Genomic DNA, 72,089 nt, shown 5'->3' on the forward strand with positions numbered 1-72,089 from the left:
ATAATGCCGCTTGGATAATTTTTCATTCGCAACCTCTGGAATTTTATAGCATAGTCTTCCATTCAGTATTGGACTCGCCAGACAAAACATCGTATCGATGTAGCCACAAAAGCTGAAATCACATGTTATCAAACTACAACAGTATCCTTCATTTGTCTCAAAAAAAAAAAGAAAAAAAAAACAGTTTCCCTGATCACCGACGCCTCTAGGCTGGGTAAAGAAGGTTTCCAGTTTGCAGGTTGCGACAGCCGGTAGCAAAAAATTGCAAATTTCACAACCCTAGATCAGATCTTTTCAAAACCTTTGAACTCACAATGAGAATCCCTCAAACTTGGCATCAACTCACACTAAATGGCAGCAGTACTAGCATCTTTTCAGAGATAAACCTCTGGAGTAGTAGTGCAAATTATTCAATATAACAGATTATGAAGCTACAACATCCGCCTGTCTTTATTGGTAAACACTTCAGGGAATGAAGATTGAACCACTCCAAGAAATCACGCGTTTAGCCGTACGATGTTATATAGGACTAACCCCTCGCTGAACAGTACGGGAGGATAAAGGCCTCGCCAAAGCATTATCAAGGTCTAATCTTAAAATTCGATCAAGTTGCTGACTTGTGCTCAGGTATTCAGGTCTACTCCCTTTCATGTCCACTCCGATCATGGTGTTCAACGATAACAGTTCTCTCAACAACATTCCGATTTTTTTTTCTCATGGCATAAATACCGGAAGGAAAGGAATATTTCACTATTCAGAAATCAATCCATGCTAGATATCTGTGAGATCTTTAATTCCTGGCCGAAACATATCATTAAAAGCATCCGAAAGCAAGAACCAAAAGAGAAAAGAAGATACCTTTTAAATACAAATCTATCTATACTAACAGAAACATCTATTAGTCACTCGTACTTGAAAGAACCCATTATATTCGATACGACTTGTAGAGTAATCTTTGCAAGTTCTATACGGATAAAACAGTTGAACATTCACAACAAAGCGAACGTGGCCTCAGGAGATACTTCAGCAGCAAAGTTAAAAGCCCTTCGCCGACTTGGGGGAATGCGTCATCTCACAACTACAACGAAACAAAACACAATCACCCAGAAGTCGAGATAATACTCGTGGCAAAAGAGAGAATATAAATTTACATACACTATCACAACATCATAACACTTCTAGAAAGATGAACCCTAACCAGATGCAGCATCTCTTATCTCCATCCAAGGAAATCATAAGGTAAGGGCATGTATGATTAAATAAATCAAGGCAAAGCAAAGCGACAACTACACGGCATGAACCCAACAAGCTACATAGGGCATAGCTCCCAATGAGAAGCTATCCATTATATAGCCGACAGCGTTCTCCTTGATGCTGATACTCAAGTACAAAATATTCAAACAAGAAAATGCATATAATGATGCTTCTAGACATGAATGGAACTACGATTCAAAGGGTCTTTATGCTTTTGAAGTCTAACTATCTTGATAGACTAAATGGGATAGAGGAGAAGGAACAGATCTAGTTCCTCTACCTTTCTAAGGATGATTCATTGGTTGGAGGATAATTACCCCACTTCCTTCATTCAAGCTTGCTCATTAATCGGATTGATATTTTAACTTGTTCTTCATTCCTTTCAAATATGTAGATAAAGTCTCTGAAACATACACATGCAGCGGTCTTCATTAGAATAACTTGCTAAAGCTCTTCGAATTAAACGACACTGTATAACCATGCCACCTTAGCCAATCAACGAAGAATAGGCGAAGAAAAAAAAAACATACATATACATGAAAGGCAAAATTTTGGATTGCATTACTATGAAAAAATGATGGAAGAAAACTAATGAAGGAAACAAAGAAATGAAAGAAAATACAAATCATCTATTTCATATCGTTCCATCCTATGAAGCCCTATCCCATCCCATTTCAACCCCAAACCTTCTAACTTAAATACCTACTTACCCTTATCCCATCAGAATGTGTAATCCTCTTCTTCCTCCCCACTAACTTTTACCTCCCCCCCCTGCCTTCTCTCCAAATCCAAACTCTTCAATTGCCTTTCAAACCCCTCCCAAAGACCGTCATCAACCAGCCTCCACCATTTTCTAACTATCTCATAATTCTCGAAAGTGATGTCTTTCATCCTCTGACTAATGAGATCATTCACTTCTTGGATTTGAAGGGGATTGAGTTTTTGTTGTTGTTGTGCTTGGTGAATCGGATTAGTGTGGTGAATTTTAAGGCTAGGATGCTGATGTTGTTGTTGTTGATGGGTAAAATGAGGTTGTGTTGGTGTAGTTCTGGGTGTGATATCTTTGTCTGAATTCCCTACATCCGAAGCTACCCAACCGTCTTCCACCGTAGGCGGCTTGTAGTTTTGGTATTGATGTTGAATTTCAGATTGAGATTGTAACCCTGGATGTTGTGATTGATTGTGGAAACGTCCTTGTTTTTCAACTCTTGATCTTGGGATTGCTTGGGAGATTGTTGTCTGATACTCTTGTCCCTGATTTATTCGTTGGTCTTGTGTCTTTGGTTGCATTGTTTCTTGCAATGCTCGACCTTGAGTCTCCTGGAATTCTTGACCCCGACTTTGATGAGACTGCTCATCTTTGGGTTGATGATTATTGGGTATGCTTTGTGTATTATTTCTCTTCAGCGCCTCCCCCAGTCTACTTCGAAGCTGATTCCATTTTTGCTGAGTTTCCTCCGGGAATCCCCGACTTTGGATATCCTGGGATTTTTGATTCCGAGTTTGGCTCACTCGTAGTTGAGGTTGAGTTATTTCTTGTAAGTCCTGACCTCGTGTCTGATGGGATTGCTGATCTCGAGTTCCCTGGGATAGTTCATTCCGAGTCCCATCCATTTGTTGCTAAGGTTCAGTATATTAGTATAATTGACCTTGAATTCATGTTCCCAGCCCGATAACACTATGCGAACAACAATAGGATTCCATGGTGATGACGTTCCGCTAGGAATTTCGAGCGCAGCGAACTATAGGGGTTTGGGAGCTTGACTCTGAAAATTGACAGCCATGGAACTTTCCTCCACTCTTCTTTTCATCGCCTCCCCATTCCGCCCAAGCTTGCCCCGATGAATAAAATCTTTGAAAAACAGGAACGAAAAAAAAAGGCTACTCACGTGATTCTGCTCTTGCGCTCGAATTCCAACAGCGATTGAACGATTTTCTCTCTCCCTCTCTACCACTTGTAGCGCTTTCTGTACTCGAACTTTAAAACCAAGATCACGAGCTCTCTTTCCCATAGCCCTCTCCTTCTCCGCTTCCTTCTCTCGATTTCTTCCCTGTTGCAAAACCCGTTGACTGTTCTCTATTAATTCCGCAATCTTTTCTGCGTCTATCTCCTCCTCCCTCTCCCTCTCCTCTTCCCTCTCCCTCTCCTTCTCTTTCTCCTTCTTCCTCTCCTTCTCCTTCCTCTCCTTTTGCTTTCTCTCCTTTTCCTTTCTCTCCTTTTCCTTCCTTATCTCCCTCTCATGTCTCCTCAAATTCCCCTTCGATAATGCACTTCTACTCGAAATCACACTTCCGTCTCTATCCTCACCTGATCTTTGAGAAGTTCCAGTCTCAAACTCACTTCCAGTGCTAGTATTAGTGTAACTCTCACTTCTACTACTGTCAGGACTCGTAAGATCTAACCCCAAAACTTCACCAAATTTTTGAAAGTAACCTTTTTCTTTTGTTGGGCAGGAGGAAACCAAAGGTTCGGATTTTGGCCTTGAGCCGCGTTTACCCTCTGAGTTTCTGGAAATGCGGTCGTGGTTCGATTTGGATTTCGACTGGGACGTGGACTCTTTTGTTGGAGAATGAGACGGTGAGATGGGAGGTGGTAAAGATCTTGGGCGGTGAGTGGACGAAGAATTTGTTGAATGGTGAGTATGTGAAGAAATAGACGGAGAAGCAGATCCGGACTGGTTGTTGATATGGAAATGAATACTTGGTAAGGACGATGGTGGCTGTGATTGCGCTTTAGAATCAGTCTTGACACTGTCTCCATTTCCCTTTCCACCTCCTCCCAACCTATCAGACCTTCTAAGTCCCCCCCCTTCCCCGACCCCCTTCTCAAACTTCATCTTTTCTTTAAGATGATTAATCTTACTTTTGACTTTCGTAGCCACAATTTCCATAACATCTTCACCTTTTTCAGTCAACATCCCATGATAAATGGAGAAACCAAGTTGACGAAGAAGAATTTCGTGAAGTGGCTGTTCTTGAGATGTAGAATCATATTGTCTGATGAAAAAGTCGAAGATTTGGATCTCGGGTGGTGTCCATTTGAAGACATTAGAAGAGGTTAGAGTTGAGAGTGGGTGGGTAGAAATGATGTTGGGGTCACGGATGGGTATTGGTGGTTCTGGTGGTTCTGGTGGCATTTTCACGTATTTTTTGAGCGAAGTATCGCGACTAAAGTTGAAGTAGTGAAGATGTTTATTGAAGTAAGTACAAAGGTATTGCCATTGGTAAGGTGGGAGGTGCCAGTGTTAATGTCCAGACAGTACTTGTTGATGTTGAAACCAGATGTCTTAAATGATGAAAGGGAAGACTTAATTGGAAAGTGAGTAAAAGTATAAAAGAGTAAGCGGAAGAATTCTCCAACTCAATCTATTTGATAGTCAACAGTTACAATCATTACAATCATTGTAAAAATTCATTCATTGTCGTCGTCGCATCCAATTTCGTTGTTATCGCATCAAATGTTATGGCGCCAACATCAAGACCAACGCTCATCTTCACCTATCCCATCTCAACCCTAACTGCTGGCGCCCGCTTCAACTGGACCCCAATCCATACCTCCGTTTTCGAAAAATTCATTCACGATCACGACCTACAATCTGCGCAATGTTCAGAACGTTCGAAGTACCCGATCGATGAGTTGGTAGTTGAGTTGGGACTGAAAAAGTATGAAGATTGTGTGAATCGAAAGGGTGAAGAGATCATGAGTATTATCATGGGGAAGATTAGAAATAAGTTGCACAGGGTTCAAAGAGACCTTCGGGTAAGAAGAGTGATGGCAGAAGAAGAGGTGGCGAGGGAAGAGAGAGACGAAGGATCAGGCGAGGGAGAGGGAGAGGGAGAGGCAAGCGAAAAGCTTGGGGGAGGCGAAGGCGGAGGGAACAAATTTGGGTATAATATTATTTTCAATAATTATACAACCAACAATAACAGCAAACACAGTCGAACTCCTGCTACCGGGTAAGTTTCTACCTTCTTCCTTCTTCCTTCTTCCTTCTACTCCCTTTTATTATTTACTTATCACCCGTCGGCATATGGTTGTGGGCAGATGCACGCTCATAGGGATGGCAAAATCATTGTGTTCGGACAGCGGCGAAAAAAGTCCAGAACCCAAACTTTTTTTGAGTTTGCTGCGCTCGGAAAAGGTTTCGCAAGTTCGCAGGTTCGCGTGTTCGTGTGTTCGTGTGTTTTGCATGTTTACATATTCGCATGTTCGCATGTTCGCAGTCTTGGCACATCTTCAAATTCTCAGATCTTCTCTCTAAAACCTCCAGGGCAATAGCTCCCGGAGACCCTTCCTGATTGAGTTTGTCGAGTTTATTGATTTTGCTTCCCTCCATTCTTTTGTGTTTTGGTTGGTGGGGTGAAACGAGGCTGTGAGATTCAAAAGGCGGGAAGGCTGAATGAAAAACTACAAGGCTAGCATTTACCATCTCCATCTATCTCTTCCCCGCAGTCCTCATGATTTTAATGTTACATCTCATTTCACTATCGCATTTGCCTGTACATTACAGTAGTGGGATTGATGTCGAGTTGTCGCATTCATTCTCACTGCCACCACACATTTACTTTACTGCCGCGTTTTCGCCCTTTCGCATTTATTTCAAACATCGCAATTTTTCCCTCTCACATCAAACCCTCATCCAAAGTCGAACATCTTCCTTCCTCCAAAGCCCTCCAACATATTGAAAGTCCTACCCATCGAAATACAAATGCTCCTTTTCTTCCTTAGTTCTTCAAGAGCTACTGCCATAGTAGCAGAGAAATAGAGTATCACCATTACTATGCCGAGACGATTGGAAAGGTGACGGCGGATGAAGTTCTATGACTATCTGCTAGGCCATTGCCGTGGAGGCCTTCTTCGTTTCGCTCTAGGATTCAATACTCTTCATCAGATGGGGTTCTTTCTCCCTCTGTTCTAGAGCGAAACGTAAAAGGCCTCCGGAGAACCAGCAGAGCGTCATGTAAGTATAGATGCATTCGTTCAGGTGTCGCACTGCCGCATTGCCGCATTGTCATTTTACTGTCGCATTTATTTCATTATCTCATTATCGCATTGTCGCCGCTATCATTTCACTATCGCATTGTTTCCTGCTGTTTATCAAAAGTACTAACGAAATATCGCGAATCAATTAGACCGAGTACGCTCTCATCTAAATCAAGAACCACTACACCCTCATTTAAAGCACAAACTACTACGCCCAATTCTACTATATTTGGCAGCAGTAACAACAGTGATGATGGGGAGGAAGATGATGGGTCCAGTAGTGATCAAGGAACAGTTGTTATTGAAACTGCTAAATGGGCTAAAGAGCAAAGGAAGAGGGTATCGTCAAGGCAGAATAGGAAGGATAGTACTAGTCCAACGGCAATGAGGTAATTTTCCCCCTTCTTTCCTTCTTCTCACATCTCCTCTTTCCTTCGCAACCCACCAGAGATCCAACTTCATAAGACTAATAATTTTCTTTCCAGTATCGATCTACATCCCTCTGCTCCATCATCCAGAAGATCAAGCCGGTATTCTTCTTCCAGACAATCGTCATCATCAACAAATTACAGGGAGGAAAATAAGTCGGATATGGATATGGATATCGATAATGATTATGAACAGTTGAATCGTCGTCATTATGGTCATTCATCATCACAACCACAACCACAATCACAAACACAACATGAAAATCAACCAAGTCCACCACACACTCCCTATGTCACACAAAATCCATCCTTCTCCTCCCCTTCCTTCTTCTCAAATTCAGATGAAGTTCGTGGACCGTCACAAGAACAGGCGCAACAAAATGTCCAAATGAGTTTGTATGCATATCTGAGGGGAGTGCATCCGAGGGCTAGTGAGGATGAGGTTAAGGAGTTGGTGATCAGGTACATAGATAGTATGGGGATTTTTAGGTAGAATGGAAGTGTAGGTGGGAAGAGGAGGGAAGGGCGAGTGTTTGAGGGAGAGCATGATTATACGCTATGAGCAAGCTAGTTCGGGGAAGTCATAGTAAGCGGGGAAGCCCACGCGGAGGATATGGTGGGCTTGATCGTGGGTCAGGATGGTGGAGAAGGTTATGCATGAGGGAAGGGAGACTCGTGAAAGGCTAGTGATGTATGCCGGGTGGGAAGATCAATTGATTTGGTGGGGGTGATAGAGGGGATTTTGTTGCAGTTTTTGTTGCAGGCTTTCTTATGTACAAGGGAGGGAAAAGAGGGGAGGAGATGGGTGGAGGGATAAATTAGAGGAGTTTAGATTTCATGATTAAATTGGATTAGATTAGATTTGATGGGATATTGAAATTGCATTTCTAGGGCAACGAATGAATGAATGAATTTTATTATACTCATATATCTCACCATCTCACCATTTCACATCATATCATGAACAAAAGCACATACCCACCCTATTCCATCCCACCTATTTTCTATCTCATCCCACTATACACAAAATATAATATATCTCCACCTCCTCCCATTTCGCTTTTAGAGTCGGACCCTAGACGGATGATAGTTAGGATACATAATCCACAATAATAAGAGTCAGCAACACAGATTGAGGGATGACGTAGTTAGGTAGAAATCGAAATTTGTATAGAAAAGACAGAAAATAAAAGATCGGAATCAAAACCTCAACAACTTTACATAGAAAATGGTGAAGCCCAATACCTTCAACATTAATTCAGATTTATATAATAAATCGAGCGATAAGGCGATCGATGCCACTAGAAAGGCAGGCAAACATTCTATTGCCGGAGGCCGAAGCTAGAGATTCGACATCTCTCCGGGGATCTTTAGCGACGCGGAGGTTGGGGGTTCTTTGCAAAAGTGGGGACAGAAACATTAGAGCCTACCGTATACTCAAGATCGATTGAGGAAGAAAGATGTGAAAAACTCATGTCCACCGGTTTGTGTCTGACTCGTTCAATCGGATTGAATTCTTTTCACGGCAATAATCTCACACAGCGACATTTGATATGGTAGATTGTATGTGAAACTCCGAATGTGTTGTAATGTATTTATTTCGGGAGCAAATTTCAGATGAGGGAATGAGAGATGATGATGTGGAACAAATAGTCGACTTGTTGTTGCTAAAATTGGAATTTTCAGATTGGCTAACGCTGTATTGCAAGGTTTTCGAGTATCTGCCGGAGAAAAGAGACTGAAGATACTTTCTGCGGGGTATAAAAGAAAATGAACGCATCCTGGACTACCATCACTGAGGGCAGCAAGCCGTCCACATTTTGCCGGTGGGGTTCAGATTGGAGAGGCAATGGATTTCTGAAAGATTTGAATGCTAATGATATTGTTATCACAGGAAAGAAATGCAAGCAGAAAAATGAATTCTTATCTGGTGTCATATGTGGCGCTCGGCAGAAATTGAGGACCTTTACCGAAGCATAGGATAGTGTTGCAGTAACCCTCAAGATTGTCTGCCTTGCCTTGTGGAATAATATAGATGTAAAAGGAAATGAATATGATAGATTAAATTAATGAGATAAAACTGATTAAATGAAATGAGATGATTTACATAGGATGAATTAGACGGGGTGAACTAGACAGGGTGAATTAGGCGGAGTACGAGTTTGAGGGACACAAATTTGGAGAGGACCAAAGTGACAGATGCTAAGCATTTAGCATCACCAGAATGTAATTATGGAAAGAGCAGAAAACTTTAGAGGAAAGATGTAAATGTAGATGCAGAAAGTCACCGCGAGGAAAATGATGTAAATTTAATAGAGGCTGTAATTTTACTTGCTATTTCTAACCTGATGCCAAAAATAGCCTCTAAAAAATAACCTATCTAGAGTTTTAAGCTGAGAGACCCGAACGATAGCCGCGAAATCCCTGAAACTTCGCCAGCTACTTCCCATATCAATGTAAATTAGAAGTAGAAAATTAGCAATTCGTTTTCATAAGCACGTGACCAACCACACCCCCCCTTTAAATTCGGCAAAATTCGTCTGATATCCAAGACGCATGGGCCCTGAGACTCGGCTAGTGCTCTGGTATTTTTATCTAGGAGAAATGCACCCCAATTGAATCCGATGCTAACAAGATATTGAGAGTATACCAAACGACGACTTTCGTGAAGGAGTTTTTCTACGGCAATTGAGTTCCTTTCAAAATGATGAGTCTTAGGATTCTTGATCTATTGGAGCTCTCTAACGCAATACGTCACAGGCTCACTAGCGTAATTAGTCGTGAATGCTTAGTTATCAGTGCTATTGTATGGCAAACTTATCTTCTACTCTTTGTAGAATCTCGCACAACCTATCCCTTGCGCTGTGATACAATCAGTTCCAGTTTGCCTCTTACAGCACCTTTTCTGCCGTCTCCAAGCCTAAAAATTAATCTGGCTTTGTGATCGACAAGACAATTGACGATCTCTGGAGTGGAAGTCATAAAACGTTTACGAATAGACATCTCGAGTTTTTCTCTCAAAAGGTTACATTCAATTGGAGTTGATACATTGTTGATAGGATCTCAATATGATGGCTCAAAATATATGATTGTTTGCCATTCATTGGTTAAAGGATAATCACCCCACTTCCTTCAAGGTTGTTCATAGGATAGATTAGATTTCTTAACTCACTCTTTATTCTTTTCAAATTTATAAACAGAGCCTCTCGAGTGAGTGCGTGTGGTGATTGATATCAGAATAGCTAGGAAATTGTAGTTAATTCGGGCCTGAATCCTAATAATTTCTCGCCCGAATTCATTCAGACAGCACAGGCATTAGGCTTTATAGCTGAAGTTCTTTGAATTAAACTATATTGCATACCCAAACCACCTTAGCTAATTGATGTAGAATGAGTGAGGAGGGGAACTAGGGAGTATCGAGCGAAGTGAATTAAAGCGCAGAGTTTCAATGCGGCAAGAAATGACAAGAATGAAAAGTAGGATTGTAGAAAGGCGAACTAGAAGCCAATATTTTCATCAAATATGTCCTTGATATTTGATCCTTGGTATTGAGAAGATCACTTGAGGTTGTTTTCTCAATCCAAGCAGTGTTGATTCCATGCTTCATAGAAAGAAGAACTGGAGTTTGAAGGAGTTTGAAGGAGTCCACGAGAGTTCATGTATTTGATATGTCATTGTATTAGCAGATCAGAGGGGCGGTTAGTGATCAAGTACTCATATATATTGGGACTGGGAGGAGGAGTAAATCGATTGTACCGCTGCATCATGCGGTGATACAGACCGTGGTATTTTCGATAGCGCATCTTGATTCAATGTTTTTTTGATTGTCACACGATTCCTTGCCTTACTATTGTGACATGGACCCAATATATTTTGTAACCATATATGATAATTTCGGAGAAAGATGTCGGGGGGTATGATAGCTTGAAGTTCCAGCAATGGCTGTGAGAAATCAAATCAGTCATTTCTATATTGTTATTGAACACTATGCCCCCCCCCCCCAAAAAAAAGAATCCCAGAATAACTTTAGTAAAAAAAGCCGTTATCTTTACAGTGTTTGTCGGTATTAAGTAAGGTCTATAAATGTGGCTCAATAATTGATGTTTGGTTGATTAATAGACGACCAAATGGTTACTGGCCTTGACCTTATTGAGCAAGAGATGCCAGCTCAGCATTTCTTCCATATTGCTACAATGGCTTAGAAGTCCGAAGTCTTAATAGGAAATTAGAGGATTGGAAATGCTCATCGATCCCTGGAGATATAAAGAACAACACAAATGTCGGGATATAGATCATGTAATCATAATCATACAGAGGGAGCTTTATTGACTAGCGCAGGCGCTAGCTTCTAACCTATCTATAAATGTACATAGCTTTACATAGTAAATGGAGAAGAACAATTACACCACTATAGACTAAAGTACTTTACATTTATCAATCAAGTAGATACCAACAATAAACCTAAGATGTAATTAAACCCCCACTTCAAAATTCTTGTACAAACAGAGGGCAGAACTTCAACAGGCTGATTGAGGACTAATGATCGCCTACGATTCTTTGATAAACAGCGGGAAAAGGGTGTTAGACCTCGGAACAGAAACCGAGCTACTGGAGCAAAAGTTCTAACGCTAATGAAACAGAAACTACGGTATGCAAATAGATCCTCTGTCAAGACAACAGAGATCAGGAGTCAGGAGGGTCGCGGCAGTTCTGGAAGTTTGGCATCTTCAGTCATTGTCATCAGCGAGAGTCAAGAATGTAGCGGGGTGATCAGCACCAAGCTTTTATTGTGTGAGACATAGAGACAATGCAGCAAGTATTGAAAGAGTTGAATCGTGAGTATATTTTGTCAGGCAGGTTTGAAATTAGATTGTATGCAAAATAAACTTTTTCATCATTCTTATATAGCGGCTTAAGAGAAAAGAAAACCCGCATTTGCTATTATGTACGCGATTTAAATTGAATAATCTCTGTCCTCGCTGCTACTATTCCTGATTTCGATTAAAGGAGATCCTGAAAGTACCTAGATAAGTCTCGCATGGTACGTCTTGAGTCGAGCGAGCTATAATCACTTAATATGAAGTGTACAATACTTGTAAATTTCCCTGGCCCACCTTTTCCTCAATTTCAAAGAAAATTCCCATTGACAACCAACACCCTAGGTGATATCCTACCGCCTCCAATTTTTCTTTTGAAAAAAGTTGAAGATCCACTTGCCAGCATCTGCAGACCCTCACCCCCGTCCAATACTGAAAAGAGATGGTGTTTGACCAATATAGACACTGAAAAAGTTGGACGAGCCCCCGAACTTAGACGGAAGTCATTGTTGATAATTATTCTTAGTAAAGTTATTGAACAAGAGAAGATTGAAAGCAGTCGAATCCATGTTGGATTTGCTTCTAAGAGTCTATTTATAGCAGACCGTTGCCAACTGCTCGTAATTTCCGAGGTTCTGTTATGTTGCCGAACTGTCTTGCCCATGATGTTTCCAGGAGAAGCGGAGTCACAACGACACTGTAATTTACAGAGGTCAGACTTCAAGAAGCGAAACGGAAGTCCCCTGAATATCACTGATCCATTGTAATAAGCTCTGTAGAAATCTTGGATAAGTGAAAGCGAGGTGCTAAGATGATGGATGCCGTTTTGAGGTGTGGTCGTCGATCTCGATAAGGCAAGCAATGAAGCAGTTTGAAGATTTTAACGGGCTTGGCAGATGTTATGGCTTGAGAATCAGATGTAAAAAGCAATGCATAGAGTAGAGTTCTGATTTGAATGAAAGGAAAGTGGGATTCATGCGTTGAATTGAACGAGACTTGCGTCTTTGCTAGTCATATCCTTGAACGTCTTGTACATTTGAATCTGATATCCTTTTCTTCGCCCTCAAATGATTGTCGCTTGCGTCTACGTCATATCATATCACCCTAATGTCTCAACATTTTTGTAATTCTCTAGGACAGCTTGATAATGTGTTTTCATATCTTATCCCTAATTATATAAGCTTTATTTACAAATCATTTTCATAATTGTACATATGAACCTCTAAAAATCAGTTTACAAAATCACTTAGTAAGATTTCACTAATAAATAACATTATATTATATTCATCTAATATATACAGAGTATTATTTCACGTTGAATTTTTTATTATAGAATTATAAAAGAATAGAATGAAATGAAATGAAATGAAATGAAATGAAATAAAATTCCATAGAAAATTAGATCTAGTTAATTGAGTTTTCTTTCGATTATATAAATCAACTTTATAAGATTGAACTTAAGTTAGTCTCGTTTATTAGTCTAGATCTTATCAAATCTCCATTATGAATTATATAAATCTAGAATTTTACATGAAGAAAAACAAAAAAAAAAGTAAACAAATTTGATTTAAATTGACTTATCTTTATAGTTAGATTTTAATATCATCATTATTTTATATATTCAAATAATCTCTGAGTCTGATGTGACTAAGTCTTCTACTATTATCATATTATTAGTAAGAATTTTCCGATTCCAGAATAAGAATCACATGTATCTCTGTGAAGAATTGAGGTGGGTTCACAACTAGAAACGCCCACCTGGACGTATTTTAGGTCAGACGAAGCCCGTATGTAGAAAAGACCTATTGCTTGTCATTCGGGACCATCCTAACATGACCCTTTGACAACCAGTGCTCGCAACGGCTGGAGAATTGTACATTCTTGCAGATATACGCCCCAAACTGTCTAATACGAGATGAAAACTTCGATCCCCAGTAGCTATCCTCTTGAAAACTCCAAATACCCCACCATTCGCCACAGATTCCTGTAATGAATCGTTAAAAAGCTGGGGCCTAAGATTCCAACCTCAATTTCCATTTTGAGAATTTTAGGCTTGAGATTACCCCTATTTTTGGTACCAGATAGCAGGCTTACGTGATGAAGTAGAATTAGCCCGCTTTATAAGCTTCCTACGCACGCGGGAAGCAGTAGACCGCTTGAAAACCCGACTATTAAGCCTAGTCTTTAATAAATCGTACGAACTTTCAACTGAATGAAATACTGTATCACTGAAAGGCATCTTTTCTGTACCACCAGCAGAATCACTATTCAATAATCTTTCACTCACTATCCCTACATTAGTTTTCGAGTAATCATCAACTTAAATTGACTAATCATAGTGAATTCTTTTTCAGTTCCCACTCAAAATTGTACTAAAGGTAATCATCACCATCCGCTACCTTCACACTAGCTGTCACTAGCCTCACAATTGCTAATATAATAATAATAATAATAATAATTATTATTATTATTTATTATAATATAAGTTCCAACCTCCAATAATATTCTTTTGATATAATGAGTAATATAGAATATATATTAATTTATAAAATTATCGAATAGAATAAACATTATTAATTATAAATCAAAATAGATTATATTTTAATAATTAAACTTAAAAGAGAGTGAATTAAGATTAAAAAGATAGAATCGAAAATTCGAAATATTCTATGAAAAAACTAGTGATTTATTTTAACTTGAAGAGAAAGAAAATCTAAATTTTAAAAGCCTTATGGTTCCTACTAGTAAATGTATAAAAATGTAGTTTATAAGTTGTGAAATTGAGCTTCCTTATTAGGTTTAGACTTAAATTAGTTGACGTCATTTCTATCGCTCCTATATAGATAAGCCAAAGGCGTGATTGCATATGAAGCAGATTGAATCAATCAGATTCGCTAATTACTTCACATCGATGTATTAAGCCAATCGGTATATGGATTTACAAACCTCCGTCTTGCATCTCTTATCTTATCAGTAACCACCAATGCCCTGTAGTAACAAAGTTAATACTTTCGATGAAAAGAAATTCAATATAAATTCTTATATAAATTTTCATATATATTTTACAATAATAATATATTCATTTTGTTATTAACAATATAATCAATTCATTAATAATAAATAAAATCAATACAATTTGAGATTTGTTTAGTATTGATTTTTAATAGAAAAAAAGAAAATGAGAATTCTAAAGGGCCTTAAAGATTTCAGAATTCAATGAATATTAGAATTGTAGAAAAGGTGAATAGAAAGGGAATGAATATAAGAGTTAGAAGGAGAAGGGGAGCGAATATAAAAGTTATAAAGTGTTACGAAACGTTGATGTAGAACCAACATCGGACCAATCATTTATTTGATATAAAGTTTTCATATTATATATAATTTTATTTTAAAAAGGATTGAAAAAAGTAATAAAAAATCTTATATTCTTTTGAATCTTATTATATATTAATTGTTATTTTGTATTGATTCTAATAATTCTTTTTATTCAATTTTTTTAAAATAAATTGTTGATTAATTTTTGGGAATAGTTTTAAAAAACTTTGAAAGTTTTAAAACTTTTTTAGGCTACAATATATTTATAATATATTATTGATATATAAGCAATGATATTTAAATTATTGAAATATCTTTTATTTTTATAAAATTGAATTGAAAGAATATTAAAAAAGAAAGTTTTTATAAATCGAATTTTTTAAAAATACTTATAAAGTACTTTTATAATATATCTTCAATATTCTTTCGAAATGAAATAGAATAATTGAATAAAAGTTAGGAAAGGAGGGGAAATATTGAAGAAAAGAATCTCTCTTTTGGAAAGCAAACCTTATCTTAAACAATACTTATAAAATGTTAACAGTGTATTTAAATTCTATTATTAAAATAATAATACCTTTATATAATACCTAAGGCTTTTTATATAAAAAAAAGTTTAGTTAATTATTATATAATTAGTTAGAATTTATTAGTGGAAATCAATTGCAAATGGCTAATATCACATCAAATAGTTTGTATTTAGTAAAAGATAAAACAATATTTATACTAGAATCATTTATTTGGGAATACAAATAGATCATTTTATAGAATTCCAGGCCTCTCAAGCATTCTCCGTATTTTATAGGATTTCATACATTTTACAGGATTCCAGGCCTCTCAAGCATTCTCCGCATTTTACAGGATTTTACAGGATTTCAGGATTTCTTTTAGGTTTCGAGGACTCAGCGGAAAGCCAGTGGAGCTCCGCATTTTACAGGATTTTACAGGATTTTACAGGATTCTCTGCATTTTACAGGATTTTATACGATTTCATACATTTTATAGGATTCTATATGTTTTATAAGATTTTACAAGATTTTCGGGATTTCTGTGTTTGGTTAGCTCAATACTAATGGGACGCCATCGATTCCTAATTTCTTAGATTTTCGAACTTTTAGAACTTTCGAGTCTTCAGATTTTCGAATTTTCAGATTTTTGAATTTTCAGATTTTCAAGCTTTTATAACTTTCGAGGGCGAAAACTGAAAAGGGGGAGGCAGCCTTATCAAATATAAATCATTATTTTATTGAAAACGAAACAATACTAATAAAATAAAGGAAAGGAAATAACTATTTTTCGAATTTTCGAATTTTGAAGATTTTAAAGGTTTTAAAAGATTCAATTTAGTTTTTAATACTCTTATACTACAATATAATTTTTAGAATTATAAAAAAGCTGAATTTTATAAAATAAGAATATAAATATTATAATAAACTTATTATTATAAAATTTAATAAGATTTCAAAAATACATCAATATAATAAAAGAAATTTATTAAATAAACTTTAAAACTTTCGAATTTTTTATAATATTTATAATTTTCAAAAACAAAAGCTTTGAAAAAAAAAACTCTATTACAAAATATCAATATAAAATCAATATCGAACCAATCATTTATCCGATATAAAATTTTCATATTATATATAACTTTATTTTAAAAAGGATTGAAAAAAGCAATGAAAAGTCTTATATTCTTTTGGATCCTATTATACACTAGTTGTCACCTTGTATTGACTCTAACATAAAGTAAATAAAAGATATTAATTGAAAACTTAAAGAGAAAGGGGAAAAGGAATAAAAAACAAATTATTTATATTATTTTCAATTTATTCTTTAATCAAAAGTTTTATTATTATACTATACTATATACTATATATATATATTTCCTATTTAGCTTTCAATTTATATATTTATATTCAATTCAATTACTAATCAAATTCAATAGAAATAAAGTATTAATTATTTTAAACTAAAATTCTAAAAAATTATTAAATCCCTTTAGAATAAAAATTTCTAATTATTTATTAAAAAATTATTCACTTAATCAATAATTGAAAAACGCTTTTTTTAATATATTATAAAAATATTGAATATTTTTTTAGGATAATAAAGCGGCCATTTCATCAATCGCGGATTCTGCCACCACAGGGATGTTCCCTCTTTGACTATCAGTTATGAGATCTTGTCTTCGCACCCTGAGTACTTGGGCTGCATTTATTAGAACTAAAATATCATTACCCTCGTCGTCGTAGCCTTCATTGTCCTTCTCGACATTATCTGCATTCTCTTCAGCTTCGTCGAAATAATCCGGATCATTATCATAGGCCCCAATGCTATCCATCATAACTGGTGAATCTAAAGGAGCATCAATATCTTCTCCAGCAGACCTATCAGTAACATCTATTTCCAACAAATCATCATCTATATCATATTTCTTATTCAAAATATATGATTTGGCCTTATTGATATCGTAGGAAACGATGGCCCCAATATCTTTTAGGTAAACATTCGGTCGTACAATTGTCTGCGTTGCAGGCTCTTGACGATCCATGATTTTGTCGTGGCGTATCGTATCTGCTATACCCAGAACCTCCCTTTCCATTGAGGGGTAATAATGACGGCCTTTGATATCAATCTCTTTGTCACTCAAATGACAATTCAAGAAAGCCATTTTACAGTCGTACAAGGGTCCGGCTGCTAATGCCGTCCACTTTTTAAGTTGCTGAATTTGAAAGGAGCCGCCTTTCTCTCGATATGCTGTTTTGATAATGCGAACCTCCTGCTCACAGGCTGCATCCACTGTCATAAACCATCCAAGTTTTGCTTTCATAAGAGCCCATCTATCATGTTGTCGTATTGGTCCGGAGTACAATCATAGATACTATCTCCCTTGTATACTTATGACTACTAGTTCCGGCCATCCACGGAAGAAGAATCTCAAGTATAGGACCAACCTTTCCTACACGACCATGTTTTCCTGTCTCTTTGAGTTCGTTCAAGGTAAATTCCGATGAAGGCTAACAACTCTCCGGTTTGATCTCGTTGAGAGAGTGGTGTACCATTATCATCTATAGCACTATCTGGATTCCTTTCACACCTCACACTACTACTGAACAGATCATTATATAATGGATCGATAATAGTCTGTCGAACCTTGTCTTTACCCGTCTTCATCAGTTCCTTCGCTGCGTAGTTTATTCGTTCTTCTTGATCGGCTAGTGGATCAGGGTGAGGCAATCTCTCACGTACCCACTCCAAGATATGAGCACGTCGTGTCGTGATCAATAGATCCTCTAGCTTCCGGAAATTAATAATTTTGTCGTCGCCGAACCCCTTCAGATTCAGATATTGAATACCTGCATCTAAATGTGCGAAATCTTTGCATCTTTTTTGTCGGTAGAGTTCCAGGATAATTATATTAGCCTAACAAATATCAATGGTTCGGTTATCTATATTCTTTATTCCTTCCAATCTCTTTGAGCTTTTCGGATTGCGCTCTAGCTAATGCCTCGGTGATTTCTGTCGATGCAACAGTACCAATGCATATACCTAGTCGTTGTAGGGTTTCTTGAACAATTTGTGGTACACTATATGATTGTAAAGCCATACCAACATGGGTTTGCGTCAACCGGAGAGTCTGATTGTATGTATATGATAGTATATTTATAGCCATACTAATGGGAAGAGCTTCAGTCTGAAGTCGAGTTGCACGCTTTACTTCTTCCAATTTCGAAGTACTCTCCCAGTTTTTGCGTACATTGTTTGCAACAAGACTAGTCAAGAACTTCCATGTAGTTGGTAAGTGGACTTGGAATATCTTCCCAGTATTTTCAATAAAATTGTCCGCAATTGCCTCCGGAACAACATTTGCAGTTTTGAGTGCTGGGAAAGAAAGAACATACTCACCAGAAACAATGGATTAAGTTAGCTTATTACCAGTGGGGGGGATCTCTTGGTCGATTGTCTGATCTTTATTGAAGCTATCGAACTCCGTTTTAGATATACGTATAAAAGCATCAGTAAGAGCCTCTCTATATGCCCTAGTTTGGACTATCCACTTGTCGATTTCACGTTTCTTTTTTGCATAAGATTCAACATTCTTTAACAAATTGGGAAGCCCGCGATTCCATTCATAATAATTTGCCATAGCACATTCTTTTGAAGTATTATCATCTATCTTCCGTGGTGTAGAGTTAGTCGTTAATATAGCACACAAGAAATCCGTAGTACACTCGAAACCAGCATTTTTCAGACATTGTAATCCGAATTTGACTTTTGAGCTAGAGTATACTGTGCCATATCGATCAGTGGTATATTGCTTGCCGATGTAGTGAATTGAGGTGCATCTTTTGAGGGGGATGAATATACACCAGATCTCATCAACTGTCTGTCAATATGGTTATTTTGGCTAATGGTCCCATGATATAGTGATTGGGATGGTAATTCATGCGTTTGCGGTATATATGGCGGCGAACTTGGGGGATCCAAAAAGATTACTAGGTAAGTCTGTACAGCGATGGGGTGTAGTTGGCGACAGAGGTGGTGTATTGTTCAATCAGACAATAGGAAGAATAAACGAACTTGGTTTAGCAGAATGGAGAGCAGTAGTACTAGAAATACTAGTTAGATGATATCCAAGTGGTTTTGGAGAAGTTGATGATGGAGAAATTAATGAAGCAATGGTTAATGGGGAAATGAATGACAATATAGAAGGAAAAAAAGGAGTAGCTGTAGGTAATCAATTTATAAATATAAGTGGTGTTGTATTATTTATTAAATATACAAATATATATTTAAAGTAGCTTCATTGAGCGCGAGATCCCTATTGACGACCCTTCAGCTTTGATCATGGAGTTGTCTCTGGGTCTGGGTACAGAATTATGTTTCACATTACGAATTTGGCTATTTAATAAGAGGAGATGTTTATCTTCGTAATATCTATGTGAATGAAATTCTACATAAGCAACTCGTACTCACGAACCAGAATCTGTCTATGGAGATGCTAGATAGGTTTCTGTTCTGTGACTCTATGTTGGTAGATATACAGTAGCTCAAGCGTACAGCCGAAAACAAGATGGTTGCACTCAAGGTTCACGCCAGGTACTTTGCCCTACACAACGTATACCAAGCTGTGAAAGCGGGCATTCTAAATACATTGTGCTAGACAATGGCGCGCAGACTTATTTGGAGAGCTTAAAACACAGATGTCACTACAAAAAAGTTATGATTCTCACCTTACACGTAAACGGACATCAAGCTGACTACTGAAGGATTTCTAGAAAACGAAAGAGTAAAGGTGTGCAATGTAGAAGTTGAGCATTCGGAGATGGGACCCGTTCGTGCTATCTTATCCTGCGTCCTAGATTTAGATCTAGAGGGTGAGCCTCTCAGTGTGTTTATTGGATTTGGTTGCTTGCACTATTACCTGAGTGAGTGGAGATAAGAAAATCTCTCTACGGTTTCCAAGACTTGCGACGTTCTGGTTAGGATTTACAGAGCAAAGTTTGAGTTGAGGCCTTGTGAGCACAAGTACCGGGAGCTGGAGACGATTTCTTATACATGTGAGAGTGCAGAGATAATTGGAGTTACGTCCAAAGATCTCCCTCCACCATCTAGTCCTTCTTCCCTCGTGGGCATAATAAACGTGGACTGCCCCACAGAGATGCTTTGTACATGTGTAGATACCTACACTCTATCATACGATGTAGTGCTAAGAGAGAGGGTAGAAGGTACGAGTAGGTTTGTACCCCTCAACATTTTGGAGGGATACCTATTTTACAGAGTTAGACCCATAGAACTACAAAAGTTTGTAGTTGATGTAACAGGTATCTTAGTCACCATCAAAATCCGAGCGGAGCACAATGCAAGGAATAAGCGCTACGATGTGCTGAGGGCTGATAGCATTAAATTAGCGTCTTTCAAGAGAGAGTAGCTTAAAACACCCTCGGTACAAGTAACGGGGTTACTTTCTTCGACAAGTAGATATGATGGTCTCCGCGCCTTCCATTAACGAAGTGGTATTTGCAGACCCAGACATATAATTTGGGCCCAGGTACGAATCTGTCTCATAATTTGGTAGATTTAAGCGCGACATAGAGAATCCCTTTGATGATGGGGAGGAGACTGAGTATATCTTAGTTGGGGCGATAGAGGGCGCTGTGATATGCGGACTCATTCCTCTGAATAATGTAAATTCAGGTGAAAGACAAAGAGAGCCCCCCCAAAGCTCTTCTTAGAATGGCCATATACTGTTAACAAGATATAAATGTGCCATAGGGTCTATATACTGAAAGATATGCAACCAGTATAGAGACACAGCCCCCTAAATCAGGCCAGGGTGAGCAATGAGACTTCTCTGCTCACCAAGCAGCACGATGGAGTACACTAGCGAATACGAGGACTCAGTCTATATAGTATACGTTAGTAAAAACATGGAGCACAGCCCCAGCAAAGAATGAGTATATGACAATAGGTCTTCAGGTGGAGAAAGACAGAAATTTATACATGAAAGTGAAGACAGCAAAAGGCCCTATCTTCTACGGACCTATGATATTGAGCAATAGGACACTCTGTGGTATGAGAGTTATTTCTATTCTCGAGCTTCTAGTATACCGAGAGTTTACAAAGTAAAGGATACCAAGAGGTACCAGGGCGATAGTTTTGGATATCTATGCGTCTATCTATTAAAGCAAGAAAAGTCTAAAATTCTCACTCCGTAGCATGCCACAGTGTTACTCAGTTAACTACAAATATAACTTTCTCAAGCCCCATACGGATGAGAATTGTACCCATTTCTTTGTTCTCCTACTTCCGCCCTGAGCATGGGAATAGGCACCATAGAGTGACAGTTGAGTTCTGTAACATCCCCAGAAGTATAGACGACAAGGTAGAGGAATTAGAAATAGATATAACGCAAGGTGCCATATTCTACGATCCTACTCAGATGGCTAACAAACAACTGAAAACCACACTCCTGATCAGACCAGCAGAGGCTCTCATAATAGGAAGCGAGACACGTGGAGTGTTCTCCTATAGTGAGGTTTATATTTTGAATGTACGAGAAATTTCACTCTAACTCTCTCAGAAGCTTAAAACACACATCTTAAAACAAATTTGCCACACACAGTGTAACAAACATTAGAGTCTAACCCAAGTACGAGCATGTTACCTCTCCAAAAAGTTCTACATTCAGAACCTGCTTCTTAAATGAAGTCTCATTTTTAACTCTTGAACTGATATCTAGAAAAAAGGCAGAGAAATAGGGACTCTATCTTTCTTTGTTTTTTTGATTGAGTTTCACCCATTTGATTTAATTCCCATCCTGTTCTTCTCCGTCCCATCTTATTTCATCTTTTCCATCTTTCCCATCCTAGTTTATATCATTCTATCTTCCCATATTCCATCCCATCCCACCTCTTCAAATGTCAACGGCCACCACAGCCACCACAGCCTGGACCGAACGAACCTCAAACAGCCTCTTCGAAAACGAGCTTCGTAGCCGCTTTCTCCCCGTCTATGGCACAAAAATCGAATCATTAGGACGTCTCGCTGTTTCCGATCTCAAATTACACGATTTGGTTGCCTCATCCTCATCATCCTCATCAATAGATGAACAATTCATTCAACGCGTAGAATTACGCGCGAGTGAATTATAGTGTTTCACTAAAAAATAATTGCGAGATATTTTATGGAAGACAGTAGTGGGAGGTAGATATTGTACTGGAGGTGTGGGTAAGAAGATGCTTGTGATAGAAATTGTTAGAGGAGGGGAAATTAGAGAAATTGTATGTAATGTGTGTGTGTGTGTGTGTGTGTGTGTGAGAGAGAGAGAGAGAGAGAGAGAGAGAAAGAGAAGACAAAAGAGGGCGGAATAAATGGAGGGGGAAGTATATACTTTTAGGATTAGAGAAGAAAATGCCCCAGTACTTATTCATTTTATTCGATTCAATTTCATATCAATCATTTCGTCTTCATGCATATAAATTATTTATCTATAGAATCCAATCCCTACGGTATTTCCAGTCGATTAAAATCTCAATGGAAATGTACATGCGAATATGCAGCGACAACAACAGCGACAACAAGCTCTAATACTTCCAGTCGGTCAAAAATTAGATAGGAGTGAATATGGGAATGCCAATGCACAACAATAGCAACATTCAAATCCACATCTGTAACCCTCAAGACAACTTTTCGAAAGAATAAATATAGTAGGCATCAATAAGAGACAACAACAACAAGATCATCAGGGAGCTAGAGGTTTTCCTTCAGATCCTATCATTGAAGAAGATTTGGTTCATTTGGGTCCCTTTATTCAACAACAAGAGCATGTTGCAGCCGCAAGAATATCCATCTGTTCAACACTCTAGTCTTCCTGTTCAAAATACACCACCATCACTACCACGGAAGCCTTTACCTTTTCAATCCTCTATTCCTCCTATTCAAAATTCACTACGGCTACAAGATCCTTTACTCTTTCAAAAACAGAATGGGCTATTGTCGTATGAGCCTATGCCCATCCCCGGATCTCCTACCCAGATATCAAAGAATCCACAAGTCCTTGCTACCGCAATTTAAAAACTCGATCTGATATTTAAAAATAGTGATAAGGAGATGAAAATTCGATTGAACTTTTGATGGCAGATGTGGGGAGTGGTACAAGGAGGAGGGTAGAGAGTTCCTTGAGGTATTATGAGGTACGATAGGGTATGATAGGGATGAATGGGATGAATGAGATGAATGAGATGAATGAGATGAATGAGATGAATGAGATGAATGAGATGAATGAGATGAATGAGATGAATGAGATGAATGAAATATTTGTTAAAGCTTGGTTAGTGATATAGGTCAAGATTTTTATTTCGAGGTATTTATTAGACAGATACATACATACAAATAAATAGATAGAGCGGGTAAAACAAGCTCTGCAAGTGGTCTGAGGCCTTGCCTTGATATCATATCCTTACAGGACAAGTTTGGCAGTCGCTGTTTGGAAGGTATATCCATGGATTTATGCATCAACTGCCACTTCAATATTTGTTAAAGTCCCATTACTTTCTCTCACTCCTCAATCTATATCCTCTTCACTTTTTGTATTCAAGGCATGTTAAAAAGAAGAACATGGCGCTCATATCAATGGTGATTAAGATGAGGCGTCGAAGACCCCAAAATTGAGCCTTAAAAGAAGATCTATGGGTGGATGCATTTTTGGCGGTGGGTGAGAATGAGTGGGAATGGGAAGTGGCATTTCTTTCCCCTTTTCCCTTCCCTTCCCATGTTCTACTTAATCATGAGTGTAAGCCCTCGAACCTAGGTGAGTGGGGAAAGATGGAGATGATATCTTCTATCTAATATTAAAACCAATATCGAATCAATATTTGTTCCATGACAGTCTCCAACATCCTCTCAATTCAAATTACTGACTTGTTTTAATATAATTAATAGCAGAGTATTTCCATATTTTTGGAAACAAAATGGAAAGCAGGTACCTATTGAGATGACCAACTAGCCATTTCTATGTAGTCCTAAAAACAACGGGCTTTCCAATGATTTGAATATCATGAAACGAGGAATATCGCTGTTGCCGTCGCTTAAAACCCAGATCTAAGCACTCAAATCCAAGGTTCAATACTTTAGATTATATCCGGACGGGGAAGTTGCCCCTATATTCATTGTTGAATAGGAACTTTATGTACGTCAGATCCTCAGTAATATAGTATCGGCGAGAATAATATTGATGACAGGACTAGTGACTCTTTATATGGAGCTTAGACCAGTTATCAAGAATCTAGTAGCTTTTCTTGCTCGCCATCATACCTAGATTAGCATTAATACTACGCGTTGTACTATTCGTTTTGTATATTACACCGCCAGCACCTTCATCCTGAAGACTTTTGTTGCTTCTGACTTTTAATATCAACTCTCAGAGAAAGTGAGCAACTGACCAGCAAAAGATTACCCAAGAAAAACAGCTTCTGTCTTGTGAATCCGATAATCATCGCGATTATTAGAACACTCGTAACGAATGTGATAGCTGTTGACTGAAGATTCAGGGTTCATTATACAAATTAGTTTGAATTGAACTATTGTACCTTTCTATTGATGTCCAAAGTAGGAAGTCACTACTTCGCACTTTCACATCAAACTCGGAACTAGATTGAATAGCAACCCTAAAATTCCATTGATATTAAAAGTGATATTGATGAACCCAGGACTGATGCGGGAGTATATCAGTTGGCTAAGCCTATTAAATCCGCTAGTGTTTTGGGGTTTTAAGACTGTGAGAATTGTGTCTCCTATGTATATTCCCAAATTTTTTCAAATTGCCAAGTTTTTTCCTGACAAGCTCTTCAAGTAGCAAAGTCTCTCGCTTGACCACACTTTCTTTAACTAAGAACCGACTTTTCCAGGCCCGTTATCTACAGCAGTTGCCAAGCGGTACTTCCTAAGACTAATTAAATTCTCTTGGGAATAGGAACCAGCGGAAAGGACTTCTACAAATTCCTTGATATTTGGTAAAAACCTGGGGTCCGCGGCCATAATTGTTGACATGTCATCATTAAGAGTTGGTTATACATGATTAAAGTTCCTTATTTTTTTGCTGATAGGATTCTTAATATCTGCAACACAGAGACGTAGATAGATATCCTTGTCGTCTCATGCTCCTCTTTGACCTCTCTATCCCCCCCCCCCCTTATAGATCTTCTCTTTTTTAAATCCTACCAAAAATACCCTCCCAAACTTTCATATTTACTTCCATCCCATCACCACACTACTTCCACCCCCCTCTCCACCTCAAAACTCAAGAACCTCTCTTTTAGATCCTTTTACTTCCTCCCTAACAACTTCGAGTTTTACGCTCTTTCTCTCAACCACCTGACCGCACTCTTTAATCTTTATCTTCAATTGCTCAATTAAACCACTCGACCATTTCGAAAAAATGTATTTTTTTGTTGAGAGGGGAGACAGCGTATTGTTCCACTGTGCATCATCCTCCCCCAAGTAAGTAAGTATTACATTCTCAGTGGAAGTACATACAGAGATGTTGATAATCTCACTATCAGCATTGCCAGGAGTATATCGAGTTCATATCAATGAGTATAGATTTAGATATTCAAGAATGATGAACGAGTGTATGATTGGAAGGACATGTGTCGAGTACTCTACTCTCTATTATAAGAGTATGTTAGTTGAATCCCCCCTCACTGTCGATATTCCCTCTAGTGTTGTATTAAGGAGTATGAGATTCATTGATGCCAATGTCTATGAGTCTGTTGTTAGTAAGGTACTCTCGGATATTGATGATGGTATTACGAAAACTATGATTGCTCACATGAGGATTGTCAGTTGCAACCAGTGAAGTGGCGAATCTTGTAGCAGGTAGTGATCTCATAACTACGTCAATACACTTTTAAATCACTGACCTAGTATATATGAAAGTCTAGTTTCCATGATATTGGAGACCCCTGTCTCATTAACCCTCTTATCGACTATTTCATTAACTCTATCAAATTGATCTAGTATATAACTCAAAACATATTGATTGAAATATGAAGATCGAGTTTGAATAGGAGTTTTATTATACCCATCTCTATTACTATCCATTACTTCATCTCTCTCTCTCTCTCTCTCTCTCTCTCTCTCTTTCTACTTCCTTATTCCTCTTCTCTCTCTTTCTCCCATTTCATTTCGTTTCCAATTTTCAGTTGATAATGAATTATCTGATCTCTCTATACCATCTTCTATTTCCATTATGTTATTAATATTCGAACTCTTACTTCTTATATCTTCTTCAGTTACAATATCAAAGATATATCAGAATTTTTTTTCAAACCAACTCGACGAGCCTTGATGAATGATGTAAAGATGCCGGTTTGTTCTTTGTCCCAGTGAAAACGGTCGCTGGATGGAAAGGTATTGAGATTGTGGCCCATAATTTGGGTGGGGCGAGGTGCCATTTTGATGAATGGATATCGTGATATTTTTGGGGGCAGTGATAATGAAATGAAGAATAATAGAGTGTAAGAAAAAGAGAGAAAAAGAAAAAAAATAAGGAGAGAAATGAAGAAGTATGGGAGTGAACAGGATGAAGGGATAAAAGTTTTCAAGTATGTAGAATTATTGCTTCAGATACAAGAACAGGAAAATGAGGACATGAGAAAGTAGGAAAAAGAAAGTAGAAGAAGAATGCGGAGGGCGGAAGAGTAAATGGATCAAGTAACAAAATTGTTAAATATCTATATACATCGAAAGACTTACGTCTCTTGAAACTCATTTGAATCGATGAAGCTTCTACCTACCTACTTTATCTTGCTCTGAAGCGCAAACTGATGAATCTCTTCAATCTTACTGCCCGGGACAAACCATTCCCCACGCTTTAGGAGAATCAAAGTAGCATTCCACTCCTATGTCATCTCATAGCGTTTCCCGGATGTCTTTACATCCGAGAATCAATCATGATAACAACTACGGCAAAGACAGCATTCTGCTCCTTTTGCTGTTTCTTCGATGTCTTTATCTCCCAAAAACTATGGATGATGGCAAACTACTCCATTCAAACCAAACTTGCACGCACATCACGCATGGCTTTCTTGTGTACGAGGATCCTAGAAATTTGTGGACGTGCAATTTCCTTGGTTTTAAAACACCAAATCTCCATCCATGTATTGTGCGTTGCGGTATTTGAGAAAGCAAGCAAGTGTTGGTAGGGAGGAATGTTTGTCCATCGCGTGTGGGTTGGATATAGTGGTGGTGGTGTATTCTTGGTGCAATGAATTAGGACAGTGTGAGGTGGAGTTGTAATAATACGACTCGTACAGCCGCATGCGCCGATATAGCTATCTTCTTCTCACAAAAGAATTCTCATTTCCCGCACCCACCCACTCGAAGAGAAGGGAGACAAGTTTTAACCCCCGTCCCCACCTCCCCCCCCTACCCATCTTGCAGTGGAAAGAAAGTCGTTCTCGTAGAAAAGATGGTCTGGGTATAGGTCTGCATGAAAGTTATTTGCATGAAGTTAAGATTAAGAAGATTGTATTAAATGGGTACTTGTGATGAGTGGATGCTAGTACATAGTCTGGCGCGAGGTGACAGAAATAAGGAGGGAGAACAATCCACAAAACATTCGGCTTTCTTCTTCAATACCCTTCAAATGCAGACGCGTCTGAAAAGAATTAAAGAGTGAGCAAGAGCCACCATTGATGTTGTGGATGGGTGGATGGATGGATAGATGTCGTTTTGCTGGACTCCGACGGCCAGTGGTGCTGGCAGACTAGGGATGAATGGATTTGGGAGCTCAATGAACAAAGATGAAGATAATGTTTATAGAATAGAGTTGAGCTTAGTGAATTGAAGCAATTGTTGGATTGAGTATCGTGATTATGGATGTATGAAGGATATGTGTATGTATGTAACTGATTGCTACGACGATGTTGTGTCCTGGTATATAAGGCCGCCATAAGAGCCTACCTCAAGCCAAAAACCTTTCCACCACATGCAAGTTAAGACCCCTTCATCCCTATTATTCCAGCCACCATCACATCATGATCCTCTCGCTCGGACGCGAATACCATACAACCCAAATCAACCTTTCAGATAATCCCAGCATGATATATTCAACCAGGAATGCATAATCTCCACTCTACTAGAATTGTTATACGATGGCTTGCTCTCGCATGCAAAAGCGATGCATCTGTGTCGTCGTCGCTCTGCGGTAGAAGTTTCTCGAAATGTCGCGATTCTTTTTGTCCTGAATGAATGCTGAAGCTGATAGATGCAAATGTCACTCCGAGATCTGATTGGTGTATGAAATGAACGGGTTGAGGTTTATGAGTGTTGGTGCTTGCATCGTCTGTCTCGGAAGCGCTTTTGTGGATCAGAGCCAATCAGATCGCGGAGTGATACCCAAAGGTGTCTCTCTACACACTAAGTCTAGAACTTCTACATGCCAAAAGCCCAATTCTTATGGGATTATAATCATGAAAACATGAGTTGCGCGGAAAAGGAAACCTTGAATCTTTCTACATCAATCAAACCTCTCATACTGTTATCAAAGTTTACATTTTTCGCGCTTCATTTACATGCATTTCCTATTAATTGTTTTCAATATTGCACATGGCATCAAAGTGTTTGAGATTATAACTTACCAATAGTGTGTAAAATATATAAACATCATTCACATGGTTCAAGGGTTTTGATCATGACAAGTTGGCACTGCATGTCTCCTTCAAAGAAACAAGAGTTTCAAATCCAGTACATAGATTTTTGCAACCCTTGAGCCAAGTAATTGGCCATATATATGTACAGTAGGCACAAAACAATACTTCTTTCTCTTTTGTATCTTTATCTCCTCAACGTTAAAAGTTTGTGTTTAGACATAGCAACCTCGTCATCTTCACATCCTGTGTTTGCTTTTTACATCAGCAAAGATGAGTGACCATTTCCCGGATGGACTTCCAGGAGAGCACTGGCAGTTTTCACGGCCCCAAAAGCGCGTACGAATCGATAGCCCACCTAGCAGCACGAAAGTCCAACCTCGTGCCCCGTATTTTGAGGCTTGTACACCAGACGACCAACCCCATAGCCCATCTTATGAAACTGGTTGTAAACCAGGCAGCCAACCCCATCTCCCACTTTGTGAAGCTGGTATTAAACGAGCTATTCGTAGCCCATCTTATGAAGCTGGTACACCGAATGTCCAATCACACAGCCCATCTTATGAAGCTGGTACACCAAACTTCCAGCCATACAACCCATATCATGAGGCTGGTACACTAAACGTCCGATCACACAGCCTATCTTATGAAGCTGGTACACCAAATGACCAACCACACAGCCCAATGGACCAAGGACTTCAAGGTTGGATTGTCACCACCCTATTAAAATATTAATCTAATTCCTCCAGATGTCAATGATCTGCAATACATTTGGTGCGATACTCAGCATTACAGAGCGCCGTGCAATGCTGATCCCCGCACAATCAATGACATGAAGGAGCCCTCCTTCTGTCGGGATGTTATGTTCGCTTGTCCATTCTTTTCAGGGGTTAATGAAATTTCAGGAATCTTAGTGCAACCCAACGGTTTGTTTCTCGGCCCTGAAAACACGATTAATCGATTACCCGCAGGCGCTTACCTAGTCGACATTTCCTCGTGGCGAACAGCCGCCAAGAATGATTTGAAAATCTGGCGTGAGGAGGGACAGTATTTCAAACGCGGCGACCCCAGCCATCGTTTCCGTTACTGCTATAATGTTCCGAGAAAGCTTTTGTTTACCAGATTTGGAACATTTCCTAGGATTGAAGGGGCTCTACTTGTTGTAGCACGGGACGAGACGGCAGGCACGTGGTATTCGGACAAAGTAAGTCAAATCTCAGTTCTCGACAGGTACAGCCTGACTTTCTCCACAGCGTTTGACCTTCGACGATATATGCTACTTCGATGATGACCGATACATGCCTATGCTCGGTAATATGTCGCAGTTCCAACCAACCGAGGTGGATAGAATGGTGGCCTTTGTGGTGTGAGGAATTGCATCAAAGATTGTGCGGGGTATTGGTTATAACGTTAATGATGAATTTCTTTGGATAAACAAGAAATTGAAGTAAGGAATTGACTATTGAAGATGATATAATTTGTTTATTTTGAGATTCATTCTTTTGGTTATGGATTCGTAGAAGCTAATGAAAGTAAATTGAACCACAGTGTTACGGAATTAAATATCTCTATAATAAGGCTACACCAGGCACGCCAGGCCATTTTTGTCAAATGCACACACATAAAACCCTTTTTGATTGGTCATAAGTAATGTGCTGAATTGATTAGAATGATTAATATCGTTCTTCAATTCAGTACACAACCTTAAATCAATTAATGAAATGATTAGAAAAGCGAGAGTTAGATTAAGTCAATTCAGAGCTTTCGAATCAGTATTCAAATTTAGGTTAAGCCCTATAATAGTGGTGGAATCAATTGATTGAAGTTCGAAAGGTGCATTTGGGGGTGCATTTGAAGACAGAGGTATTGATGCCTGAGACAAACATAACTTGGACATTTTTCTGAATTAGAATTAGAATCTGAATTTGGCTGAACCATATCGGTTATATATACCCGATTTTGACAGAGCTGGCCTGGCAGGGTGTGCATGCTGATGAGGATTCCACAAGTACATCCCAAACTTAATAGGTCCCGGGAGCAGGGATACACCTCATCTGGTGCTCCTTCTCTTGGTAGCGATTTAACACCTGCTGGCAGACATGCTGATCGATCCGTTTCCAACAGCCGTCGCACCTATCTCCCATGCCTTTTCTCATGATCTTGACTCGATAATGCCAACGTCTATCCGACTGACATGAACACTTCAAGAAATTTGGAATGCACGGTCAATATTCTAATTCCACTCCCGCCACCTCCCGTCACCGCTTTCCGCACGCACCATCCCAACGATCTACTACACAAACTTTAGGCACTGGATATCATCACAAAGTATGATCTAAATCCCCTCGGAAGAAGAAAAATGCCATTCGCTGACCATTCGCTGATCACACCAGAGGCGGATATCAGTTTGGGCATCATACATACCTAAATACATATAATTTCTCCTTTCAAATTCTAAAACTCCCATGGTTTCCATAACCATCCAAAAATTGCCTCTATCTCATCTTAATCCATCAGTTTTGGTAACTCCAGTATCCGGATATCCATTTTCCATATATTTTCCGTCTATCCATCGATGGCATCCACCCTCCACCCTCCCCTCTCCGCGATCTCAATCCACATTTAAAATATCTAAAATAAAAATAGAAATAGAAACTTCCATTTTTCATCTTCTATCCACCATCATAAAGTGTGATTAGTACAACACTCCAAGAAAACAGATAGTATGATACAACGCATCACAGATAGCACCACATCACAACATAGTATAGCACAGAACAGAACAGCACAACATAAGAATACATCACATCTCAATATATCTCATCACAATTCAATGAAACTCAATTGCTATCTAATTCTATTCTATCCACCCTCATCATCCAATTCCCTCCTCCTCCCTTACTAATTCCCCATATCCTTATTCATCACGTGATCCACGCCTCGAACTGGATCTCGTGTCCCCATCCAAGTCCAGCCTACCCGGTCTTCTCTTTCCATACAGTGTCCCAAAAAGTAAAGTGTGTGTATGTGTATGTAGACGCCGGGGGTTATTGTGTTGTTGTCCACTCTTTCCCAACCAACTCCTGCACAATCCATCCCATTAAACAACCATCTGGTGATCCAACCCTCCAGCCTCCACCCCCACACTACAAACCACAAACCAAACCACCGCATACATCCAAACTATCAATACCCAACCAAGGGTTTTGGCTTCTTCCTCGTGTTTTGAGCGAAAATTCCGGCTTGCAGCAGCAGATCAGCATGCATGGCTAGCTCATGGGTTCCTACAGAGATTGGGAAGCATGCGTACATTCTTCGCCTGAAGCGAGAATTGCGATAATGGTGAAGAGAAATGAGATGGAGAAGAGAAAAAACCAGATGAGGCGCAAATGATTATTTCCGGGAGCCAAATGTAATTGAGGGAATAGAATGTAGTGTAGTCGCTGAGTTATTTTTTCTCCTGCTTCCGGACTCAAAATAGAGCGGAGCAAAAAGGCCTCCACGGCAGTGGGCCCAGTGGAGCAACATCTTTCGATTCAAAATGCTCTTCTTTTTCGCTTCGCTCAAAAGACATTGCCTCCGTGCCCACCGTCTCTGATGAACGAAATGCAGTCGAGAGAATAAAATGTAACCGCCGCAACGCCAATAAAACTTTCCGTATAGCTGTGTCCCCTTTTTATTCTCGAGCAACTGAGATCATCAAAGATAGGGGCAAGTCCCCAAACCCCCTTAGCTCGCTGCGCTCGAGATGTCATACATCCATCTCCCTCCCCGCCTCCCCCATTATATGTACGGAGAACTGTAATAGAGAGAACTTTTAGTCAACAGGACTCACAGATAAGATTTGTAGTCGTCCTTGTATCCCCAAGAAGTTTTGAGAAGAGGATACGAGCAATGAGTTTCCACATATTCGTCTCGCAGAGAGAGTAGAGTAATTTGTAGTTGATGGGACTAGCAGTTAAACATCGCCACTACCATCATTCGTACTTGTAGCCGATAGGACCAAGAATTTTATGGTGATCGCTGGTACTTGTGGGCGGAGTTCATAGAAGCTCCGTGAGGGGGATGCGTTGACGGAACTGGCAGATTTACAGAACTCGCAGGTTGATTTAAATGGCATGACATCGCAATCGCTAGGAATGAATGAAACAGATGAACATAGATCTCTCATTAAGAAAAGCGGACCTCGTATGAAGTAAGGTTCAATTGGAATGAATTAATTCTCGATGCATGCACTCATTGGATTTCCTCTCCCTTGCGATAAATTATAAATTACCTGGATGAAGGAAGCTGACTCTTACACACAGTTGAGAGCTCATTCACAAGACAAAAGCAAGAGATGTAGCAGCAACGATACTTGTAAAGCTGGTAGAAAAAGTAGAAAAGTCATAATATAGAGAGGAGGCAAATGTGGTGTATTCCATGCTCGTTATGTATCGTGTGTTGTATCAAAAAGTAACTGAGTCTTCTGATAACGTGGTTTATTAGTGAGTGGGTTATATTAGTGAATGGGTCATTTGAAAATATATCAAAATTAGACCTTTTTCAATATTCTTATTTTAATAACTAATCATTATTTTGAAAAAAGAAAAGAATTTTCAATGATAATAAGAAATTAGCTTTTTATAAATCTAGTTTTTTTATAAATATTTCTATTATATTTTTAAAAAAATAGAAATTGTTATGATTTCTATTATAAAAAAGTTATTTTTATTATAATTATTATAATGATTTGATTTTTTAATAAATAATTAGATTTCTATAATATTTATATAATTAAATTTCAATATTTTTAGATTTCTTTAAATTATATTATTAAATAAAGAAAGTGTATGATTATGTATAAACGAATTTTATATATAAAATGAGGTGATTTATTTACTAATATAATCCGCTTACTGTTAAACTATATTAGTTGTTTAAATAATGTAGTATTTAATATCATTAATGATTGGCTTAATACTTTATCTGTGAATTTTTAAGCCAATCAAACTGGCAAAGCTTCTGACTTCTACGAAAAAGACCAGCTATTGGAGCCGGTCACGTGCTTGTGGGATCCGTGCGCTATCGCAGAAACACCGCGAACACCGATCCTCCGCAATGTTTGTTATCAAGAACAAACCCCTTTGTTGTGATTGCTAAGCGAGGTTGTGGCTGTGTATGTGGCAAATGACCGAACAATCAAGCGCTCGCTGGTCTTGAAAGATTCACGGTACATAAAGATTATTTACTCTATTCAGTTAATTTGTATTTCAAGCGGAATATGGGAGTCAAGGAGGGAATTCGTAGTCAAGATAGAGCATTTATGAATGTTGACTCTAATTCATTGAAGTTGGAGGGAAATAATGATCTAAAATTGAGAGTAGAGATTGATGGCCATTCCAGACCCTATGGTAGCAGAATCCGCGATTAACAAAATGGCCACTTTGTTAACCCAAGAAAATATTCAATATTTTTATGATATATTGAAAAAAGCGTTTTTAAAATATTAATTAAAAGAATAATTTCTTTATAAATAATTAAAAAAGTTTACTTTAAAAGAACTTAATAAAATTCTTAAATTATGATTTAAAATAATAATCACTTTATTTCTATTGAATTCAATTAGTAATTGAATTCGATATAAATACATAAATTAAAACTATATAATATTTATATCTTTATAATACATTCTATATAGTATAATATAATAATAAAGCTCTTAATTAAAAAACAAATTGAAAATAATATAAGTAATTTACTTCTCACTCCTTTTTAAACTTTCAACTAATATCTTTCATCTATTTTATAACTCCTACACTCACTTCCCTCCTTTTCCTAACTCTTATACTTACTCTTTTTCTCCTTTTAATTCTTATACTCACTTCCTTTTTATTCATCTTTTTTACAACTCTAATATTTATTGAATTCTGAAATCTCTTAGGCTCTTTAGAGCCCTCATTTTCTTTTTTCTATTAGAAATCAATATTAAATAAGTCCTATTTAAAATAGTGAATATTCATCAATAATGAAAAAGCTATTTGATTATTAATAAAAAGAATATATAATATATATATTAAAGTTTATATAAGGATTTATATTGAATTTCTTTTTGTTGAAAATATTAACTTTGTCATTACAGGGAGAAGTTAAGATATATACTAGTGTGGGATCTTTCTTTTTCACAAATATCAACTCAAAACAAAAATAAGTAGAATAAATAGCTTATCAATGTATTTCACTATATACTGTAGGTGAAAACCTCGGTTGATCTTCCTTTCATGTGCTGGTCAGGATAATTGAGCTATAGTGGCGAGTTGAAGTTAACATATATGGGAATCAAATGTAAGAGATAAAATTATATAAAACTATCGAATGCGAATATCTCCAGAATCGAACATTAAGATAAAACAAAAGTCTTTGTAATAAATATTAGTAGAATCGTAAAGTATCTATTGGCCTAGCAAACACATACTGCAATAAATTTTCTAGTTTCTACCTCAATTATATGACTAGATATTATGTTAACGACCACTTTTCATGATAAAATAAATACAGGAGAAGGACATCTGGGAATTTGAAGGCAAAATTTGCTGTTCAAAGGAAATTATAAAGGATCAATCGTGGCATCAATTCTGTTCGCTGCTCTAGATTCGTATTCGATTGTGTTTCTGGATCAATCAGTCTTCTCATTACTGTAAATCCCATTTATAGTGAATAGAGAGAAAGCCTCGAGTAATAAATAATGTGAACTGATTCCTTCTTATCTTCCATCAGATTTTCGATTGAGTCGGATGATAATTTTCATTCAACTAAACCTATGGTTCTCAAGTCAAATCCATCTTTCTATGATAAGAAAGATGGCATGTGAGAATCAAGGGAAGCGAGGTAGGAATGAGGATTGCAGATCCTAAAATGGCATTTAAAGATCGATGACCAAGAAATTCTATCTACATTGATGCGGTGGAGGGTTGGCTCGCAATACTGAAGTTCACAGTTGGTTTAGAGATGGATTAGAAGGAGAATGGCTTTATTGACAAAAGAATATCTAGAGACGACGGTTAAGGAGTAGAACTTAATAGTGGTGAAAGGATGGAGGGGAGCGATTAAGTGGCAACGAGGCTATGTACGGTTGGCCATTTCAAGGAGAAGACCATACTAGACTCATGCATGAAGTAAAGTAACGGTGAAAATCACATTAAACCAAGAAGTCATCTGGAGGAAAAAAGTCTATCAGTTTATTATATTAACGTCTCACCCTCCCATCTCAGTCACCCCCACTTGTACAGACCAACAGTACTATGCAGAAAGAAATGAAGAAAAATAGCAGAAGAAAATTCAAAAAAAAAAGAAGATCCAAAAGAAATATCTAAAGTTACAACATGAAAACAATCCCGACCCAGTAAGCAAACATAACTATTCTTCCCCCTCCCTCCCTACCCCCAACCCTTCCACACAATTAATACTCGTCCAGCGCTTACAAATAGCCATACAACAAAGGGGAGACACTTTTATTCTCTCGTATTGAATGCTTGATTCATGAAGATGGCAACTTGCTCTGGAGTTGAACTAAGAGGAGCAATACTAGTCGTAGTAGCGTTTCCACCTATGGTGGCTAGAGGACTACTTACAATGGTAATAGTGCTGGCTAAATGGTCCGCCAAAGATACTGTTCTATTGGGCTGGTAGTCATCGACTAATTTGGCGGTTGTGTTGATTACGTTGGTATTTGGGATAGGAATACTGGCAATGTTAGAAGCTGCTAGGTCTGGATCTGACGAGTTCGAGTTGGCTTCACGAAACATCCTGGACCAAATACTAGATACCAGGTCCTTCATGAAAATGGAGCCAGAGCCGATGATAAGGCTGTATGAGGTGGATGCAGCCGAATAAATGTCTTCTTGAGTATAGCCTGCGTAGTATCCAGCTGCTCCAAGCACCAAAACTCCGAAGGCAACCGCGAGCATCTTTTTTACATACCCTTCAGTCTGGTCTTCTGAAGGAGATTCAGAAGTGGTAGATGAAAGATTCTTGTATTGGTTTCTGGTATGATGGGTGGCATGGTGTTGTTTTCCTCCTCCAGATTCACAGAGATCCTCTTCGTCAATGATCGCACAGCGAAAGACATGTTTCTGCTCGACTTGCTGAGTCACAATCCAATTCCTAATATCTTTTTCTTGGCCAAATATTCGACAACCACAGAACATTAGGCATATTTCTTCACTGGATAAATCTTTTTGACGCTTGTTCGATTTGGCACCAGAGTGAGTGGCTAAATACTTGGCCCAGTTTTCAATATGAGTGCTTTTGATATCCTGACAGTTATGCTTGGGGCATGTGACAACAAAAAAATTCTTCATCCCCTAATGATGATATTCAACGACGGTAGTTCGGAAGTAATCGAGATCCGATAATCGAACCTGGTTCATGTCAAGGACATTCATGATGACTGATTCGCGTACGATCGGTTTGGGAGAATGTGATTGGGAACTAAGAATCAAAAAGCGGACTGAAGGCTAATAAAAGCCGCTGTTGGTGGTTTGGTATTCGGAGCTGAAGTCGAGGCTTTATCAGAAAGTGTGGAAACAGTGTGTGTGTAAAGAAGATTTGGTTGGAGAGCGAAGAAATTGGATACGAAAGATACTTGCCAGCAAGTTTGAAACGAGTTATGAATGGAATGACTATGGAAATTGTGAGAATTCTTGGTATATATAAGCTTCTCCGTCATTATAGTGATTCGTAGGTGATATGGGGCTGATTTGAGAATAGGAGAAGTTTGAACGAGATTGCTAGGCATTTTCGAATCAATTGATTCTCAAATCTTATTAGGTGGCGTGAAGATAGGGGAACTTTTTAAACCTCTCACCTTTCACGCCCTAGGGCTACAACATTCGTATAGATCAACAAAGACGGTATTTGAATTTTTGAAACAATTTGTCAGGCCCGTCCCGATTTAAAAACTTTGAGACCCGAGGTTCGAACCTGATTGATTCCCAAGTTCCACTACTTTGTGCCACTGAAAACATTTCGTTTATTGCTGTTTCAAAGTACACAATTGACCTTCCCACATTTCAAAACAATTGATAACTGTAAAAGTATTACGGCCTAAATTGAGACAAAACATCGGACCTGATAATCTTAAAAGAAACATTTCAAAAGAGACTGAAAGAAACTTAGATTCTTATACTATTAATAACATGTGCGATGTGAGAGAACAGCTTTTCTTTGACCACCGACAAGCCACATATCTTTATCCTCGATCTTATATCTGATAAGCATCAATATTGCGATTGGAAAATCTTTCATCAAACAAAAGCATGCCAAAGAAGTTTCCTTCAAAATTCAAGCTCACTTAAATCTTTTACATCTGCAATAACTTCCCTTCGATCATTTGTTCTGATATCCCACTTGTATATACATCGCGCAAATTCAATCCTCGATTCCAGTATTCATCTTGACAGCAATTTGTCCTACCAGCTATTTATTCTTACATTTTATTTACATATCAATCTCTTGGATTATGGACGTAACAAGATCTCGAAAAATCGGCGCTACCTCTCTTAAAAGCCTCACGCCCAGTGTTACGGAAGCTTTTCAACTTTTGAACATCAGCTTGGACAGTAGTGATGCCGAAATACGTTCTGCTTATCTCAGAATGGCATTTAGATTACACCCCGATCGAAACTCAAATATATCCTATAATGGCAAAGTCAATATTTTCAACGAAAAGAAATTCAACATAAATCCCCATATAAATTTTAATATATATATTATATTTATAATATATTCTCTTTGTTATTAACAAATATTCGTTATTCTAAATGAGATTTATTTAGTATTGATTTTTAAAAGAAAAAAAGAAAATGAGGGCTCCGAAGGGTTTTAGAGATTTCAGAATTCGATGAATATTAGAATTATAGAAAAAGCAAATATAAAAACTAGGAGAAAAGGAAGAGCAAATACAAGCATTAAAAGGAAAAAGAAAGCAAGTATAAAAGCTATAAAATGAATGAAAGATATTAGCTGAAAGCTTAAAGGAAAAAAGAAGTAAGAAATAAATCACTCATATCACTTCCAATTTATTCTTCAATCAAAAGCTTTACTACTATATTATATCATATAGAATATATTATAAAAATACAAATACTATACAACTCTAATATATATATTCATATTGAATTCAATTTATTAATCGAATTTAATAAAAATAAACTACTAATTGTTTTAAACTAAAATTCAAAAATTTCATTAAATCCTTTTAGAATGAAATTTTCTTATTGTTTATAAAGAAATTATTTCTTTAATTAATATTTTAAAAATACTTTTTTCAACACATTATAAAAATATTGAATATTTTCTTAAACTAACAAAGCGGCTACTTTATCAATCGCGGATTCTGTCATCACAGGAATAGAGACCACAGCTCAGATGCAAGACCTGTAAATAGTACATCAAATTATCCGCGAGCATAACCACGAAGAGGATCTCGATTTTTCGCATGATCCGGTCGGCAAAATTTGGCACGACCTTGTTGCCAGCGAAAAGCATATCGTCTTCTAGGGTTCTAAAAGTATGACAATATACAGCACGTGCCAATTACTATCAGCCAAAACACCTTTTCACACCAAAAATCATTATTTCTAAATATAGTTTTTTTTCTTATAAATCCGATTCATTTTTCTTGGAATTTTAATAAAATAAAGTTGATTATTTTTTAGATTTTTATTCATTAGGTTATATAAATAGAAAGTTAAGATATTATTAAAATAATTTAATTTATTAATAAAATAGATAAAAATTAAATACTCTTTTCATAATTTTAATTCAATTGTATAAATTTTTATAATATAAATTTCTGAGGATTTTGAAATATAAAAAACATCAATTATTATCATAAAAACTTTCTAAAAATAAAGTTTCAAAGAATTTAGATTACAAATCATAGACATTTTTATATTTGAAAATATACTAAAATATCGATCTTTAATATGAAAATACTTTTCGACTGATAGTAGTTGACTAGTACTGTATATACATATCTACTAATCTCTTTCAAACCTCCCATGTTCAAAATATTTGTACAGCATCCGACTACCAATCGACGGAAAGTAGCTCTGCGGTGTATGATTTTAATCCCTTCTTCCAGTGACTATAGCTACATGTTCTTGACTTTGTACAAAACTTTTCACTCCATCGATTTGATATTTCTTCCAGCCGCTGTTAGCTCATCATGGTGAGCCAAAGTCTAGATTGTGGTTATCTTGGTTGGAGTGCTAACTTTCGCAGCCTTTTCCTTCAGCTCTAGTCTATCCGACTGGCCGTTGCCTTCGGCAGCAGGCTGACTATCCACAGTGTACAAATCTTCCTTCTTCTCGGCTGAATTTTTGATTTTTGGCCAGAACCATCTTATTCCAATACTTTCACAATCACTCCTTTAGCTCTGTTCAGAATTTGCATAAGACATGAAGCCCTTTTTTCATTTAAGTGGGAAATATTAACTCATCCTTTTCACCTACCACATAAACCAACATAGATGAATCATGACCGAGATCCTATGTAATGTGGCTGGTTTCTTTACCATGCCATCGATCCTTTTCGGCCGCACCTTGGCCGCACGCGCACCTAAATAATACTCTTCACTACTCCACATCAGTCGCAGTTCATTTGCCAAACCCTTAATGTCCTGTTCCTCTGTACACTAATAATTTAGTCACACACATCCAAGTGATCTCAATATAAACTTGTAGCTTCAACAATCATTGGAATGACTAATGCTTTCGCAGAATAAAAATTCTCTTCATTTTCCTAGGTAAGATTTTGTGCAGCTCTATCACTTGGAGTTTACAAACCCACTAATTATTACATTCTCAATAATTGGCTACTCTGTAATAGCAAAGTTAATATTATTAATAAAAAGAAATTCAGCATAAATGTTTATACAGATTCTCTTACATATATTAACGATAATGATATATCCTTTTCATTATTAATAACAAATAGAATTAATATATCCTGAAATTTATTTAGTATTAAATCTTAATAGAAGAAAATAGATTGAAAGTTTTCAAAGGGTTTAAAGAGTTTATTTTTTTTTAATATTAGAATCATAGAAAAGATAAATAAAAAGGAAGTGAATGTAAAAGTTAAAAGGAGAAAAGGAATGAATATGAAATTTAAGACAAGGGGAAAGGAACTAAATGTAAGAGTTATAAAGTAAATAAAAGATATTGATTTAAAGGGGAAAAGGAGTAAAGAGTAAATTATTTATATTATTCTCAATTTTATTTTATTTTTTGATGAGAAGTTTTATTATTATATTATATAATATAGAATATATTGAATGGAGAATACAATCTGATTTTAATATAAATAAATCTTTTATTTGAAAGTAAATATTTTAAATCAAAAGTTTAAATTAGTTTTTCAGATATAAGAAATCCATTAAGTTTTTTTGAAATAAAATCCTTTTGTTATATATGAAAATAAGATTTATTTGATTAATATTTTCAAAATGTCTTTTTTAATATGTTATAAAAATATTATGGATTTTATAGTTTTGATGAAATATTCATTTTGTAAACCACGGATTCTGTTACCACAGGGCTAGTATTCATCATGCGCCTTTTCTTATCAGCATCCTATACTCCCTAAAATGATACTGATTTCATGACTGACCTAGGCAATGCTATAATTATTGCAGGTCAGATATAAGCCACAATTAAACCAAAATTACTGTTAGCGAGAATTTGGTATGATATTTATTGAAAGAACCTCAGTGTTTAAATATATATATACGAATGATAACATGATTACAAGGAGAACTCTGAGTAAGCCTTTAGAGAGTTTGGAACAAGCTTGGACTTGGCTTAATGAAACCATCGCTATCAAGGACACATGATGTTTCCTTGCTTACTCCTCCGCTGTTGTTCTTGAACAGAGAAGTGGCGAAAGTGTCACCGATAGTAAAAGGCTTCGAATTGGTATAATCTGAATACTTATTCATGAGTTTTTAAATACTGATATCGTTTCTACTCACATTTATTTGAAAGTCAAGATAAGGATCGATCTTCAAATTGGATTTATACTTCAGGGAAATTACTTTCTCCACTTCCGTTTTGCTGCCTTCTTATTAATTTGGCTCTCCGATTTGCTCTTCGTCCCCCCCTTGCTCTCTGTTTCCCATCACTTAGCCCCGTTGCCTTTTCCCCATCCCTCTCTTTTCCCTCTCTCTTTCCCTCTTCCTCTTAGTGCATCTCCCTATCCATATCCGCAATCATAATACTAAGCAACACCATCATAATCATAGAAATGTCTTCCCTTTCAAAGATGGTAAACTGTCCTATACGTTGAACTTTTAAATAATCATCCTCTTCTCCTCCCTCTGGAAGAAGTACCTTGTTTTCCCCATTGCCAATATACTGAATCCACCTCTTTGTATACTTTGCTATGATAAATTTTTGGAAAAATCCATATTGATAAAACATGCAACGATAATAATATTTCTTTTTCCTATATATAAATGATTAGCTCGTAATACAACAGATGATATACATTAAAGATGTCAAGAGACAAGAGAGAAGAGAAAGCAGAGAAACTCAAAGTAAACTCTGGGAAGGTTTTGAATGGACAGAGAAGAACAAGTGTTTATATTCAAATCACTTACGAAGAATCAGCTTCATATTCATCTTCATCTCTACCCATCCCGTACCATTTCTCATAAATAATTGCAGCAAGTTCCGCATCTTCTTGTATAAATATATCTTTTGGCTTAGAACTAGCTTTGAATTCCGCACAAAGCAACGGCAAGCATGTCATTTTCCCTCTATCGTTGTAACTGCTATCTATTTTCACCTTTTGTGGATGTTCCTTCTCGTCCTTCTCGCCCTTGACCTGGCCTTGATCACAATGACTTCTGATAATAGCATCGACGGCTGCATTGAATCCCCAATTGCTTTTGTCATTGATGTTAATAGAGCCAAATGAAAACTTTTGTTGTATAGGTACCATTCGATACTTCTGGCTGACATGCTTCCCATTCGTATTCGTATATGTATGTGAGACCAAAGGATTTGAGATAAAAAAGGACCCTGATGTTGAGTGCTTAACATACTTGCATAAGGCTGTACAGAAATTGCTGGCAAAGTTATTGATGATTGCTTCACCATCAGTAGCTGTGATGGGGATTTTCCTTCTCTCTGAGATCGGTATTCCTCTTCCTCTTCCTCTTCCTCTTCCTCTTTATTACCTACATCAGAATGATCTGGATTCAAAAGGGAACGGATGGGCTTACTTGAGGGTCCTTTCGAAGCTAGCGTAGGTGAAACATTCGATAGATCAGCCAACTGCGCTATCCGTCCACGCAACAATGTATAATTCCGATCAATATTACCCATGTTATCATGATACTTTTTATCATCCTTTTGGAGAGGAAATCGGTTCCCTACTTCTGATCCTGATTCCATTTTTATATCAAAACTGTTCAAAAATGGTAGCTCAAATATTCCACATTCATCAACGAGTTGTCTTTTTGAACTGGACGATTGTAAATTGGTGGCCTGGTATAATGATGATAATAAGGAGGAGGAGACGATAAGGTCTATATAATTATGGATTTCTGGATTGATATGCGAAGATGTAGATGAGCTTTTGGCTTTTCTTGGTGCTTGTGGTGTTTGTTGCGTGCTGTCCGAGGGCGTGGTATGTTTGGGGGTTGAGGTGGTCTTCTGTTGATTGCAGAGGTCAGAGGGTGATGGATCTGATAATAATTGAGACTTTGCACTATTAGATGCTAAGGATTTTGAATCTAATTGTTTGAAAAAAAGATCCTTTATAATGTTATTAGTTGTTGGTTTTCATACCAACTTCAATACATTCTCATTATCGATAGCCTCATTTAAGCTCAGTATTATTAGAACTGTATTCTACAACTCCTGGTTTGTATATCCATTTTCAAATAGAAAATCTTTGATATTGAGAAAATTGGTTTTATCTTGTTGTTGTAATATGTGAAGGAAAATATGGTCATCTTCTTTCATTGTTGAGCCAGATAGATCGAGTTTGTGATTGCGAGGTTGTTGCGGATTCTGATTCTTATAATAATGAGTAGGATAATAATGTTCGCTTATTTTTGCTTATTGAAAGAGAGGGGGAGGGGGTGTGGGATATTATTGCTGTTATGGTTGTGGCTGTTCTCGATTGTTTAGATGTGAAAGAGTAAAGTTTGGAAGAATATTTTTGCTTTTTGTGAATTTCTGTCATTCTCTAGGGGTTGATGGAGGAAATGGAGTTGACAATGATATATGTAATGCTTCTGTATTATCGCGTTTAGGTATACTGGGATGGTATTAATGAATGAGTAGTAAAGCTGAGGAATGACTATTGATTTGTTCTAGATGAGTACCTACTCTATAATGATAGAATCCGTAGGTAACAAAGCGACTGCTTTATAAACTCAAGAAAATCTTCAATAATTTTATAATAAATTTGAAAAAGCGTTTTTAAAATATTAATTAAAAGACTTTTTCTTTTTTAAATAATTAAATTTTTTTTTAAAAGAATTTAATGAATTTCTTGGATTTGAAAATTAATTCTAACTTTTAATTTAAAAATTATTAAAATATTTACTTATTTTGAATTCGATTATTAATCAATAAAATAAATATATAAATTGAAATTATAAAATATTCTTACTTATATAATATATTCTATATAATATAATATAATAATAAACTTCTAATTAAAAAAGAAATTGAAAATAAAATAAATAAATAATTTACCCCTCATTCCCCCTCTCCTTTAAACTTTCAATTAATACTCTTTATTCACTTTATAATTCTTACACTCATTCCTTTCTTTCTTTTAACTTTTACACTCACTTTCCTTTTATTTACCTTTCCTTCAATTTTAATATTTATTGAATTCTGAATTCTCTAAAGCTTATAACGAAGAGAATATATTATAAATATAATATACATATTAAAATTTATACAAGGATTTATATTAAATTTCTTTTCATCAAAAATATTAATTTTGCTATCACAGAGCTATCAATAAATATTAGATTTAATATTTGATATAAGTTTAAGATATAGAACTTTTTATATTATAACTCTTCTCCTTTAGTTCTCTTCTTTCTTTTCCTTTTTAGAATTCAATTTCAGAATATCTAATTAATATTTCATAATAATATTTCATTATGAAATATAAAGAAGTGAATATAAAACTTAGACTTATTTAATCAAGAAGTAGATGATTTAACTTACAAATTAAGGCTATAATAAAGTATGAGATAATATAGAATAATAAAATGAACCATTAAATTATAATTCTATTATTTATGAGCAGAATACTTTACTCAAAGCACGTCCCACAATCTAATAAAATATATGATGATTGATAGCCTATATTTAAATAAAGTATTATCAATCTAATGAATGAATATCTTTGAGGTTTTCAAAAGGAATTCTCAATTTCCTTTTAGATTAAAGTATTGTATAATTTTTGATTATACAAGTATCTTGCTTACATCAGCCTTATCAATCATCTTTGTCGAATCAGTCTTATCAAATCATTAAGTTTTATTATAAAATATAGCTGGTGTTATTAAATTCAGGTAAAACAAGGCTAACAAAGTAAATAAATGTTTATAAGTATCTCGATATCTTCCATCAATATAAGCATCTCAGATATAACAACATCTCCATTCCCATTTGAACTCTATCTCAACTCTATCTCGACTATCCTCACTTTTCCAACCTTCTCTTTTGCTAGCTTACTTCTTCCTCTTTCATTATTATGACTCCTTTATCAGACAACAAAAAGGACATGTCTCATTTGTTCAATTCTTTTTGTAATTCTCTTCTCTCACACAAATCCTATAGAATGAAGCATCTGTCCGAAACGATCTCCATCCCTTTACATGATCTCGAAACGACAATACCAGGTGTTAGCAAAATGAACTCATTTGATTTTCGACTAGTGGTCCCAGTGGACAGTGACCCTAGCTTATCCACCCGACAACCATCTGGGTTGTTGATGGCACAACCACAATCAAACCCAAACCCAAACCCAAACCCAAGACTCGGATCACCACCATCACCCAAGACCAAAACAAAATCAAGACTTAGATCGCCTCCACAATCACATTCATAACTGAAGCCAAAACCATCATCGTCAACATCATCATCGTCGCCATCATCATCTCTAACTACGTCAATCTCCTCCTCTTTCGAGAATGACATCGAAATTTCCGATACCACTTTCACACCCTCATCATTTAACTATACTCCTCTTGCCCGTCTTCAATGCACCGAAGATTCATCCCAGGTAAAGAATAATTACCACCACCCGAGTTTCTTTCCGCTTGCACAAAAACATCTCAAGGATTTATACACTAAGTTGAGATGTTATTCCGAGTCCACTGAGACAAGAATCCGAATGTCAAAAATTAACGAAGTCCTCGATTCTCGGAACCATTCGCCTCATTGTTGGACCGAAAATATTGCAAATAACTTTGTATTGACACATTATACTCTATCAGAAATTCTACCTTTGGTTCGAGATAATTCTTTTCTATCGCAAAAGAGTCAATCATTGTCAACTTGGAAGAGGTTAATTTATTTACTTCTCCTTCATGCACATAACACAACAAGAGTTAACTTGTCATCTATATAAACAGATTCGAAGAGGAAGATTTTTATGATATATTACTTCGTAAAGGTAATACTCAGCAAATCGAGAATACTTCAGGCCTTCCAAACTTAAGCATATGGAAAGTTTTATCCCTATTCAAAAATCCCCAATGTCTTGGTTGTATTGCGTTTGCCGTGTCGACACAAATATGGGAAATGCTACTGCCAATATCGATAATATAAATAGGAATAACATTGATACCTCCTCAACCCTTCTTCGAGTCGAATTATTTTGTCTTTTTATTTTATTAGCTCGACACATCGATCCTCGAATGAATTGTGAGAATTACCGTCAATTGATAAGGGACGATGAGAAAGGAAATGGTTGGGTTACAAGGTCGGTATGTACTATTTCACTCAAGACTCTTCAATTTTTCCAAACTTTGAAACATAAATTAATATAGAATCCTAAAGGCTGTTACAATCTTCTTAACAAAAACGCATTTTTGAGTTGTTGAAGCGAGATCGAATGAAGGCACATGGGATCAGACCGCGTCGGTGGAAATGCGTGTTCATATCAGGAAGAGCATTAGATGGGATGAAGTGGATTTCAAGGATGAGAGGTATAACGAAGAAGTTTGGAGAGAGCTTGTCAGTTGGTCATTCTTGTCAGCGGATAAATCTAGGGATACTTAATGCAAGTTGATTTGGTTGAATGGTACTATCTAATGATTGATTGTGATTTATTATTAGTTGAGAAAATTACTTGGTGTGAAGTGATAGGATGGGATAGAAAAGAAAGGGGGCAAGTATCTAATCTAGTTCGAGAGACTAGAGAGTTTAGCAATGTATGTGAAGTGGTGGAATTAATTGATTAATGGATGATGTAGAAGAAAAAGAAAAAGAAAGGAGTTGAGAGTGATGGAGTAGGTAATGGGTGGGTTAATGATATGGAGGGGCGCGGCAGGGGTGAAGTGACGAAAAAGAGAGAACAGGGCGAGGAGCATTCTAATAAACGAGTATTTTGGAAGACACTACTTGTCAGCTATTTAGATAAATTCTGGTTGGCTATGAGGATGATTAGCCGACACATACCGGGTATAAGCACTTTAAAAAAGTAGACACTAATCCCAATCCCAATCTTTACTTTAGAGAAGTTCTATCAACTATGCAATTGTGTAAGTAATGGATCCACTTCGATCGTTTGTGCCCATATCTAACAGGTATGAGAGTTTCTTGAAGAGGTCCTCGAATCTTAAGATTGAGTAAGGGGTAATTCGAGTGTGTGGTAAGAGGGCATGAAGCGATGGGATCAAACAACAAGATGAAATATAACATCTATAAGAAACAATGATTTTTATATTCAGATTCGTCGGAAGGATCAGTTACATGTTAAGATTGCGATAGATTTGACAACTCAAAATGAAGTAGAGGAAGGAGACAGTGAGGGATGGGGGTGCCTTGTAGTAGTAAGATTAATATTTTGAACAAAAAGAAATTCAAGATAATTCTCTATATAAATTTCTATTTTGTATATTATAATATTAATTATTTATTTTATTAGTAATAGACAAAAGTGAAACTTTTTATAATCTAAGTCGATTATTCTGTTTTCTAATCATCTCTATTTTGGGCTACTTTTTTAGTTTATTAATTTCTCTATTAATATCTAATCTAATTTGATATAAATCTAGATATGTAAAGTTTAAATTATTTTATAAACTTATTTTGAAGTTTTAGATTTTTAGATTTTTTTATATAGAAATTTGAAATTTCAAAATATTGATTTTTGAATTTACATAGGAATAATATATAAATTTAAAACTTTTATAAAATCTTTAATAACTTTTTAATAATTATTATTAAAGAATAATTTTATTTTTGAGGTTTTTAAATTTAAATCTATATAAAGATTTATTTTTTTTTTGGAAAAAGTTCTTATTACTTATAAAGATATAATTTAAATAGAAAAAAATAATCCTTATAATTTCAAACATGCTTTTTTAATACTTATTTATAAAATTTAATTAACTTTTTTTTAATTTTTAAAATAAATATTCTCTAAGTTTATAATAAAACTTAATCAATTTTTTATATTTTTTTGATAATCTTTTTTAATAATCTTTTTTATAAAAGATTTTATATAATTTTTATATAAGTTTAAAAAATTAATATTTTAAAACTCTAAATTTCAATTTAGAAAAATCCTAAGAACCTAAAATATATATAAACAAATTTGCATTAAATTATATTTATAGATAAGAAAGTTAGAAATATTAATTTTCATATAAATAGGTAATTCAAAATAGGAGTAGTTAGAAAGTAGATTAGTCGACTTATTTATTATCGAATTTTAATAGAAAAAGAGAAAATAAGAGTTCTATATAAAGCTTTTTATTATATAATGATAGCATATCACGAGGTATACGTATGATTGAATAAAATGTTAATAATAGGGTTATATATTGAATGATAATGTGACTTAATCCTCTTACTAGTTGAAAGTAAGAGGAGTATAAATATCAAGTAAACCCTAGCCTCAGGCTATAGCAATTGTGGATTATCCCTCATACTAGGATCCACTCCTAAGCTCCGTTTCGGAGCGCCTGTGGATTTACCTCGTTTAAAGAGGGGATCAATCACGTGTGTAATTCACGTGAGTCCGGCTAGCTCTTTCCATTACACTTTTAGAGATTTTAGAATCTTTAAATATTAGAGTTATAGAATAGATCAATGAAAGAGTATATATATAATAGTCGACTCTTTTAAGCAACCTCCTCATTCCTAGTCGGAGAAAGCGATTATTCTTGAAAAGCGGTTGTTCTCAAAAAATTTCGAAAATATAGTATATATACTTTCTAGAAATTAATTTATCGATAAAACTTTAATTGTATATTATTATTAATATTCCTAATCATTTTAGAAACCCTTTTCTTCTTTAAATTCTTCAAATCCTTTATCTATTTCTTTTTCTTTTTTAATTCTATTTATATAATATTTATACATTTCTATTGAAATAGTTAGATAGTAAAATATTAAAGTATTTTATTTTTGATAATCTTTTAACTTCTTTATTTTTAATTATTCTTTTTTTTTAAAAAATTTGTTTATTCCTCTTTAATAACTTTATTATATCTAGTTTTAATATTATCTATTATAATAGATATGATATATAATAATATTTTTTTATCTGTTCTAATTAATGATTCAATAGTTCATTTAGTATTTACTAATAAATTATTTTCTATTAATTTATTATCTCATCTTATAATTTATTTAATAAATTAAAAATACGATAAATTACTCTCATACCCCTCAAATATCATTTAATTACTCTCATACCCCTCAAATGGAAAAAAATTACTCTTATACCCCTTAGATTCTATAATAAACAATAAAAAAATAGATTCTATAATTAAAAGTATAGATTCTATAATGAATAATAAATTATTTCTGAATTTTAGGGTATGAGAGTAATTAAATGACATTTGAGGGGTATGAGAGCAATTTGCTGTTAAAAATAATAAGGCTTGTGAAAATTATTTAGTAATAAATAGAGATTATAAAGACCTTATAAGTTGAAATAGAATTTGATTTGAATAATGCTTTTATAATATAATACCTGTTTAATATAATATAATAAATAAATGATTCGATTATCTAGTAATACACCTTGCTTATCTTAAGGTTCCTATTCGAACTCGTTTAATTATGAGTTAAAAAAGCTATATAAAGCTTATATAGCTATATCGCAACAAAGGAGAAAAACCAACAACTGAAATACCTCATATATATATATATATATATATATAAATACAATTATAAAGTTGCGATTACAGGGTTATGCTTACGTTTTTTGATTACAAGCTGTTAGCGTCAAATGAAAAGATTAATAAATTAAATGATTATTAGTATTCTGAAAGATAATTATTATTTGAATATAGATTCAAGTGTATTATATAGTCAACTAATGTATTGTATTATAATAATAGTTTTAAATAGGGAATTAAAATATTAGTTTTTATTAGAGATATTATATAGTTAATAATAAGGACTTTAAAGAGATATTACTCAAACGAGCTGATATTCAACAACTTACTTTGATATAATGCTCGCTATATATAGATCAATTAGCGGGTACAAATGCTAATCAATCATTGAAACTGATTCAGATGTCGTAACTAATATATCTTTTTAAGTAAGATTATCTTACATCTAAACCGCCAACTACTAATATGAACAATACTATTATCTCCGGGATTTTATATTTATATAGTTAAATCTCACGAGACCTATTATAATCAAGAGTTTGTTTTTATGAGTTTGTTTATCTGCTATGTTGTTGCTGACGAGAAGATGTGATGGTATTAATGATAATATGATTTAATACTACAGTCTACAATAGCGATTTACAACAAATTGACAGATATGAAAGGGGGAAAATTGTACGTAAATTCAGCCCAGGCCTCTGTTGACATTATAGTTTCAACCTAAATCTTTTTACATCTTATAATCCTTTACAATTCGCATTGAAGATCTGATAATCTTTCTTTTCTTTTTCATAGATAGTTGTTTATAATTAATAAGCTAAAATCGATTACTAATATAGTTTGTGAATAACTATATCTATTGAGAAAATCAAAAATCTATTGATATAGATTGATATTCAATTTACATTAGTTTAATACTTGTTGTAATTATTATATAGTATTTTGCAACAATCAATTTTATAATCAATCCTATATTCGATTGTTATAAAAGCATTCCTTTCTCTATTCTCTTCATATTAATTCGCAATTTTTAGAACCTTAGTGATCGTTCGCTGCATTCGTTCATTCATTCGTTCATTCAGAGTATTATGTTCTATCGTTGGATATTGAATTCGATATGTATATAGAGATGTAAGAGAGAATAAAATAGTAAAACATTTCTTCATTCGATGTTTTAAGTGGAATTCAATTACTAATCTACTGATATACGATTTTCCGCTTTTTCTCATTTCCAGTTTTTAATACCGTCACTAACCTAGCTCAATAAAATATAATCGTTCATACTCGAACATAATAAAATAGGAAATCCCAATGAATCTCCTAATAATTATTTCTCAATAATAATTCAGACTGGGCGAATCGATTAAAATAACTAAAAATTAAGATTATATCAGTAGTTGGTTTATCTTTAATATAAAATAAAAATATATAATACTTATTAAATCATTTTAAAGATATATTCGATTTAGTATTATTATCTAATTTATTCGACATTTATATAGATAGTATTATCTAATATTCTCAAATACTACTACAACTAAATAGAATATTCCTCAAAATATATACTACAATCGAAGTTTGAAAACTATATTATTTCGATTATATAAATAACAAAAAGACTTATTATCTTCTAAATATTAAAATAAGAATATCTATCACTTTAAAACTCTAAATTAGATCCTATCAAGATTTATTTTTAGAAAATCTAAAAATGATCTGTTTAATCTTTTCTATATTTTTCAAATGTTTTTTTAATTGATTTTCTTTTCTAAAATCTAAAAATCATATTATTATATTAAAGAATAGTTCATTGAATATTATATTAGAAAGAAGCTACCCCTAACTAATACTAGTAAAAGCTCTACTATAATAAAGCTCTTTCTTTTATAACTAATCTTAATTCAATCAATTTAATTGAACTTCTGAATATCTTTAATTCTAATTCTATACTTCTCATCATATCCTATAGAAAACCATATTTGAAACATATTATAATAAAACCCTAAAAACTCTTGATTCTCAATAGATTCTAAGATTTCTCAAAAGAAAAAAAAAATAATTACTTTTATAAATCTGTTTTCTTATTTTATTCTAATTTGGAATTCAATCTTATTAAATCATTTCTATTAGAAGATTATCTGAAAAGATCTTCTCGATATCTCTAAACCTTATAATTTCATTGAAAATTCTTCCTCTTTAAATTTTCTAATTTTTTCAAATAGAGAACAATGATTTGAGCATATAAAAAGTTCAAAAAGAAATTATCAAAGTCTAACACACTCTGCGTAAAAAATTTATTGATATCAGTATATACTACCTACTTTCTTTTTCAATCTATTACTTTATAATCCTTCAACCTCTTACCTCAAATAGATATCGATTCATTCTAAATCTCAATCTAACCCAGCTACTAATACTTAATTTCAATTCTTTCAAATCAATTCCATTTTAACCTCCTCCTTCTCCAATACACTTCGTATTATATATCTACCCCGCTTTATTTTAGATTAAAGGGCAAATGAAGTAGTTAACAAAGCTAAAGAAATATTAAAAGTTAAAAGCTTGAATATATTTAAGGAAAAATCTTTGATTCATTTATATTACTATGTATTCTTGAAAGTTATTCATTTTGCTATCTTGAATTAAGGTTTTAGGAGTTGGGAATATCATCTTCATTGAATTTAATCCCTTTATCAGCTTTAAAAGCCAACAAATCAAGGTTGAGAGGGTCAAAAGTGACAGAGTTATTTAGCTATAGAGATTCGACAATCTAAAAATAAGGTGATTGTAGATTGTCTCTACTTGAAGATCAGTATCTAATGAAAGAAGCACCCAATAATTGAAAAGAGTTTGAAATGGTAGTTCACTTGGTAGCAAAACCCGTGCCACTAACCTCAGCCTGTAAGGAAATTATTACGAATATTGAACTTTGAGGTATAGGTTATTTACACTCAGCCTAACCTTATATAGATCTTCCTAACCACACATAGCGAAATCTCTTAGTGGATTATGAAAGCTACGCAGAACTTCACCCATGGGATTCATTGAATAAGCCCTTCTTTAGCCGTACATGGGTTGTGGATTCTGTTCAAAGATTTCGTTTTTCTGTAAGCTGCACGAGCCTCATCACCTTTTCCGTCGAGATCATCCACTATCAAACGTTTCGTCTTGATATTATCATGTTCGGAAATGGGGGCATCATCATTGCTACTATCGCTATTGGTATGACTTATAAGGTGCCATTCATTGTCGCGTTTCCAAATAAAATAAGAATAGTCAATAAGGTTCTTCTACTTTGCATGAGAAGAATCTATTGTAATCTGTATTAGACCTTGTGTTTGATACAATTGTTGAATTGAATTTCATCCTTTCAATCTTGAAGCCCGATTTCTTCTATGGGGCCTGGGTCTTTGAAGGTTCTCTTCTCTTTCAGCCATGGCTCGATATTTAATTTGTGAAGACCTTGTGGCTGAATCGATTCGTGATATCCAATACATTAAGGTGCTAGTTTCACCATTGAACAGTTTGTGATTGAAAGGGAGAAGCTGAATTCTGAGCTTTTGGATTTCATGGTCCTTGGGCGCAGACACTGAATTGTTGCGAAGTATTTCGAGTGGCCTACCCATTATGACTAGGGGGAGTGAAATTTTCGGATTGGGGCTCTTCTGGCAGATTTCTAAGCATCACGAGAAAGAGAAAATAATATCCATTGCGATGTGATAAGAAGAATGAACACAGGATATTCTATAATAGCATTTGTAGTGAATCAAATTGTGAAATTCCATAATAGGCATAGTAACTCACTTATTAATATCTTACTAATTTACTATATATTATTATATAATATATTCATATAGTAATATTATAATATAGTCATATCTCTTACGAGCTTTTTCTCGGCCCTTCGTGACTAAAAATAATAACAGTCTTGCTAACGCTCTTCATAGTTATTTTTAATGCTATTTAGGACCTATGCCTATGCTTGTGCTACGCAGTTTTAGAATCCTAAGAATAAATATTTCATTAAAATGTGAATTTTGAAGCTTTTAAAGCTATTCAGAGATTATAAGCTTTTGGAAGTGGTGATCTATACATAGGCTTAAGCGGGGTATATTCAACCTCGAACTTTTAATAATAATAACGTAGTTTATTAGTATGTAGACTATATCAACATGCGGGCCATTTGAAAATATACTAAAATTAGGCATTTTTCAATATTTTTATTTTAATAACTAATCATTATTTTCGAAAGAAAAAAGAATATTAAATAATAGAATTTCGGCTTTTAAAAAGTCTAGTTTTTATATAAATATTTCTATTATATTATAAAAAATTAAATTTTTATAATAATTATATATTATTAAATGAAGAAAGTACACGGTTACACACAGACGAATTTTATATGTAAAATGATATGACCCGCATACTAATAAACCACGTTAATAATAATAATAATAATAATAATAATAAAAAATAGATTTCGCTAACCTCTCGCTTCTGACTCGCATAAGGGCGCCGAAGGCGCCTTTAAGCCTAAATCTAATAAATCTAATATTCTTTTATAAATCTAATATTCTTTTATAAATCCAATTTTTTTATATAAATCTAATTCCTTTTTATAAATCTAATCCCCTCTAATCCTCTTTAATAAATCTAATACTCTTTAATAAATCTAATCCTCTTTAATAAATCTAATCCTCTCTAATCTCCTCCTCTTTCTAATCCCCTCCTCTTTCTAATCCCCTCCCCCTCCCCCTCCCCCTCCCCTTTCTAATTCCCTCCTTTTTCTAATCCCCTTCCTCTTTCTAATTCCTTATTTCTTATTATAAATCACAAACCTTCAAATCAATCAAAAACATTTATTCAATTCTTCAAAATCTTTAAATCTTCAATCTCCAATAACATTTTAACTTTTTAATAACTTCACTATTATATTTATAATCATTAATTATAAAATTATAAAAATCATATTATTGAAAAGCTCTCTTTCGAAAGATTCTAATTATAATATTTAAACTTATTTTATAAATTCATTTATTCTCTTTTATCGAATATCAATTCAATATTATATTATAATGTTTTTGTATAGATTTTATATACTTTTGAGATCAATTAGTTTTCAATCATGAACTGTGTTTTAAATCCTATATGTTAGGGATTAGATTGATTTATAATAGAATAGAATAGAATCGAATCGAATAGATATATATAAAGGTTATTACTAAATTGATTAAATTAATTAAATTGATTAGTTGTACTTTCTTTTTATTATACAAAATGATTCTATAAGATTCAATTTAAATCAATTTTATTTATAAATATAGAAAATATTAGAATCTCATTATAAATTACATAAACCTAGAGTATTCTTTAAAGAAAATCTTAAAAAAATAAACAAATTTACTGTTAGGAATGATTCACTTTCTAATTAATCCACAAAAGTATAAAGTATTCTAAATACTTCTGAAATAATGAATCTATTATATATATTCAATCAAATAATTACTTTTTAATATTCATTTCTATTTTATATAAATCCACTCAATATACACTAATTAAAAAAGAACTAGCAATCCTATAAATATAAGAATTCTATAAATATAAAATATTAAAAATACAATAATTATAACTTAACCAATTATTAAAATTGAATTCAAAATACAATTATTCTTATTCAAATTTATATAAATTAGAATTTCAAAATAAGATATTCTTATATTTGAAATACAATATCAAAAATGATTTACTTTCTTATTGATCTATAAAAACATAAAGTATTCTAAATACTTTTGAAATAGTGAATCTATTATATATATTTAATTAGGTGATCGCTTCCTGACATTTATTATTATTTAGTTTCAATATATAATTTGACTTCATTTTCCTATATATTCGATTTATCCCTTATGAGTTGAATCTGATCAAGTCTTTTACAATCACTTATATTATAATATAAGATTTAACCTTCTATATAAATAAGACTAAATATAAAGATTTTGAGATAAAGCTTAACGGTTTAATTATTCCTAGTAAAATTTAGAGCTTTAACCTACTCTCCTTCTTTCTAATATTAATATCTTAAACAATCTATAAGTAAGGTATTTACTTAATATTATATCTATTACTAGATATAGTAGGATTCATTTTCTAATAGATAGTTTTAGATTAATAATTATTAATTGGTACTTAGCAATTATTTACGAGTACTTTATCGATGATTGACTTGAGCTTTTGTTGAAAAATAATTACAAGAACGATGATCGGTTGAGACCAAGCAATAAGCGAAAGAAAATCTTTAATAAATCAAATAAAGATCTTTTATATTATACAGTTTATTATTCACATCATATATAAATCATACTTGTATCAAGTTCAATATATTAATAGATAATCTAATTCAAACATTGTAGACATTTCACCCACATCCCGACCCCGTTGGTTTCAACATATAGAAGTAATATTATAGATCGACTATTCTTAAATTTATTTCCAGTAGTGTATTTGCTAATAACTATTAATAACCAAACTTAGTTGACATATCTATAGTTATGAGTGCTACTAACCATTCATCTTTATCTACATCGAGAAGCACACTCTCGAGTTCTATCCGTCGATCTGCGACAAACTATTCCGATGAGTAAAAGGAAGTAATACAGATGAACTTTAGCTTTACTATGATTTCAGTATATCAAAGTCTTAGTGATGGAAAGTTTCAAGTTCAAGAGGCTCGAGCTAGTGTCCCAGCTGATTTAATTGAAGGCACGCTTTTCAGATTGAGAAAGTAATTAGAGTAAAGAAGAAGCAAAAATCACTTGAAAAACTGATTATAGTTATAGAGATGATATTGGTAGTAAATTGAAACGAGGGGTACCTTTTCTGTAGTACCTGGTTTTTGGAGGATTTACAAAAGAGAAAAATCCGCGATAGTAAACGATTTTAGAATTGCAAGAAGCTTAGGATGTGGGGGGATTTTTGATTGAATACTGTCGAATATAGATTTTAGATATTTTTGAGAAACCGGTGATTCTTGTCCTTCAATCTATAAATCTAGAATGAATTACTAAATTTGACCCAAATAGACCCCCTCTCCGCTCTACTCTAACGATTTAGCTCTGTGATTGATTGACCTCCACTGAAGTTTACTAATAACGCTCTGAACTATTTTTCAGATCTCCCTAAAGCTTTAAGTTTTTCTGTAATGGAATCCAACTTCGGAGGAATCTTTGTAAATCTCTCAAGTTTTTTTAGGCTCATCTCTGAATGTAATGGGTTCTTCTACTGTTGTTTTTTGGGGGCGTGGATCTCTGAGAGTTCTCAACTCAGTAGACTTCTCTTATATATCTTTTTCTTTGGACTTTCTGAGAAAAATCTATTGCTTCTGTTCTATCCTGAATAGAAGTACATGCTGAAAAGCTTGGTTATGACTACTTCTTTCCATATTATCATTTGTTCTTCAATAAAGATGGGGTATTTAATGTATTCCTTAAGTATTATTATTAATTTTAATATGCTCTAATACCTATGCCAAGCAGAAGCTTTCGATTCTGATTCCAGATTATATTGAAAAGGTGATAATGATATTAAATTAAATAAAGAGAATATATCGTATGAATCATCTAGCTGAGATTTTCATATGCTATAACCTTCCCAGCTCTTCCTTTCAACGAAATGAAGCTTTTGATCGAGCTTCAAAAAGAGGAAGTGAATGGATGATTTTAAACTCTACAAGATATACATAGTCTAGGAAGATTGAATACCAAGAAATATTATGTAAAGTAAGATTCATCCCTTCTTCTTATACTGAAAAAGATTATTCAATACATCTAAAAGAGTTATACGTTTTCCGATAGTCCTACCAATGAAGGGTATCAATTGTATAATTTTATAGTTCTTTTTTTTCTTTTCTCTCTTTTTTTCTTTTTTTTTTCTATTTCTTAGTTTTTCAAATTGTTTTTAAAAAAAAGTTTGCTTATTTAATTATTAGAATTGTATATTCTTTATTATTAATATTCATTATAGTTATTAAATCATTAATATTCATTATAGTTGTTAATTTATTAATAATAATTATTAAGAATATTGAGAATATTAAAGATGTTGAGGATATTGAGGATATAATTATTAAAAAGTTTGAGGACCTTATTAAAACAAAAAACAATGACCTTGAATTTGTTTGAGTATATAGATTAGTTTGTAAGAGATTATGATTATTAATGTTAAAATTATTAAATCTATTTGTAATAAAGAATAAGAAGGACGAATTGTATGGAATTTGTATAGATGTGGATATGAATGTTAATGAATGATTTGATCTAAGCAATCAACTACTATTAGTCTTGGTCTTTCGAAGTTTTGAAATAATGATAGAAGAGAACATTAATAGGAAAATCTGCTGGCAGAAGAGAATGTTGACAAAAGAGGATGCTGACAGACAAAGTTCCCAAAAAGGACAATGATAGAAGAGAGTGTTTGGAAAAAATGACAATGGCACAAGGGGATGTTGACAAAGTATGTTGGCAAAGAAGGACAATGACAAAATATGACGTTGACAGAAGAGTGCAATTACCGATACCCAGTCCCATTTCTATGTTGATGGATCTCCTATTCCTCCTCTTGTGCACCCTCCCTTCTTTCCGCCACACATGGTCTACTATCCCTTCTTTCCGCTTACTCTTGCATACCCTCCCTCTTTCCCAACCCCCCACCCCCCCTCGCCTCCTTCATCTTCAACTTCATTTCCACCCTCCTCAACTTGTTCTTCACTTTCTCGCTGACCAAGTCCATCACACGTTCTCCCATATTTATAACGTAACCTCCATATCCATCCAACTCTAACAACACCAAAAACTCATCAATCGGATAATCAGACGATTTCTAACAATCGCTCGAGGTCAAACCATTATCGCGAGTGAAACTTTCGAAGATTTGGGTTTGATATGGTCGCCAAGTAAATCGAGATCGACTGACGAGAGACGCGATTGGGTGTATGAAAATCAAAGGATTGGGCTTCGACATTTTTGGCTTTTGGCGTAGATTAAGGGAAATGGTAATGAAATCCAATGAAATCAAAAGAGAATCGAGATAAATTTATTGTATGCCCAAGTGACCAGCTACCCAGCCCGAGTTACCAGGTAATGGATGAATCAGACAGAGTAGCCAGAAGAACAGAAATTAAATGAAGTGAAGTGTAGTACAGCAAAGAGAAGAGAAGAGAAGTGAAGTAGAGTGAAATATCCAGAGATATTTCCCTTTCCCGCCCATTCCTACCTCTTCTCTTTCATTATTCAATCCAAAACATATCGTCTTCTCCTGTACCTAACTTACCCCACATAACACCATAATCATCATCCATTTCGATGTTCCATCAGAAGAAATTTTTTAGTTCAATAGCCATTACACGTTTTTTCGTGTGGGCGGCCCCCAGAATTCCCCTAGTTCGCTGCGCTCGAAAGTCTCTTGCTGGGATTGAGTATTGTAGTACGTATTTAAGTTTTCACACACCTTATACCCTGTGATAGCAAAATCAATATTATCAACAAACTCTATGATAGCAGAATCCGCGATTGACGAAATAACTATTTCGTCAGTACAAAAAAATATTCAATAATTTTATAATATATTGAAAAAAGCGTTTTTAAAATATTGATTAGATGAATAATCTTTTTGTAAACGATTAAAATTTTTTATTCCAAATGGATTTAATGAAACTCTTGAATTCTAGTTTAAGATAATTAATACTTTATTTCTATTGAATTCGATTCGTAATTGAATTCAATATGAATATATAAATTAAAGCTATATAGTATTTGTATTTTTATAATACATTTAATATAATATAATATAGTAATAAAACTTTTGATTGAAGAATAAATTGAAAATAATGTAAATGATTTATTCTTTATTTTTTTTAAGTTTTCAATTAATACTTTTCACTTATTTAATAGCTTTTATGTTTGCTTTTCTTTTCCTCCTAGTTTTTATACTTGCTCCTTTTTTGTTTATCTTTTCTAATATTTATTGAATTCTAAAATCTTCAAGATCTTTTAGGGCTCTCATTTTCTTTTTTCTTATTAAAAATCAATATTAAACGAGTCTCAAATTGTATTGATTCTATTTGTTATTAATGAATTAATTATATTGTTAATAACGAAGTAAATATATTATTATTGTAATAAAGTTTATATGAGGATTTATATTGAATTTCTTTTCTTCTAAAGTATTAACTTTATTATTATAGAAAAAAAAAATTCAATGTAAATCCCTATACAAATTTTCATTATATATATTATAATAATAATATATCCTTTTTATTATCAACAAAATAACTATTTCATTAGTAACAAATAGAATTAACATTTTTATAAAAACATAAAATAAAGTAAAGACTTAGAAATCTTAGAATTTTGAATATTAAAGTTATAGAAAAAATGAATAAAAAAGAAATAAATATAAATTAAAAGAAGAAAGAAAATAAGTATAAAAAATAAATATAAAAATTATAAAATAAATGAAATGTATCAATTGAAAGTTTAAAGAGAGAAAAAAGTAAATCATTTATATCTCTTTCAACTATTTTTGAATTAGAAGCTTTATTGTTATACTATACTATATAGAATATAGTATACTATATAATTCTAATTTATATATTCATATTGAAATCAATTAATAATCGATTTCAATAGGAATAAACTATTTATTTAAAAATAATTGTTTTAAATTAAAATTCAATAAATTCATTAAATCCTTTTGAAATAAAATTCTCTCGTTATATATAAAAATAAGATTTATATAAGTAACATTTTAAAACCGCTTTTTTCAATACCTTATAGAAATATTAAGGATTTAATTATACTAATAAAGCATTCACTTCGAATATCGCGGATTCTGTCATTATAGGGATATATAGAGCAAAGCAAAAAGGCCTTCACAGCAATGGCCTTCGGAGAACCACCGAAGAATCACATCGGTTGTATCACCAGTTTGTATCACCAGTTTGGAAGTTTTTATACAGTAATCATCCAAAATACTGAATTGAATTGTATTGATGGAGAGTTGAGTATTAGGGAATAAAATGTAGATGAATGACATTAGTATAGTTCTGGTGGGGCTCTGGTGTTGTTAGTGAGATTGGTAAGGGGTTGGTAGTTACAAGAAATACCAACTGACCCACGTAAAACCGGAGAAAACTGGGTCAAGACACGGGTGATCTGAAAAAATACACCATCCTCATCAGCTTTATCAGCCTTATCGGTAGTTCGGAAGTTTATCTTAAAGTAATCATTATTGAATCATCCCAATGTTACAGGTTCCGATACATAAAAATCCTAGTTCTGGCGGGCTGGTTCTAGTGAGTGAATGTAAAGACTCCTTTCTACTTCTTGGCTAATACTTACTAATTTTTTATCTAGCTTACATTACCCATCTAGATACGTACACTTCATCCTATCTCAAATTTTTGTTGTCTTCTAGATGTTACGTCGATCGCGACTCTAATTAAGCATTCGACGTCACAGACGGGCCTTTGAAAACAACAAATGCCAAAATATCATCACCACCAGGAGTAGAACCAGCACCAGCACCACTGTCACCACCAGATATTCCCATTCGCGAACCCAACCGCGTTTTCAGTTACGATATTGATACCCTCACCTCATCCTATGTTTTCAGACGGAATAAATTGAAAATTAGATCTTCGAATATTTCATAGCGGAATACGATTCATCACCTATCGGGTCTTTACCAAAAGAAAGATTGGCTCCGATCTTGAAAAAACAATTGGGATTCGAGATCTATGATGGGAAAGTTACAAAAGATGGACTAAACGTGATAGATCTTTTGACAAAGAAGACTGAAGATAAAACTTCAACTGTCAGGTGGAACAGGATGAAATTGGGAGGCATGGAGAAAGAAGTAGAGCTCAGAAGATCCAAGAAGTTGATGGGAGATGAGGGTGGGATATCTGAAGTTGAGTCTGGTTCTGTTAGTGGACCGAGATCTAAGTCTATTGACGAAGATCAGCCATTGTCAAAGAAGAAAACGATTAAATTGTGAGTCGTTCCTTATAATCCAAACGCTTTTTCATTTTCTCTTGAACCATCTAATATTGAATCATGTAGATCCTCTTCAAAGTCCAATTCCGATGCTCATCCAAGCATATCTGCAGCCACAACCACCACCACTACTACTATTACTACTATTCCACCTCCCGTCATTCCTCTCGATATTTCAAATTCAGCTTCAGCGATGCCTTCCCACAATTCCAATACCTCTGTTCCTCAAAACCCCTCCGGCAAATCTAAATCTAGACACAGATCCCATTCAACCACAACCCAAATTCGAGAATCAAAAGCGAAACCTCGCGAGAAACCCGAGAGAGGTTTTCTTAGAAGAATAGCCGAAGGCTTGGGTTTATTGGATACGACAAGCGAAGAAAATCATGATACAAGAAGTGGGATTTCGAGTTATGGTAGTGGGGAGGAGACCAAGAGATCGGATAGTTCATTGTCGATTGAAAATCTGGAACGAAATGAAAAGGAGGAAAGGAAGAGGAGAAATTTAGAAAGAGAAATGAGGAAGAAGAAGAAAATGAAGAAAGATGAGGAGAGAGATACAAAGGAAAGAAGACAGAGAAAGGGAGAAAAGAAGAGGAGAAAGGAGAAGTAGAAAAGAATACGAGCTCAAGTTGGTGATTGTAGTGATGGAGATGGAGGTGATAAAGCTTCCACTAAAACTCGATTTTCGGACTCTGATCGATGTGCTTCGGGCTTATTGTCAGGTAAATTTGTTGAGGTTGACGCGAGGATCAATGAGACAGGAGGATCACGGCATGCGAGTAAGAATCAGACTCCACTGTCGCATGGAACCGTTCAAGCTCCTCGAGTTACTCAGGCCTATCAAATTGGTCAATCTCATCAACCTTCTCAAGTCCTTGTATCTCGTCCAGCTCTTCAGGCATCAACACCAATACCACCTTTGAATATATTTCCGACATTCCAAACACTTCAGCCCCAAACTCTTCAAACTCCTCAAGCATATCAATCCCATCAAGCTCCTCAATCTCGTCTAACTCCTCGAGCTTATCAAGTTGGTCAACCCCATCAGTCATTTCAAAATCTTCGTACTCGTACAGCTCTTCAGGTATCAACACCAATACCACCTTCAAACACAGTTCCAGCAGCCTACGCACTCCAAGCCCAAGCCCAAGCCCAAGCCCAAGCCCGTCAACCTCCCCAGCCTCCTCACGCTCCTCATTTATCAGTGCCAATTCAAACATTCCGTACATTTCAGGTCCATCTTCAACTCCGATTCCAGCTCCAGGTTCAGTTTCCCTAAATTCAATACAAGTACAAGAAATAGAAGATCGAGTTCTAGGAAAGGTGGAGGAACTGATGAGAGAGAAAGTTAAAGGAGGAAAGGAAAAATGAGGGCATAGAGGGAAGGGATAGAAGATAGTGGAAGAGGTGAAAGGAGCAAGGGGAGAAATGAGAGTTGATGATAGTCGAGGGAGAGGAAGGAGAAAGTTTGTTTGTAAGAGTTGAGGCCCTGGCTTATCGCACATCACACTTTTTCGAATTTCAATTTTTGAAATTTAATAATAAGTCAATAATACAATATTATTATATAGAATTCAAACTTTATATTAACGAATGGTATTTAATCCCTGTATTTGAATTACATTTTCAAATTTATAAATCAATCTTTTAATATATAATTTAAAATCTAAAGGATCTATCTTTTTCTAGAGAGTTTACATTTTATATTTCAATTCTTTTAATAGAAATAAATATGAATAATAGTTTTTTTTTAATACTTTTTCTTATTTATTATTACATCTTTTTAATTAATTTGAAATTCAAAAAGGAGGATAACTAATTAATGACTTGTATAGTTTCTTTTAATTAAACTTTTTAAATATACTTTTAAATTGCTTTTTATAAAAATATATTGAATTTATTTTATCAAATAGGGAGAATATAGCAGGCACGAGTATTTGTTATAAATATATTTGAAAAATAATATCTTTATTATTCTCAATTTTTTTTAAAAAGATTAATAAATATTTATAATTCTAATTGATTATAGCTTATTATTATAGATTGATTATAACTCTATATAGTAGATTTGATATTGATCAAAATATCTATATTCTTTTAAGATTATATAATTGAATAATAGAATACTTAATATTATAATAATTGATTTTAGTTTATTTGAAAGCTTTTTGTAATTGAATTTAATTAATTAGGGAAAAATAGTTTTACTTAATTTTAAATATATAATTAATCAGAATCCGTTAATATTATTTTGAAATAGAAAATAAAATTCTATTATATTTATTTTAATATTAAAAAAGGAAGTAGTATTATGAATTGATTGTAATTCTATATAGTAAATTTGATATTAATCAAATTACTTATATTCTTTTAGGATTATATGACTAAGTGATAGAGTACTTAGTGTTACGGGACAAAACGTGACCGGCTCAATTAGGCACGTGACAGTGGACCTCTCGGATCTACTGCATACCGAATAGAACCCGTATACATATAAATTGTATAATTTGTATAATTATAAAAAAGCAATGAAAAATCTTGATACCATAATATACTAATTGATTTATTACTATTATTCATTTTAATAATTCTTTTTATTCTTTAAAAAGAGGTAATCCATTAATTAGTTTAAGTAGCAAATCACTATCAATATTATTATAATTTTTATGAGAAGAATATTCGGAAGAGATAGTAGAGAATTCTTTAGTATAATTTCAAGTTAATTAGAAGGAAATGTTGAAGGATTTTTTCAAAATAATGGTAATAAAAGTTAAATAATGAAATAATAATAATCTATTAGTGGAGATAATTAAAGTCTTTAAGAAATGATTGTCGATGCTTAAGTGATGGTATGGTAACGAATCGATATTATAGATGGTTTAATTCAAAAAGAGATGTTTAACAAAATAATAAAAGAAATGGAGAAAGTAAAATAGATTTATAAAAGGGTTATAGAGTACAACTTATATATTCTCCTTTTGGTTAATGATGATAGTGTTATAGTTTTATTATTATTGATTTGTTAGGTTATTGTATTTAATTAGGGGAAACCCTTAAAATTATAAAGATTGGAGAAATATGTAGGCGAGAATATTGGGAAGATAAAGGATTTCTTTTTTTAAATAGAAATTATATTTCGAAGCAATGATGAATACTACTTTTCGATAGATAAAAAGAAGATCGATTATATTATTCAATACTTTGAAAAACAATTTTTATTGATATAACATTGATACAAAAGCGAATCAGTTAATATCAATTTAAGCTGATTCGATTTTAAGGAATATATATATAATTTTATTATGAATAAAGGGAATCGATAGTGATAAATAATCTAACAAATCATTTATACAAAATAACAATTAAGGTAATCAATAAATGTGTTTATAAACTATTTAGAGAGTTTAGAGGAGGATATTGAATTAGAGGTGGATAGTATTCGAAAAAAGAGGCTTTTTATAGAACTACGTTTGTATATAGTTAAGAGAATATCGGAATCTCTATAACAATTAAAATCCAGGGGTGAATTAATAAAACAAGCTTATAAATTGAAAAATGTAAATAAGTTTTATTATAAACAAAATATTGATGAATCATAAGAACTCTATAAACAGATTTAATTATTTCAAAATTTATAATATTTATTAAAACGAGTTTATTTCGAAGTCGAATAACAAATAGATATCATTACAAAACCTTCAAAATCAATTCAAAAAAAGATTCAAAAAAATGAATTGGTCAATATCAAATCCACTATAATATTGTATATAAATTGTATAAAGAATATTATTTGTTATAAATATCAACAAAGAGAATATTACACTTTCAATTACTGAAATCTTATTATATATTAATATTGTAAAGGAAGTTATAGATTTAAAGAATGTTTAAGAATTATATCATAACCTTCCCAATAAAGAAATGCTTAAATTCAACTATTATTCTAAATGTCCTATTAATATTGAATCCCTAAATAAAAGGATATACTACCTTTATTATTATAATAATATTTTAATTAAAAAATAAATTGATAGTGTTTCGATACTTTATTAATTCAAAAGTATAAGCCAATATTATTTAATAATCTAAATATATTGAATAAAACTGATTGTTTATTAAAAAAGGAATAACTTTAATATCTACAAATGATATTATAATGCCATTATATAGTAACTATCAGTTTTCTATTGAAATAAAAGATTAAAAAGGAAAAAAGAAAACCTTCACCCACAAATTTATTATTATTATATTAAACTTATTCAAAATCGATATTATATTTGGATTACTCTAATTATAAATAGTAAATCTAAATATCAATTGAAAATCGATATCTTTTCATTATCACCTCTTTTTTAACAATCTCGAAATGATTTCTGTAAACGAATTCTATAGTAAAGTGAAAAAGGGTATTTATATATATATTATACTATTAGAAATCCAACCCTATTATTATAAAGATAATAGATACCACTGAATACTTATACTCTCCATATTAAATATCTTTGAAAAATATTAAGAATATTAATAAACCTTTTTTGAAAAAGAAAGTAATACTCTATCAAAATATTATTTAATAAAACATTGCATTGATTTCGAAGTCGATTCGAAATCTTTTTAAGAATTAATCTATTTTTTATTTAAAAAGGAATTAATAATATTAAGGGAATATTTAATAAAATATCAAAAAAAGGAATGAATAAGGAAATCTATTAATTCAATAAGGGCATTAATTATATTTGTTTTTAAAAAAGGGGGAGGTTATTAGTTTTATATTAACTACCAGGATCTAAATAGGATAATTAAAAAGAATTGAATTTTACTATTCTTAATCAATGAGTTCTTAAATTGACTTCGATAAGGTATTGTTTTTATTAAATTGAATTTATAAGATATTTATTATTATATTTATATTAGGGAAGATAATGAATGAAAAATAATGTTTTGTATACAATATAGGCAATTCGAATATTTAGTTATACTATTCGATCTAATTAATACTCTAGCAATATTCCAAATATACATTAATCAAGTATTATTAAATTTGATAAATATTATATATATAATATATCTAAATAATATTCTGATTTATTTTGAAAATAAAGAAAGCTATATACAAAATATCTATAGGATTCTCAAATATCTTATAAAATACAAACTATTTACAAAATTGAAAAAATATATCTTTTATATTTATAAGATTGAATTCCTAGAATTCATTGTTTTGAAAACAAAAATAATAATAAAATTCAATTGTATTCAAACTATTACAGAATAATTAATATTTATAAACCTTAAAAAGCTATAGGTGTTTTTAAGCTTTGCAAACTTTTATCAATAGTTTATTAAAATCTATTTGATAATAATTCATAGAATAATCGCTTTTATAAAGGGAATAAAGAAAGATAAAATAGTAGAGAAGTTTATATGAATAAAGGAGGCTCAAGATGCATTTGAGATATTAAAGAAAGTATTCATTATAGTATTGATATTCAAGCATTTCGAATTATTGCTTTATATCATAATCAAAACCGATTCGTTAATATTTGCTTTAGAATATATCCTATTATAATTATTCGAAAAAGAGATTGTAGAAGTATCAATACAATAATAGTATTCTATCGTTTTCTATTCGAAAAAATTGAATCTTATAGAACAATGATATTTTATTTATAATTAGAAATTATTAGCAATATATATTGTATTTATATAATGGCATTATTATTTGATAAATAATTGATATATTATTATAATGAAATTGAATTATAACAGTTTACAATATTTTATAATGAAAAAGATCTTTAATGGTAGATAAGTTAAATAAATGGAAATACTAATAGTCTACAACTTTGAAATAATATATAGGATAAGGAAACTAAATCCAATCAATAGATTATTGTGCTGTTCTAATTATATTATTGATATAAAGGATATTAATAATATACTATCCATATTCCAAAATAAATTAAAAAGTATTATAATTATTACAAATTTATTTTATAAATCCACCATAAAAACGAAACCCTTATATATTATTATTAATTGTTTACAAAAGAAAGAATATAATTTATTATTATATAAATAATTAATTTTATTGATAAAAACTAATTACAAATAATCGATATTATATCGGATTATTAATATTTTTATATCTAATGAAATAGTATTCGAATTTATATCAGAATCAATAGAAAAAGCTTTATTGTAATTTCAAAAAGAAAATGATTTTATAAAGAATAAAGAGTATTTAAAATAAAAATTATATTCTATCAAAAATACCTTACTATAATAGATAGATATTAATAGACTCTTTAAATATAAAAAAAGTATATACATACCACCAAATAACATTCTCAAAATAGAAATCTTAAAAACACATCACAATAATCCTACTAAAGATTATTAAAATATCACTAAAACATTAGAAATATTAAAGTTTAAATATTATTAACCTTTAATAAAAAAAGATATCAAACAATATATTAAAATATATACAATATATTAATAAACCACTATCAAAAGATATAAACCACACAACAAATTACAAACCCTCCCTATTCCAAAAGAACTTTGAAAAAAGATAATTATAAATTTTATTATAGATTTATCTTTTTCAAAATACAGAAAATATATATACAATTTTATTCTAATAATAATTAATAAATTTATAAAGCTAATTTAATATATTACTATCAACAAGACAATATTATCTTTTAAATTAGTTAATATTATAATTAATATAATATTTAAAGACTTTGATATATTAAAAGATATAATCTTTAATAAGGGATTATAATTTATTAATAAATTTTGGAATAATTTAATATTTTATTTATAAATCTATTATAAACTATTAATAGTATTCTATTTATAAACCAATAATCAAATTGAATAACAAAATCAAAATTTGATTTATTATATAAATTATTACACCAACTATAAACAAAACAATTGGATATTGCTATTGCCCCTTATTGAATTTATATATAATATAATATAACACAGTACAATTAATACAAACTTATTTTAGATTATATATAAATTCCAACCTATATTCTATTATATTAACAAGGATATCGATTTAAAGGAAAGGGTATTAATAATATACAAATGTATCGATATTTTAGAAAAAGAAAAAGAAAAGCTAAAAGAATTCTGGAAATCAGTAATTAATCAAAAAAATAAGAATATTATAAAGAGGTTATTACAATAATATAATATCAAAAACAAAATGATACTAAACACAAAGAATATTAAACAATTATAATCTAAAAAAGAATTCTTTAATTGATTTATAAGCCTTTTTATTGTAACAAATATAAAAATCAATAAATAAGTATATGAATTTAAATTACTACCCATTTATAAAATCTACAATATATTCTATGTTTTTTTATTCAAACCATAATATAAATAATAGAATACCATTAATTCACTACTATTAAAAGAAATTAACGATTATATAGAATATAAGATGAAAAGGATTTTAGCATATAGAAAAAAAGATAAAGGTATATAATATTTGGTGCAATGAAAGGGCTATTAATTGATAAAAGATATATGGAAAGTATTTTACAATTTAAAAAATGTAAAAGTAATGATGGAAGAATATTATAAAGAAAAAGTATTATTAATATAGAAAAAGAAGAAAATAAGAAAAAAGCTTAAAAATACTTGATATAAAAAGACTTTACAAAACTCATATCCAAAACATATATATTATATCAAACTACCCAAAAAGAATTATCCAATAAAGAAATCAGAAAGAATAATTCCTTTGAATTTATAATATATCAATAATCAAATCCAAATAACCCATCATACAAAAAGAATTCTAAAAGATTGAAATCAATTTCCTAATTTATTTATCTAATTTAAAAAATCAGTTACAATATCTTGATTACTAAAAAGAATAGAACTTATATCATTAGCATATCCCTCGGAATTTGCAAATCCGATTTAATCAACCTCACCTCTTTCATTAATTTTATTTTAATTACTAACTCCTTCCTCTTCGTTTTCACAAATCTTATTAACAAAACAAACTCCTATCAAAAAACCAACAACAATCCATTACTTTTTGAAAATCCATTCCATATTAGAATTCTTAAAGCGAAGTTTTTGAAATGAATCTATTTAATTATTAGATTTATCAATATAGATTTATTGAATAATACTAGAAGCCCTTTTTCGAGATTTAAAAAAGCTTATAAGATAAAAGCGGGGTGTCAATATATTGTAAAAAATAAATTGCAATGATTTAGAAGTGGAAAAAGGAATAACAGATCTAATCATAAGCTTATCAAATCGAGAATAATGAAACGTAATAGAAGAAGTATTCTTTTTGTTTAAGTTTCCAAATAATAAAGTTAGTATACTTTTATTCAAAAAGTGATACAAGATATCAATAATTTGATGAAATTGATTCAATATATTATTTTTTTTAGAAATAAACTCTTTGGATTTATTAAAATCTACGATTATATTTCTCTTCAATTTTGCAGAATCTTTTCGAAGGTTTTGTTAAGCTATCATAAAGATAACAGAATTTGTCTGATTCAATGAAATAGAAATATAATAGTGATTTAGGGAACCAGCTATTATATTCAGATTCTGATTATTATCTGAGGGTTTTGGAGGAGTTTAGATATCTTGTAGTGTATTAACGATAATATATATAACATAAGAGTATATAACCGAAGCTATAAATTCCCTTTCTTTGTTTAAGTTTAAAATAGCGATTAATAGTGTAGTAGGAGTTGTAACAGCGATGTTTAAGGTAGGCAGGTTATTTTAAGAATTATCAAATCAGCTATTAACAATATCAAAAAGTAAGAATAGAGTAATCGATAATAAATCGATACAAATCTACAATATATTTTATAAGATTGTTAATTCTATTCAATTTAAATATTAAAAGAAGAATCAATTCCTTTATAGATTATAATTTGTAAATCCCTTTTTATTTAATCTCTTTTCAAAAGAAAGTTTTTATTATCTTAATATATCGATTATATTAATAAATTATTATCTTGGAGGCATCTTTATTTTTTTAATTATTATTTAAAATAAGATATTAAAAAATATAAATTTAATATAAGAGATTTATATCAAAAACAAAACAAAGAAATATTGAAAGGCAAATTTTCTTTTGTTTATAATAATAATTATATTTAGTAATAGGATTTTTATTAAAATAATAAAATTTGTTGTTAGAAGAGATAACAATTTGTTTAGAATATTGAAGGTAAGTAGGGATAATTAATGTGGAAAGAGTTATTGTAAATCGATTAATAATAATAATTGAAGTAATAGATTGTAATGTAGTTATTTTTGTATGAGTAAATAAGGGGGAATAATCTAATTGTGGAAGATATATTAGAGGCAAAAAGATTTTCTTTATAGAATTATCAATGATTTGTTGATAAGGTGGTAAGATATATAAGAATATTATTGTTTGCTTATTTATTGTTTGTAATATCTAAATAAGATTGAAATTGCTTTTGAAATGTGATGTAGAATTGGGTATATAGTAATACAACAATGCAATTTATATTCCGAATAAACAATATAGAAGGAAGCAAATACTTTTTGAAATGCAAAGTATAAAGAGAGGGGTTCTATTATGGGACAAAATGTGACCAGTTCAATTAGATATATAATAATAAACCTTTCAGATTTATTATATATCGAATAGAATTTGTATATG

The 72,089-nt window shown here is 33.3% G+C and overlaps 6 protein-coding genes across 7 annotated transcripts; 3 read left to right on the forward strand and 3 right to left on the reverse strand.

The window, feature by feature from the left end:
* Window positions 1–1,621: 1,621 nt before the first annotated feature.
* Window positions 1,622–4,562, reverse strand: BCIN_17g00130 (hypothetical protein). Its single transcript, XM_001546041.2, has 2 exons — window positions 3,144–4,562; window positions 1,622–2,874 (listed from the first exon to the last, which is right to left on the reverse strand). Exons 1-2 carry the CDS (start codon window positions 4,389–4,391, stop codon window positions 1,975–1,977), a joined length of 2,148 nt encoding a protein of 715 aa, XP_001546091.2. The 5' UTR covers window positions 4,392–4,562; the 3' UTR covers window positions 1,622–1,974.
* A 311-nt stretch (window positions 4,563–4,873) lies between these two features.
* BCIN_17g00140 (hypothetical protein) lies at window positions 4,874–7,592 on the forward strand. Of its 2 annotated transcripts, none has more exons than XM_024698261.1 (3): window positions 4,874–5,211; window positions 6,388–6,627; window positions 6,724–7,592. In XM_024698261.1, the coding sequence occupies exons 1-3, from the start codon at window positions 4,955–4,957 to the stop codon at window positions 7,157–7,159; spliced, it is 933 nt and encodes a 310-aa protein (XP_024554078.1). In that variant the 5' UTR covers window positions 4,874–4,954; the 3' UTR covers window positions 7,160–7,592. The 2 variants fall into 2 exon arrangements, with proteins under 2 accessions (XP_024554078.1, XP_001546090.2); XM_001546040.2 differs by lacking the exon at window positions 4,874–5,211 and adding an exon at window positions 5,525–6,215.
* Window positions 7,593–16,850: 9,258 nt separating this feature from the next.
* Window positions 16,851–19,145, reverse strand: BCIN_17g00150 (hypothetical protein). Its single transcript, XM_024698262.1, has 5 exons — window positions 19,053–19,145; window positions 18,735–18,975; window positions 18,348–18,680; window positions 17,821–18,160; window positions 16,851–17,638 (listed from the first exon to the last, which is right to left on the reverse strand). Exons 1-5 carry the CDS (start codon window positions 19,095–19,097, stop codon window positions 16,897–16,899), a joined length of 1,701 nt encoding a protein of 566 aa, XP_024554079.1. The 5' UTR covers window positions 19,098–19,145; the 3' UTR covers window positions 16,851–16,896.
* Window positions 19,146–22,104: 2,959 nt separating this feature from the next.
* BCIN_17g00160 (hypothetical protein) lies at window positions 22,105–22,585 on the forward strand. The gene has a single exon (XM_001546035.2). It carries the CDS (start codon window positions 22,220–22,222, stop codon window positions 22,451–22,453), a length of 234 nt encoding a protein of 77 aa, XP_001546085.1. The 5' UTR covers window positions 22,105–22,219; the 3' UTR covers window positions 22,454–22,585.
* A 6,309-nt stretch (window positions 22,586–28,894) lies between these two features.
* On the forward strand, window positions 28,895–30,498 carry BCIN_17g00170 (hypothetical protein). The gene is made up of 3 exons (XM_024698263.1): window positions 28,895–29,654; window positions 29,701–30,155; window positions 30,205–30,498. The coding sequence occupies exons 1-3, from the start codon at window positions 29,225–29,227 to the stop codon at window positions 30,319–30,321; spliced, it is 1,002 nt and encodes a 333-aa protein (XP_024554080.1). The 5' UTR covers window positions 28,895–29,224; the 3' UTR covers window positions 30,322–30,498.
* Window positions 30,499–36,380: 5,882 nt separating this feature from the next.
* On the reverse strand, window positions 36,381–37,483 carry BCIN_17g00180 (hypothetical protein). Its single transcript, XM_024698264.1, has 2 exons — window positions 37,351–37,483; window positions 36,381–37,245 (listed from the first exon to the last, which is right to left on the reverse strand). Exons 1-2 carry the CDS (start codon window positions 37,372–37,374, stop codon window positions 36,442–36,444), a joined length of 828 nt encoding a protein of 275 aa, XP_024554081.1. The 5' UTR covers window positions 37,375–37,483; the 3' UTR covers window positions 36,381–36,441.
* Window positions 37,484–72,089: the final 34,606 nt, after the last annotated feature.

Source organism: Botrytis cinerea, chromosome 17 (assembly GCF_000143535.2).
Source record: "Botrytis cinerea B05.10 chromosome 17, complete sequence".
NCBI lineage: Eukaryota > Fungi > Ascomycota > Leotiomycetes > Helotiales > Sclerotiniaceae > Botrytis > Botrytis cinerea.

Bases quoted from the DNA above. Each gene is read 5' to 3' on its own strand.
- BCIN_17g00130 (XM_001546041.2), bottom strand. From the start codon at position 4,391: ATGCCACCAGAACCACCAGAACCACCAATACCCATCCGTGACCCCAAC. The intron at 2,875-3,143 runs GTGAGTAGCCTT...ACTGAACCTTAG, and splicing joins GAGCGCAAGAGCAGAATCAC to CAACAAATGGATGGGACTCG.
- BCIN_17g00140 (XM_024698261.1), top strand. From the start codon at position 4,955: ATGAGTATTATCATGGGGAAGATTAGAAATAAGTTGCACAGGGTTCAA. The intron at 5,212-6,387 runs GTAAGTTTCTAC...CGAATCAATTAG, and splicing joins AGTCGAACTCCTGCTACCGG to ACCGAGTACGCTCTCATCTA. The intron at 6,628-6,723 runs GTAATTTTCCCC...TTTTCTTTCCAG, and splicing joins ACTAGTCCAACGGCAATGAG to TATCGATCTACATCCCTCTG.
- BCIN_17g00180 (XM_024698264.1), bottom strand. From the start codon at position 37,374: ATGAATGTCCTTGACATGAACCAG. The intron at 37,246-37,350 runs GTTCGATTATCG...CATAACTGTCAG, and splicing joins ATGTCCTTGACATGAACCAG to GATATCAAAAGCACTCATAT.
- BCIN_17g00160 (XM_001546035.2), top strand. From the start codon at position 22,220: ATGTCAACGGCCACCACAGCCACCACAGCCTGGACCGAACGAACCTCA.
- BCIN_17g00150 (XM_024698262.1), bottom strand. From the start codon at position 19,097: ATGGCACAGTATACTCTAGCTCAAAAGTCAAATTCGGATTACAAT. The intron at 18,681-18,734 runs GTAATAAGCTAA...TTTCTTTCCCAG, and splicing joins CCAAGAGATCCCCCCCACTG to CACTCAAAACTGCAAATGTT. The intron at 17,639-17,820 runs GTTAGCCTTCAT...ACAACATGATAG, and splicing joins CGAGATCAAACCGGAGAGTT to ATGGGCTCTTATGAAAGCAA.
- BCIN_17g00170 (XM_024698263.1), top strand. From the start codon at position 29,225: ATGAGTGACCATTTCCCGGATGGACTTCCAGGAGAGCACTGGCAGTTT. The intron at 29,655-29,700 runs GTTGGATTGTCA...TAATTCCTCCAG, and splicing joins AATGGACCAAGGACTTCAAG to ATGTCAATGATCTGCAATAC. The intron at 30,156-30,204 runs GTAAGTCAAATC...CTTTCTCCACAG, and splicing joins GCACGTGGTATTCGGACAAA to CGTTTGACCTTCGACGATAT.